At 41.8% G+C, this 60,662-nt stretch overlaps 2 protein-coding genes and 1 long non-coding RNA gene across 3 annotated transcripts; 1 reads left to right on the forward strand and 2 right to left on the reverse strand.

The window, feature by feature from the left end:
* Positions 1–8,290: 8,290 nt before the first annotated feature.
* LOC123389889 lies at positions 8,291–22,220 on the reverse strand. The gene is made up of 3 exons (XR_006604574.1): positions 22,037–22,220; positions 8,891–9,007; positions 8,291–8,540 (listed from the first exon to the last, which is right to left on the reverse strand). It is a non-coding gene; the product is annotated as an uncharacterized LOC123389889 (long non-coding RNA).
* Positions 22,221–27,829: 5,609 nt separating this feature from the next.
* On the forward strand, positions 27,830–44,761 carry CRYM (crystallin mu). The gene is made up of 8 exons (XM_004780134.2): positions 27,830–28,100; positions 28,608–28,761; positions 31,237–31,299; positions 35,496–35,597; positions 37,665–37,848; positions 41,001–41,122; positions 42,179–42,263; positions 44,416–44,761. Exons 1-8 carry the CDS (start codon positions 27,931–27,933, stop codon positions 44,478–44,480), a joined length of 945 nt encoding a protein of 314 aa, XP_004780191.1. The 5' UTR covers positions 27,830–27,930; the 3' UTR covers positions 44,481–44,761.
* Positions 44,762–49,702: 4,941 nt separating this feature from the next.
* Positions 49,703–58,720, reverse strand: ANKS4B (ankyrin repeat and sterile alpha motif domain containing 4B). Its single transcript, XM_004780135.3, has 2 exons — positions 58,498–58,720; positions 49,703–51,735 (listed from the first exon to the last, which is right to left on the reverse strand). Exons 1-2 carry the CDS (start codon positions 58,659–58,661, stop codon positions 50,661–50,663), a joined length of 1,239 nt encoding a protein of 412 aa, XP_004780192.2. The 5' UTR covers positions 58,662–58,720; the 3' UTR covers positions 49,703–50,660.
* Between the last annotated feature and the right edge of the window lie 1,942 nt (positions 58,721–60,662).

Below are 60,662 nucleotides of genomic sequence, written 5' to 3' on the forward strand. Positions count from 1 at the left end.
TATGTGATTCCCTGATATGAGGAGTGAGATGGCAATGGGGGTTGGGGTTTGGGGGCTTGTAGGATGGAAAAGAATACATGAAACAAGATGGATCGGGAGACAAACAATACGAGACTCTTAATCTCACCAAAACAAAGTTGAGGGTTCCCGGGGGAGGTAGGTAGGGATGAGGGTGGTGGCGTGTATGGACACTGGGGATGTATGTGATTATGGGGTGCTGTGAAGGGTGTAATCCTGGGATCACAGACCGGTACCCCTGGGGCCTATAAACATTCTATGTTAATTCAAAAAAAAAAGTGGTATAATTCTTCAGAGTAGATTTAAATCTGATGAATATGCGAAGTTCCAAATGAACGACTTTTGCACATATCCCATCAAATCTTAAGGAGCTATTTTTCTAGAAATAGGTTTAAAGCAGAAACTAGAACAAGGGTGTCTGGGCCCAATCATCGAGGAGGAATAATTTCTACACTTTCCTTCGCCTTTGTAAAGTAGCTTGGCTTGTTCCTCTATTAATACATTAATTAACAAATGCCACCACGGACTTGTGTCAGTGTAGCAGATTTCTACTCTCCATTCTGTGCGACACTCGTTCTCATGCAATGCTTTATGACAGAGAGGACAACACTAATCTGAGACTTTCCCATGAGAAGCACGAGCACAGCCTGTTCTCTATTCCCCACCCTGGACAATCAAGGGATAGTTTAAAAAGGTAACGTTAAGAGAGGAGTAAGATGGCGGAGAAGTAGCTAGAAGAAGATGAAGACATTAGCAATGCTGAGACTTGCTTCAGCTAGCCGGAGATCAGCTAGATCTTTACTCTAAAGATTGCGTAACACCTTGAAAATCAATCGGGCAGATCGAAGAGAAAGAGACGAAGAAAAGTCATTTCTGTGGTCAACAGAACTCCACCATTTTCTGAAAGGTAGGACCAGAGGCGAAGTGAAATCCAAAGCGCGGGAAAGATAGGACCCCCGGGGGGACGGGGCCGGCTCCCGGAAAGCGGTCCGGAGCAAGCGGCGGACAAAAAACCCGCGCACAAAATCAGGACTTTTAAAAAAGTCTGTTCCGCCTGAGGGACATCACTACGTCAGAGGCTAAACCGGGCGCGAAGCCCCGTGGGGTTCAGCGTCCGGGCCTCAGGTCCCGCAGGGTCACAGGAGGATCGGGGGTGTCTGAGTGTCGCAGAGCTTGCGGGGTATTGGAACGGGAAAGCCGCGTTATCAGAGACAGAGCTCAAACAGTAAGCTTCGCAGCTCCGTTTTAAAATTACCATTGAACCGGTCGTCATGGTCGTGAGCGGTAGAGCCTTCGGAGCGACGTGCCGGAGGTCAGGCATGACGGGAGTGACTGGGCGCGATTTCTCTGGTAGGTGGGGGCGCCTGAGGAGTGGGTTAGCCAGCTGGACTCTCGGCTCCTCCGGGCCGGAGACCAGGAGTGCCGCCATGTGTGTATTCCCTTGTCCTCTCGGAACTCTACGGAAAGCGCATCAGGGGAACAAAAGCTCTGAAAGCAACCCCGAGCGTATTAACTTCACCCGGGCCCCGGGTAAGGGCGGTGTAATTCCGCCTGGGCAAAGACACTTGAGAATCACTACAACAGGCCCCTCCCCCAGAAGATCAACAAGAAATCCAGCCGAGACCAAGTTCACCTACCAAGGAGTGCGGGTTTCAATACCAAGGAGAGCAGCAGAATTCCAGAGGAGGAGAAAGCCAAGCACGGAACTCATGGCTTTTTTTCCTGTGAGTTTTTTTTTTAGTCTTGCAGTTAATTTAATTTTTTCTTTTTCATTTTTTTTTTTTTTTCTCGCCTTCGGGTTAAATTGTTTGTTTTTTTTTTTTTTTAAACTGTTACCTTTTTCTTTTTAAACGATTTTTTAACTAGTTTATCTAATATATATATATATATATTATTATTTTTATATTTTTCTTAGGTGTGTTTTCTTTTTTTAATTCTTTTCTTTTCTTTTCTTTTCTTTTCTTTTTTTTTTTTTTTTTTTCTTTTTTCTTTCCCTCTCTTCCTTTTTGAACCTCTTTTTTATCCCCTTTCTTCTCCCCACTCACGATTTTGGATCTCTTCTAATTGGTTAAAGGTTATTTTTTTCCTGGGGTTGTTGCCACCCTTTTAGTATTTTACTTGCCCCTTCATTTACTCTTATCTGGACAAAATGACAAGACGTAAAAATTCAACACAAAAAAAAGAACAAGAGGCAGTACCGAAGGCTAGGGACCTAATCAATACAGACATCGGTAATATGTCAGATCTAGAGTTCAGAATGACAATTCTCAAGGTTCTAGCCGGGGCTCGAAAAAAGGGCATGGAAGAGATATTAGAGAAACCCTCTCGAGAGATATAAAAGCCCTTTCTGGAGAAAATAAAAGAACTAAAATCTAACCCAGGGTGAAATCAAAAAAGCTATTAATGAGGTGCAATCAAAAATGGAGGCTCTCACTGCTAGGATAAATGAGGCCAGAAGAAAGAATTAGTGATATAGAAGACCAAATGACAGAGAATAAAAGAAGCTGATCAAAAGAGGGACAAACAGCTACTGGACCACGAGGGGAGAATTCGAGAGATAAGTGACACCATAAGACGAAACAACATTAGAATAATTGGGATTCCAGAAGAAGAAGAAAGTGAGAGGGGAGCAGAAGGTATACTGGAGAGAATTATTGGGGAGAATTTCCCCAATATGGCAAAGGGAACGAGCATCAAAATTCAGGAGGTTCAGAGAATGCCCCTCAAAATCAATAAGAATAGGCCCACACCCCGTCACCTAATAGTAAAAATTTACAAGTCTCAATGACAAAGAGAAAATCCTGAAAGCAGCCCGGGAAAAGAAGTCTGTAACATACAATGGTAAAAATATTAGATTGGCAGCTGACTTATCCACAGAGACCTGGCAGGCCAGAAAGAGCTGGCATGATATTTTCAGAGCACTAAACGAGAAAAACATGCAGCCAAGAATACTATATCCAGCTAGGCTATCATTGAAAATAGAAGGAGAGATTAAAAGCTTCCAGGACAAACAACAACTGAAAGAATTTGCAAATACCAAACCAGCTCTACAGGAAATATTGAAAGGGGTCCTCTAAAGCAAAGAGAGAGCCTACAAGTGGTAGATCAGAAAGGAACAGAGACCATATACAGTAACAGTCACCTTACAGGCAATACAATGGCACTAAATTCATATCTCTCAATAGTTTACCCTGAATGTGAATGGGCTAAATGCCCCTGTCAAAAGACACAGGGTATCAGAATGGATAAAAAACAAAACCCATCTATATGTTGCCTCCAAGAAACACACATTTAAGCCCGAAGACACCTCCAGATTTAAAGTGAGGGGGTGGAAAAGAATTTACCATGCTAATGGACATCAGAAGAAAGCAGGAGTGGCAATCCTTATATCAGATCAATTAGATTTTAAGCCAAAGACTATAATAAGAGATGAGGAAGGACACTATATCATAATCAAAGGGTCTGTCCAACAAGAAGATTTAACAATTTTAAATATCTATGCCCCCAATGTGGGAGCAGCCAACTATATAAACCAATTAATAACAAAATCAAAGAAACACATCAAAACAATAATACAATAATAGTAGGGGACTTTAAACACTCCCCTCACTGAAATGGACAGGTCATCCAAGCAAAAGATCAGCAAGGAAATAAAGGCCTTAAAATGACACACTGGACCAGATGGACATCACAGATATATTCAGAATATTTCATCCCAAAGCAAACAGAATACACATTCTTCTCTAGTGCACATGGAACATTCTCCAGAATAGATCACATCCTCGGTCCTAAATCAGGACTCAACCGGTATCAAAAGATTGGGATCATTTTCCCTGCATATTTTCAGACCACAATGCTCTAAAGCTAGAACTCAACCACAAAAGGAAGTTTGGGAAAGAACCCAAATACATGGAGACTAAACAGTATCCTTCTAAAGAATGAATGGGTCAACCGGGAAATTAAAGAAGAATTGAAAAAAATCATGGAAACAAATGATAATGAAAACACAACGGTTCAAAATCTGTGGGACACAACAAAGGCAGTCCTGAGAGGAAAATATATAGCGGTACAAGCCTTTCTCAAGAAACAAGAAAGGTCTCAGGTACACAACCTAACCCTACACCTAAAGGAGCTGGAGAAGAACAAGAAAGAAACCCTAAGCCCAGCAGGAGAAGAGAAATCATAAAGATCAGAGCAGAAATCAATGAAATAGAAACCAAAAAAACAATAGAACAAATCAACGAAACTAGGAGCTGGTTCTTTGAAAGAATTAATAAAATTGATAAACCCCTGGCCCGACTTATCAAAAAGAAAAGAGAAAGGACCCAAATAAATAAAATCATGAATGAAAGAGGAGAGATCACAACTAACACCAAAGACATACAAACTATTATAAGAACATACTATGAGCAACTCTACGGCAATAAATTTGACAATCTGGAAGAAATGGATGCATTCCTAGAAACATATAAACTACCAACTGAACCAGGAAGAAATAGAAAGCCTGAACAGACCCATAACCAGTAAGGAGATTGAAACAGTCATTAAAAATCTCCAAACAAACAAAAGCCCAGGGCCAGACGGCTTCCCGGGGGAATTCTACCAAACATTTAAAGAAGAACTAATTCCTATTCTCCTGAAACTGTTCCAAAAAATAGAAATGGAAGGAAAACTTCCAAACTCATTTTATGAGGCCAGCATCACCTTGATCCCAAAACCAGACAAGGATCCCACCCAAAAAGAGAGCTATAGACCGATATCCTTGATGAACACAGATGCGAAAATACTCAACAAAAATACTAGCCAATAGGATTCAACAGTACATTAAAAAGATTATTCACCACGACCAAGTGGGATTTATTCCAGGGCTGCAAGGTTGGTTCAACATCCGCAAATCAGTCAATGTGATACAACACATCAATAAAAGAAAGAACAAGAACCATATGATACTCTCAATAGATGCTGAAAAAGCATTTGACAAAGTACAACATCCCTTCCTGATCAAAACTCTTCAAAGTGTAGGGATAGAGGGCACATACCTCAATATCATCAAAGCCATCTATGAAAAACCCCACCGCAAATATCATTCTCAATGGAGAAAAACTGAAAGCTTTTTCCGCTAAGGTCAGGAACACGGCAGGGATGTCCATTATCACCACTGCTATTCAACATCGTACTAGAGGTCCTAGCCTCAGCAATCAGACAACAAAAGGAAATTAAAGGCATCCAAATCGGCAAAGAAGAAGTCAAATTATCACTCTTCGCAGATGATATGATACTATATGTGGAAAACCCAAAAGACTGCACTCCAAAACTGCTAGAACTTATACAGGAATTCAGTAAAGTGTCAGGATATAAAATCAATGCACAGAAATCAGTTGCATTTCTCTACACCAACAGCAAGACAGAAGAAAGAGATATTAAGGAGTCCATCCCATTTACAATTGCATCCAAACCATAAGATACCTAGGAATAAACCTAACCAAAGAGACACAGAATCTATACTCAGAAAACTATAAAGTACTCATGAAAGAAATGGAGGAAGACACAAAGAAATGGAAAAATGTTCCATGCTCCTGGATTGGAAGAATAAATATTGTGAAAATGTCTATGCTACCTAAAGCAATCTACACATTTAATGCAATTCCTATCAAAGTACCATCCATCTTTTTCAAAGAAATGGAACAAATAATTCTAAAATTTATATGGAACCAGAAAAGACCTCGAATAGCCAAAGGGATATTGAAAAAGAAAGCCAACGTTGGTGGCATCACAATTCCGGACTTCAAGCTCTATTACAAAGCTGTCATCATCAAGACAGCATGGTACTGGCACAAAAAACAGACACATAGATCAATGGAACAGAATAGAGAGCCCAGAAAATAGACCCTCAACTCTATGGTCAACTAATCTTCGACAAAGCAGGAAAGAATGTCCAATGGAAAAAAGACAGCCTTTTCAATAAATGGTGCTGGGAAAATTGGACAGCCACATGCAGAAAAATGAAATTGGAACATTTCCTTACACCACACACAAAAATAGACTCAAAAATGGATGAAGGACCTCAATGTACGAAAGGAATCCATCAAAATCCTTGAGGAGAACACGGGCAGCAACCTCTTCGACCTCTGCCGCAGCAACATCTTCCTAGGAACAACGCCAAAGGCAAGGGAAGCAAGGGAAAAAATGAACTACTGGGATTTCATCAAGATCAAAAGCTTTTGCACAGCAAAGGAAACAGTTAACAAAATCAAAAGACAACTGACAGAATGGGAGAAGATATTTGCAAACGACATATCAGATAAAGGACTAGTGTCCAGAATCTATAAAGAGCTTAGCAAACTCAACACCCAAAGAACAAATAATCCAATCAAGAAATGGGCAGAAGACATGAACAGACATTTCTGCAAAGAAGACATCCAGATGGCCAACAGACACATGAAAAAGTGCTCCATATCACTCGGCATCAGGGAAATACAAATCAAAAACCACAATGAGATATCACCTCACACCAGTCAGAATGGCTAAAATCAACAAGTCAGGAAATGACAGATGCTGGCGAGGATGCGGAGAAAGGGGAACCCTCCTACACTGTTGGTGGGAATGCAAGCTGGTGCAGCCACTCTGGAAAACAGCATGGAGGTTCCTCAAAATGTTGAAAATAGAACTGCCCTATGACCCAGCAATTGCACTATTGGGTATTTACCCTAAAGATACAAATGTAGTGATCCAAAGGGACACATGCACCCGAATGTTTATAGCAGCAATGTCCACAATAGCCAAACTATGGAAAGAACCTAGATGTCCATCAACAGATGAATGGATCAAGAAGATGTGGTATATATACACAATGGAATACTATGCAGCCATCAAAAGAAATGAAATCTTGCCATTTGCAACAACATGGATGGAACTAGAGCGTATCATGCTTAGCGAAATAAGTCAAGCAGAGAAAGACAACTATCATATGATCTCCCTGATATGAGGAAGTGGTGATGCAACATGGAGGCTTAAGTGGGTAGAAGAATAAATGAAACAAGATGGGATTGGGAGGGAGACAAACCATAAGTGACTCTTAATCTCACAAAACAAACTGAGGGTTGCCGGGGGGAGGGGGTTTGGGAGAAGGGGGTGGGATTATGGACATTGGGGAGGGTATGTGATTTGGTGAGTGCTGTGAAGTGTGTAAACCTGGTGATTCACAGACCTGTACCCCTGGGGATAAAAATATATGTTTATAAAAAATAAAAAATTAAAAAAAAAAAAAAAAAAAGGTAACTTTAAGCCCACCACAAGCACTTATTTTCTTTGGAGATTCATCTCTAATTTTAAAATCCATGGGAATTTTGCATTAAGTTATACAATGTAAAGCTTTATTTTTTTAAAGATGGTTTTTAAGATAGCAAAGTAAATATGTAGTTTCTATCTTTCCCTCCATATCAAAGCCCTGCCCTTAAAATGAGGAAAATAAATACATAATTGTGTGAGTATGTAACAGAATAAACCCACACACACGTGTAAGATCATGAGACAAGATGGGAGAGATGCTTACCAAAATTCTGACAGTGTTTTTAACATTGGAGAGAGAGAAGAGAAACAGGTGCAGAGGGAGGCGACTGTAAGGCAATGAGGATTGTTCTGGTATAATTCTATGCTGTTTTACTCTTTTCAGATGCATTCATATATCACACTTAAGTAATATTTTCAATAAAATGTGTAAAATTAACCACCTCGAGGTAGAGTTTATGCTTGCATTCAAGAAGAAACTACTCAAGTCATTCTGACGTTCTGTGTCTCTTTGGCACACTACTAAGTGCTGACCCTAGTTTAAGAATGCAGTCAGAGACAAAGATTTACAATTACATAATTTCATCATCTAATTTTAAACATATATTGTTTATGACTATGACAAGAGTATGTCTGATATTATGTGACAGAGTTCATATTATTATACGCAGGAGACTAATGCACAAGTTTATGCTCACTTAAGTATGTCTCTTCAAAAACAAGCTAATAATTACGCTACCAAAAAAATTTTTTTAAGATTTTTGTTTGACAGAAAAAGAGAGAGAGCACACATAAGTTGGGGGCAGGGGGTCGCAAAGAAACGGAAAGGGAAAAGCAGGCTCCCAGAAGAGCAGTGGGCCAGATGCAGGGTTCCATCCCAGGACCCTGGGATCATGACCTGACCCAAAAGCAGATGCTTAACCAACTAAGCCACCCAGGCATCCCTACAAAAAACATTTTAGACATCACAATTTCTAACCTGTAAAATTGATATTTAATGTGTTTTTCACTGTCTCAGTAATATTTTTTACCACATCACTTGTAGAAGGCACATAAGCTAATTCATATTCAAGGTCCCCCTTAAAGATGAAATCAGGCGGAGTTATCAAATAAAGAGGACGGAAAACCGTGACATTCTGAAAAGTCTTCTTTGTATTGCTGCGATAAAGCAAAATCAATAGAGAGAAGACGACTGTCATGCAGATTTCCACAACTAAAGAAAGTATCTTCCTTTTCTGCAAAAGAAACAAAAGGATTGTGATAATTAAGAGTCTATATACGTGTATCTGTGTGTGATTCTATATTCTTGTGCATATATGTGTATACAATTTAAACATATTGTTCAGCTCCATTCTACAATATGAATGGCTTTCTAGCCTTTTTCACCCTTTTCCACATTTCATTATCTATTCTATTGATACATCCTATGAGTACTCTTCAGAATTAGAATTGCTACATTAAGCCATGGAAATAAAAGGACCAAAAAACCCCCATAAACTAAAATGAAGTGAAAAAAACTATTTAAAGTTCTCCCCTTCAGGTTCATTAGCCTTTACAATCATTTCCCACAGACACCTCCACTTACCTTTAAAACGAAATTTTTCCAGAGGAGGACTGCAAATTGGTTGAGCCACAACAAGTCCATTTTATCAGAAAGAATGGAATTTCAACGGGAAGTAAACATTTCAAAAACTTACATCACCTGGCAAAAATGTTAAATTTAGTCAACTGAAAGGATTACTTCATTGTTTTACTCTTCTTTCATCAATCTTGAAATAAGTATTCGTCTGCTCCTATTTTTATATTAGACATCTAATGGTCTTCTAATATGCAGGAAAATATTAGATGACAGAGATGCAAAATGTAATAGGTTGCAGACCCACATTCACAAAGAAAGACGTAAACTGTAAATTTGGAATGTCAATTATCATTCTGATTGGCTCTGAGATAAATTCCTACAAATTATAATTCTGAGAGCTTCCTATTTAATATCTACTCTGTGCTATATTCTATGCTAGGCATTAAGTATATTCAAAACAATTGTGATCCTTTCCTCATGGTATGAATAGTACAGTAATTGATCTAAAGTTGGGCCATTTGAGTTCAAATCCTAACTCTCTCACAAGGTGTAAAATTTTGAGCAAAATAACCTATAGCTGCTTATCATCTGTAAAATCAGAAAAATCACAGTACTTACCTTATAACGTATTCCCCTGGAGCGATTTGTTACTATGCCCTTTTTAAAAACTATGATAAAATATTCAGAAGGTAAGATCTGCCACTTTAACCATGCTTAATTGTACAGTTCAACGACACCAGTCACATTCATGTTGTTGTGCAACCATCACCATTATCTACCCCTAGAAATTTTTTCATCTTCCCAAACTAATACTCCATGGCCACTAAACAATCACTCTCTATTCCTTCCTCCCCCTGGTCACTGGCAACCACCATTCCACTTTCTGTACCTATGAATTTGACTCCTTTAGGGACCTCATATAGGTGGAATTACTTCATTGTGACAGTATTTGTCCTTTTGTGACTGGCTTATTTCACTTAGCATAAAATGTCTTCAAATTTTATCGATATTGCACCATGTGCCAGAACTGCCTCCATATATGTACCACTTTTAACAGTCTCATACGGCTTTCAAAACCAGAACTGGACTTCAAGACATACTAAAGGGGCAGAAGGATGTGGTGTGTATTGCATTAGTACTAAAAGGTGTCACGTGCTTTCAGTGAGTGAACCAGAAAGAGTAATCAGGGACTGCAGCAAGGAGAAGCACCTTAAGTGCTTCTGAATTTTTGGTGGCAAAGATTCACGGTAAAGGCAGTTTCTGGCCAGAAGACCAAGATGAATACTGCCTCAGAGAACCTAAAGGTACAGGACAGAGAGAGAGGAACAGGAGGAGCTCAGCCTTGGCCTGAACATAAATTGATCTCATCCCAGTTAGCATACTAATCACTTCGATGAGTGAGCTGTAAGACTAAGACCCAGGAAGATCCAGATAGAACAGCACAGTTTTAAAAAACTGAACTGACAGTGATTAACATGGATGGACCTAGGGGAAATTATGCGAAGTAAGATGTGTCAGACAGAGAAAAACAAACACCATGTGATTTTACTTATATGTGGAATTGAAAAAAAAAAAAAAAAAAACAAGCAAAGCAGAAACGGGTGAAATGGAGAACAAAGCAGTCCTTCACAGAGGGGAGGAGATTGGGGAAATGGGCAAAAGTGGGTGAAGGGGAGTGTTTCCAGTTATGGAATGAATAACTCACAAGGATGAAAGGTACAACGTAGGGAACACAGTCAATGGTATTTTAATAGTATTGTATACTAACAAGTGATGGCTATGCTTAAAGTGAGCATAGTATAATATAAAAAGTTGCTGAATCACTATGTTGTACACCTGAAACTAACGTAACATTGTGTGTCAACTATACTTCAAAAATAAATAAATAAATAAATAAGGTGATGGTTTAACATGTCCTAAAAACTTATACTGTTCCCGTGCCTGAAGTGACTATCAATTTCTCAAATAAAAAATTACAAATAAAAAAAAAACTGGATTGCATTGCAACCACAGCCCACAGATATAGGCTATAAAAACCATCTATATGTTGCCTACAAGAAACTCATTTTAAGCCCGAAGACACCTCCAGATTTAAAGTGAGGGGGTGGAAAACAATTTACCATGCTAATGGACATCAGAAGAAAGCAGGAGTGGCAATCCTTATATCAGATCAATTAGATTTTAAGCCAAAGACTATAATAAGAGATGAGGAAGGACACTATATCATACTCAAAGAGTCTGTCCAACAAGAAGATCTAACAATTTTAAATATCTATGCCCCCAACGTGGGAGCAGCCAACTATATAAACCAATTAATAACAAAATCAAAGAAACACATCAACAATAATACAATAATAGTAGGGGACTTTAACACTCCCCTCACTGAAATGGACATATCATCCAAACAAAAGATCAGCAAGGAAATAAAGGCCTTAAATGACACACTGGACCAAATGCACATCACAGATATATTCAGAACATTTCATCCCAAAGCAACAGAATACACAGTCTTCTCTAGTGCACATGGAACATTCTCCAGAATTGATCACATCCTCGGTCCTAAATCAGGACTCAACTGGTATCAACAGATTGGGATCATTCCCTGCATATTTTCAGACCACAATGCTCTGAAGCTAGAACTCAACCACAAGAGGAAGTTTGGAAAGAACCCAAATACATGGAAACTAAACAGCATCCTTCTAAAGAATAAATGGGTCAACCAGGAAATTAAAGAAGAAATGAAAAAAACATGGAAACAAATGTTAATGAAAATACAACGGTTCAAAATCTGTGGGACACAATAAAGGCAGTCCTGTGAGGAAAATATATAGCGGTACAAGCCTTTCTCAAGAAACAAGAAAGGTCTCAGGTACACAAACTAACCCTACACCTAAAGAAGCCGGAAAAAGAACAAGAAAGAAACCCTAAACCTAACAGGAGAAGAGAAATCATAAAGATCAGAGCAGAAATTAATGAAATAGAAACCAAAAAAAAAACAATAGAACAAATCAACGAAACTAGGAGATGGTTCTTTGAAAGAATTAATAAAATTGATAAACCCCTGGACAGACTTATCAAAAAGAAAAGAGAAAGGACCCAAATTAATAAAATCATAAATGAGGAGATCACAACTAACACCAAAGAAATGCAAACAATTATAAGAACATATTATGAGCAACTCTACGCCAACAAATTTGACAATCTGGAAGAAATGGATGCATTCCTAGAAACACATAAACTACCACAACTGAACCAGGAAGAAATAGAAAGACTGAACAGACCCATAACCAGTAAGGAGATTGAAACAGTCAATAAAAATCTCCAAACAAACAAAAGCCCAGGGCCAGACGGCTTCCCGGGGGAATTCTACCAAAAATTTAAAGAAGAACTAATTCCTATTCTCCTGAAACTGTTCCAAAAAATAGAAATGGAAGGAAAACTTCCAAACTCGTTTTATGGGGCCAGCATCACCTTGATCCCAAAACCAGACAAGGATCCCATCAAAAAAGAGAGCTATAGACCAATATCCTTGATGAACACAGATGTGAAAATTCTCACCAAAATACTAGCCAATAGGATTCAACAGTACATTAAAAGGATTATTCACCACGACCAACTGGGATTTATTCCAGGGCTGCAAGTTTGGTTCAACATCCACAAATCAATCAATGTGATACAACACATCAATAAAAGAAAGAACAAGAACCATATGATACTCTCAATACATGCTGAGAAAGCATTTGACAAAGTACAGCATCCCTTCCTGATCAAAACTCTTCAAAGTGTAGGGATAGAGGGCACATACCTCAAGATTATCAAAGCCGTTTATGAAAAACCCACCGCATATATCATTCTCAATGGAGAAAAACTGAGAGCTTTTCCGCTAAGGTCAGGAACACGGTAGGGATGTCCATTATCACCACTGCTATTCAACATAGTACTGGAAGTCCTAGCCTCAGCAATCAGACAACAAAAGGAAATTAAAGGCATCCAAATTGGCAAAGAAGAAGTCAAACTATCACTCTTTGCAGATGATATGGTACACTATGTGGAAAACCCAAAAGACTCCACTCCAAAACTGCTAGAACTTGTACAGGAATTCAGTAAAGTGTCAGGATATAAAATCAATGCACAGAAATCAGTTGCATTTCTCTACACCAAAAAGACAGTAGAAAGAGAAATTAAGGAGTCAATCCCATTTACAATTGCATCCCAAAGCATAAGATACCTAGGAATAAACCTAACCAAAGAGGCACAGAATCTATACTCAGAAAACTATAAAGTACCCATGAAAGAAATTGAGGAAGACACAAAGAAATGGAAAAATGTTCCATGCTCCTGGATTGGAAGAATAAATATTGTGAAAATGTCTATGCTACCTAAAGCAATCTACACATTTAATGCAATTCCTATCAAAGTACCATCCATCTTTTTCAAAGAAATGGAACAAATAATCCTAAAATTTATATGGAACCAGAAAAGACCTGGAATAGCCAAAGGAATATTGAAAAAGAAAGCCAACGTTGGTGGCATCACAATTCCGGACTTCAAGCTCTATTACAAAGCTGTCATCATCAAGACAGCATGGTACTGGCACAAAAAGACACATAGATCAATGGAACAGAATAGAGAGCCCAGAAATAGACCCTCAACTCTATGGTCAACTAATCTTTGACAAAGCAGGAAACAATGTCCAATGGAAAACAGACAGCCTCTTCAATAAACGGTGTCGGGAAAATTGGACAGCCACATGCAGAAAAATGAAATTGGACCATTTCCTTACACCACACACGAAAACAGACTCAAAATGGATGAAGGACCTCAATGTGAGAAAGGAATCCATCAAAATCCTTGAGGAGAACACAGGCAGCAACCTCTTCGACCTCAGCCGCAGCAACATCTTCCTAGGAACATCACCAAAGGCAAGGGAAGCAAGGGCAAAAATGAACTATTGAGATTTTATCAAGATCAAAAGCTTCTGCACAGCAAAGGAAACAGTTTACAAAACCAAAAGACAACTGACAGAATGGGAGAAGATATTTGCAAACAACTTATGAGATAAAGGGCTAGTGCCCAAAATCTATAAAGAACTTAGCAAACTCAACACTCAAAGAACAAATAATCCAATCAAGAAATGGGCAGAGGACATGAACAGACATTTCTGCAAAGAAGACATCCAGATGGCCAACAGACACATGAAAAAGTGCTCCATATCACTCGGCATCAGGGAAATAGAAATCAAAACCACAATGAAATATTACCTCACACCAGTCAGAATGGCTAAAATTAACAAGTTAGGAAATGATAGATGCTGGCGAGGATGCGGAGAAAGGGGAACCCTCCTACACTGTTGGTGGGAATGCAAGCTGGCGCAACCACTCTGGAAAACAGCATGGAGGTTCCTCAAAATGTTGAAAATAGAACTGCCCTATGACCCAGCAATTGCACTACTGGGTATTTACCCTAAAGATACAAACGTAGTGATCCGAAGGGGCACGTGCACCCAAATGTTTATAGCAGCAATGTCCACAATAGCCAAACTATGGAAAGAACCTAGATGTCCATGAACAGATGAATGGATAAAGAAGACATTGTATATATACACAATGGAATACTATGCAGCCATCAAAAGAAATAAAATCTTGCCATTTGCGACAATGTGGATGGAACTAGAGCGTATCATGCGAAATAAGTCAAGAGGAGAAAGACAACTATCATATGATCTCCCTGATATGAGGAAGTGGTGATGCAACATGGGGGCTTAAGGGGGTAGGAGAAGAATAAATGAAACAAGATGGGATTGGGAGGGAGACAAACCATAAGTGACTCTTAATCTCACAAAACAAACTGAGGGTTGCTGGGGGGAGGGGGGTTGGGAGAAGGGGGTGGGGTTATGGATATTGGGGAGGGTATGTGCTTTGGTGAGCATTGTGAAGTGTGTAAACCTGGTGATTCACAGTCCTGTACCCCTGGGGTAAAAATATATTATATGTTTATAAAAAATAAAAAATAAATAAAAATAAATAAATTTTTAAAAAGGTAAAAAGAAAGGAATCAGGGTGCCTGGATGGCTCAGCCAGTTAAAGTCTCTTCCTTCAGCTCGGGTCATGATCCCAGCATACTGGGATTGAGCCCCGCATCAGGCTCTCTGCTTAGAGGGGAGCCTGCTTTCTCCTCTCTCTCTGCCTGTCTCTCTGCCTACTTAAAATCTCTGTCTGTCTAAGAAATAAAGAAAATCTTTACAAAAAAAAAAAAAAAAAAGAATCAAAGCACACCACTACAGAAAATTATTAAATCATAAAGGAAGAGAGCAAGAGAAGGAGAAAGGAGCAAAGGAACTATAAAAGAGAAAAAAAACTAATAAGATGACTAGAGTAAATCCATACTTGTCAATAATTATTTTAAATGTAAATGTACTAAATTCTCTAATCAAAAGACACAGAGTAGCTGAATAGATAAAAAGACTCACTTCAGCTTTAAGGAGACACATAGGCTCAAACTAAAGGGAAAGAAAAAACACATTCCATGAGGGCACCTGGGTGGCTCAGTGGGTTAAAGCCTCTGCCTTCGGTTCAGGCCATGATCCCAGGATCCTGGGATCGAGCACCACACTGGGCTCTCTGCTTGGCAGGGAGCCTGCTTCCCTTCCTCTCTCTCTGTCTGCCTCTCTCTCTACTTGTGGTCTCTGTCTATCATATAAATAAATAAAATAAAATAAAATTTTAAAAAGAAAAAACACATTCCATGCAAATGGAGACCACAAGAAGGCAGGGTAGCTATAGTTATAGCAAACAAAGTAGACTTTAAGCCCTAGGATTATAACAAGAGACAAATGAGGTCATTGCATAATAATAAAGGGGTCAATTAAGAGGATATAACAATTGTAAATATTTATGCATCAAACATCAGAGCACCTAAATGTATAAAGCAAGTATTAGAAGAAGTGAAGGGAGAAATAGTCAGCAATACAATAATAATAGAAGGGACTTCAATACCCTGTTTCCAACAAGGGATTTATCATCCAGACAGAAAATCCAAGGAACATGGGACTTAAACTATACACTAGACCAGATGGACCTAATGGGCATATGTAGAATATTTCACCAAACAGCGGCAGAATATACATTCTTCCCAGGGGCACCTGGGTAGCTCTGTCAGTTAAGCATCCAATTCTTGATCTCAGCTCAGGTCTTGATCTCAGGGTTTTGAGTTCCAACCCCATGCTGGGATTCATTCTAGGTGTGGAGCCTACTTAAAGAAAGAAAGAAAGAAAGAAAGAAAGAAAGAAAGAAAGAAGAAAAGAAAAGAAAAGAAAGGAAAACAATGTACATTCTTCTCAAGCACACACAGAGCATTTTCAGGGAGAGATAATATGTTACACCACACAAGAAATCTTAACAAGTGTAAGAACACTGAAATCACATCAAGCATCATTTCCAACAATAAATGGTGTAAAACTAGAAACCCATAACAAGAGGAAAACTGTAAAATTCAGTGGAAATTTTAAAATATGTGGAAATTAAACAACATGTTCCTGAAATATCAATGAGTCAAAGAAGAAATCAAAAGGGAAATAAAAATAATTTTGAGGGGCACCTAGGCAGCTCAGTCAGTTAAGCATCTGACTCTTGATTTCAGCTCAGGTATTGATCTCAGGGTCATGAGTCCAAGCCCCACTTTGGGCTCCACAACCAGGTATGGAGCCTACATTTAAAAAAAAAAATCTTGGAACAAATTAAAATGGAAACACAACACACCAAAACTTACAGAATGCTAACCAAAGCAGTTCTAAGAAGTAAGTTGATAGTAATGATTGCCTACATTTAGGAAAAAAAGGGAATGATAATACCAAGAGGGCAAAGTAGAAAACCCCAGCCTCTCCATTCCTTCACAAATATCAACAATTAGACAGCTTTCCATGAACAAAAATAGCTCTGGGATTGCCCCTGAGTCCATTTAAGAAACTTCAAGAACACAATGGAACCAAAAACTGGGAATAACCACAGAAAAAGAGTAGACAGAACAGATTCATTTGGTCTGCATTATCCTGGTCCCCCAGGCTGGCACTTCTCAATACCAAGAGGAAGTACCCCACCTAGAAAGAGTTCCCATCTACATAAAGGGAGATCAAGTTGAGCAACAGGCTTTCGCAGTCTTGGTGCACCACACAAAGTACCCGAATAAGTTTCACCCCACCCAGAGACCAGCAAAGCTGATATATATAGAGAGATGGCTAGTAACAAGGAAGAAAGTCAGGGGCTACCAGTATCAGCCAAGTAGTAGGAGTGACCCTGGTTCTCAGTGACTTGTTCTGCAAAGGAATTTTCACCAATGAAGAAAACATTGGGCAGCAAAGCCAACTGCAGATAGCCTCCAGATTTCACTAGTTTTCATCCCACATGTATTTGGACTTGTAAACACCAGATACTTGCACCCCTCCCAGGCTCCCTATCCATACCAAATCCCAGGATCCACACTGGCAGCCAGGCCCAGGCTTCTGTAGCTGCACAAGTACAAAATGCCAATCTGGCACTCTGTGACTGACCTCCACCCCCATACACATGATGCTAGCCCCTCCAGCTGTGCACCTGCCTACTACCAGCCTGATTTCCCATCACCAGATTCTACTGAAGTGTGCCTACCTGTGGCACATAGTCTATAGCCACAAAAAAAAAAAAAAAAAGCCCCTAAGGCTGCTTGTGGGCCCAGATTTGGCCCTATCTCTAGGCGCTGGCCAGCACTACTGGGTTGATCTGCAGCTAGCCCCTCCAGCTATGCACCTGCAAACCCCTAACCTGACTCTTAACACTGGCCTCCAATGCTGTGGAGATTGCAGCCATAATAGTGCACACTGACAGCCAGGGCATCCAGAGCTTCCTGTGGGCCCAGGTCCAGCTTTGTCTCCTGTCACTGGCCTGCACCACTGGGCTTACCCGAAGCTAGCCCCACTAGCTGTACATCTGCACCCAGATAGTCAGACTTATGTCCCCAGCCTCTACTGTAGTAAGTACTTGACATGAGATCTTAGCCACAGAGGGCATGCCAACATTCAGGGCACCCAGAGCTGTCAGTGTATCCTCAGTTGGCTCTGGTTCCCACCACTGTGTGTCTGTCTGCAACCATCCCCTGCCACTACACGGGTACCAGCAACTGGCCATCAGAGCTAAGAATGTATACACTATGTGCTCCAGCCACCACTGCTGCCTGTCCTGTACCATAGCCTCAGATCTGGAAGTGTCTCTGAGGACCCCAGCAGTCTTTGCAGTAAAAGTGAACCCTCTTGGTGCTCACCAAAGGCTACACTGTTGTCAATGCTGTGGCAGTGTTGACCCCCAATGCTGTGGATCCCCAAAAAGACATCCTGTTCCCCTAGACCCAGAGCATCCATATGCACCTGGAATCCTGTATCACTAGACCAGGGGTCACAACACACTCCAGCATATTCCCACCAACAAGTGGAGGTCTTTCATTACCAAAGTTGACCCATAAGGTCTGGACTGCCTCTTCCAATATGCAGACTCAAATGCAAGGCTACTAGAATCACAAAGAATAGGAGAAACATGACACCATGTAAACTTTCAAAAAAGTAAACTTTCAGTAACTGACCCCAAGCAGAGATAATTGCCCAAGAAAGACTTCAAAATAAATGTTCCAAAGATGCTCAAAGATTTCCAGAGAAAACAGATAAACAATATAATGAATTAGAAAAACAAGAGAAGAACAAAGTTTTTTTTAAAAAAATAACAAAATCATGGGGCGCCTGGATGGCTCAGTGGGTTAAAGCCTCTGTCTTCGGCTCAGGTCATGGTCCCAGGATCCTAGGATAGAGCCCTACATCAGGCTATCTGCTCAGCAGGAAGCCTGCTGTCCCCCCCTCCCACCCGCCTCTCTGCCTATTTGTGATCTTTATCTGTCAAATAAATAAAACCTTAAAAAAAAAAATAAAGAAGTTCAACAAAGAGAGAGAAAACCACCCTAGTCACAATAGCATCAAAAATAATAAAATACTTGGAAATAAATTTAAAATAAGGAAATGAAAGATACACTCACTGAAAACTATAAGTCACTTATGAAAGAAATTGGATATACAAATGAACAGAAAAGTTATCCTGAGTTCCTTATTGTTAAAATGTCCATATTGCCTCAAGTCATCTATAGATTTTATGTAATCTCCAGGATGCCAAGGGCTGAGAAGTGGAGGGAAGTAGGGAAAGAATGGTAAAAGGGTACAAACTTTCAGTTATAAGATTAATAAATTCTGAGGATTTAATTTATAATATGACTATATTTGATTAAACTGTATTGTACAATTGAAGTGTGCTGTAACAGTAGACCTTAAGTGTTCTCTCTCACACATACAAAGGGAAAACTATGTGAGGTGACAGATGTGTTAATCAACTCGAATGAGGGGATTCTTTCACAGTGTATATGTATACCAAATCATCATGTTGTACACTTTAATACACTACAATTTCATTTATCAATTATACCTCACTAAAACTGGAAAAAATAAGAAATTAAAGAACATCTAAATAAATGAAAAGACATCCCATGTTCATGGACTAAAGATTTAATATTTTGAGAAGGCAGCACTCCTCAAATTGATCTTGAGAACCAATCAATCCCCAGCTGCCCTTTTTCAGACATGAACACACTGATTCAAAACTCATATGGAATGTCAAGGAACCCTGGATAGCTGAAAGAATCCTGAAGATAAACTAAGTTTGAGGTCTCACACTTACTGATTTCAATAGTTCCTACAAAGGGACAATAATCAAAACAGTATGGTACTGACATAAGCACACAGATACATAAATCAAGGGAACAGAATTAGGAGTCTATAAATAAACCCAGTCATCTATGGTCAACTGATTTTCAGTAAGAGGGCCAAGTTCACTCAAGATGGAAATAGCAGTCTTTCAAACAAATAGTGCTTAAGCAACTTACAAAAGGATAAAATTGAACTCCTGCCTGTACCACATACAAACACTAATTCAAAATGAATCAATCAGTCAAATATAAGAGCTAAAACAATAAACTCTTAGAAGAAAATACTGGAGTAAATCTTCATAATCTCGATGTAGCAATGCATTCTTAGAACACCAAATAAAAATGTAGGTAAGTTTGGCTTCATCAAAATCAAAACCTTTTGAGTATTTAAGGACACACAAAAAAACTCATGAATGGAATAAAATATTTTCATATTATATATCTGTTAAGGGTTTCATATACTGAATATATATAAACCATTCTTACAACTCAACAACAAAATGACAAACCAATTCATTAATGAGCAAAAGATTTAAAAAGACATTTCTCCAAAGAAATTACACAAATGGCCAAGAAGGACATAAAAAGATGCTCAACATCACTAGTCATTAGGGAAATACAAATCGAAACTATAGTGAGATACCACTTACGCACTAGAATGGTTATAATAGAAAACAAAACAATAATTTTTTTTAAAGATTTTATTTATTTATTTGACAGAGAGAGGTCACAAGTAGGCAGAGAGGCAGGCAGAGAGCGGAGGAAGCAGGCTCCCCGCCAAGCAGAGAGCACAATGCAGGGCTGGATCCCAGGACCCTGGGATCATGACCTGAGCTGAAGGCAGAGGCTTCAACCCACTGAGCCACTCAGGAACCCCAAAACAATAACTTTTTTTAATGGAAAAAAAAAAACTGTTGGCAAGAACTTGGAAAACTGGAACCCTAAAACACTGCTGGTAGGAATGTAAAATGGTATAGCTGCTGTAAAAAAGTCTGGGAGTTCCTGCAACTCCACTCCTATATAACCAATGGAACAGAAAACCTGTCCATGCAAAAACATGTATACTAAAGTTCATAGCAGCATTACCGGCGATAGTCAAAAAGTAGAAACCCAAAAGTTAATCAACTGATGAAAGGATAAACAAATGTGGTATATCCAAAAGATGAATGAAGTATGTAACAACATTCAAGAACCCTGAAAATATTATGCTAAGTAAAAGAGCCAAACACAAAAGGCAACATATTTTTTTACTCTATTTATGTGAAATACCCAGAATTGGCAAATCCATGGAGATAGATCAGTGGTAGCCAGGGACTAGAGATAAGAGGCAATAATAGCAAGTGACTGTTCAATGAGTACAGGATTTATTTTAAGGATGATAAAAAAATGCTGTAAATAAAACAAAACCAAACAAAAATGTTCTGCAATTAGATAGTGGTAATGGTGGCACAACCCTGTGAATGTAACAAAACCACAGAGTTCTAATACTTTAAATGGTAGAGATGAAAAATAAATAAAAAGTAAAATAAAATAAAATAAAATAAAATGGTAGAAATAATTTTTTCCTCAATGTAAAAAAAAGAAAAACCCCATGAGGTGGGTAAGAGGATATTCCTACATTATAGCTCAGATTTGCAAAGATCAACTCACTTCCCTAAATTCAAATTAAAACCAAAGCTGGGGCATCTCCTAAAACTTTTTTTTTTTTTTTTTACAGATTTATGTATTTATGGGACCCTCGGGTGGCACAATCTCCTAAGCTTTGGACTTCTGGCTTCCCCTCAGGTCATAATCTCAGGATCCTGAGATGGATGGAGGCCCCACCTTGAGCTGGCGCTCAACAGGGAATCTTCTTGAGTTTCTCTCTCCCTCTCTGCACCTCCTCCACTGTGCGCTCTCTCTCTCTCAAATATATCAATCTTTTAAGAAAAGATTGATTTCTTCTAGAGATAAAGAATACGCCTGCAATCACAGCGGGGGGGGGGCAAGGGGGAGAGAGAGAGAATCCCATGCCGACTCCTTGCTAAGGTTGGAGCCCCAGGGGGGCTCGACCTCACAACCCCCAGACCACAACCAGGAGGAAACCAAGACTAGGCGGCTCAACCGACTGAGCCACCCTGTCGTTCGCCAAAACCTTCTAACCACTAAGCTACAATCAACATAAAATTTAAAACCGTTCAAGTTAAACCCTAAGTCTCCAGTGGGTTTTGGTGTTTGTATTTGTTTGGGGGGAATGTGGACGTACGGATTTGGAGACGGGATACGGACAGCGGGGTTGGCCTATGGGGAAGTTCAGGGAGCACCCTCTGCCTCAGCCTGGGCTCTTGGGGAGGACAAGCCAGGGCTGGGAGGACACCGGGGCCGAGAGATTCCAATACTCACCACACAAGCCTCCAAGCAGCACCCCCGGCGCCTCCCGGCGCACCTCTGCGGCTCAAGTGTGAGCGCTGGGTCCTCAGACACCACCACCCAACGCCCCCCGCAACCGCCCCGCAGCCGGTTATCGCCTCGGTGTCTTGAGACCTCTCAAAGGTGCGCTAGCCCACGCGCCGGCAGAAGCGCACAGAGCGCGCCGTCCGCGCTCCAGCACCGCGCCTGCGCCCACGTGCCCAAGAGCGCGGGTCCTGGGCTTGTCCCTTCTCAGCACCCATCCAACCCGCAGAAGGCCGACCCCGCTTCCGGATTTCCCAACACTCACTGCTTCCTCCTTCCTGCCCACCCCGCAGTTCGGCCACTCTCTGCAGAGATTAGGAGGGCCGTAAGACACTTGCCTTGGCTGCCGCACATAGGGGACGCCAACTCAGTATTGGAGATAAATTTTTTAATTAATTTTTAATTTCCAAATTAAAAAAATAATTAAATATAAAAGTGCCATGAAAGGGGCGCCTGGGTGGCACAGTGGGTTTAAAGCCTCTGCCTTCGGCTCAGGTCATGATCTCAGGGTCCTAGGATCGAGCCCCACATCGGGCTCTCTGCTTGGCGGGGAGCCTGCTTCCCCCCCCCCCCTCTCTCTGCCTGCCTCTCTGCCTACTTGTGATCTGTCAAAAAAAATAAATAAAATCTTAAAAAAATATTTTTTTAAGTGCCATAAAGTGCTACATGGGAGGCTAAAGCAAAAGGGAGAAATCAGGAATCCTGACCCTGTTTTTATTTAAAATTTTAATATTGTGTTCATCATGCATTGTTTTTGGTGTTTTAATTTTTTTCAACATTGCATAATTAAGAAGGGTTTGGGGTTTTGTTTTTTTTTGTTTTGTTTTTGTTTTTTTTTAATTATTTATTTGCCAGAGAGAGAGTGTGTGCCCAAGAGAGAGCATGTACAAGCAGGGAAGAGGCAGGCAGAGGGAGAAGCAGACTCCCAGCCCAACAAGGCGCCCACTGCAGGACTGGATACCTAGACCTCAGGATCATGACCCCAGCGGAAGGCAGACGCTTAACCAGCTGAGCCTCCCAGGCGTCCCTTAAAATAGTTTTTAAAAAATCTTCAGCACTGTGTATTTTGAGTTCTCAATATGTCCCTTTAATTTGGCGCTGAAAGTGATTACCTCAGCAACTGTGTTCTCCTCATCCTAGTGACAGCTCTGCCCTGCTGTCACCTTCAGTATCGTGGTGGCAGAAAATCTAAAGTGCAAGGGGCAGGGTTGAGGGGGCAGGTGGTCGAAGGGGATAGCAGGGAACTTCCGGAATTCCAAAAGCAGGTTTGCCCTGTCCCAGGACAAAGCCTTGGGGGAGGATAGGGAAGGGAGAGTTATACCTGTGACCTATTTACCGGCCCCTACATTACTAACAAGTTTATTAATATTCTTTCTAATAAGTCATTATTACTAAGAATAATCATTTTAATAATAATAAAGTAAAAAATCAATAACAGCAAATAATACTAATGTAATACTTGTTAGTAAGACACCAACCTGCTAAACACAATAAAATTATTTCATTTATGCCTCATGACAATTCTTGGTTCTAATATTATTATCTGATTTTACAGTTAAAGGGCCAAGGTGGTGAAGTCTCTTGTACCTCCAGAATGCACAAGTGGTAGAAGCAGGGTCCAAATCCATACTAGCTAACCTCAGAGCCCTTTCTTGGGAATCACTAATCAAGAAGCTCCTAATCCTCTACCTGCGAGTGATTTGGTGGAGATTTCATCATAAAAGGCATTAAAATGCCAATAAAAACTTTAGAAACAAATTGGGATATGAGGACATCTGTTACAGTGCATCACATCAATGAGTTAAACTAGGAAAACATTATGTAGTTGGGGCTTCAGCAATACACGTTTCAAGTACACAGGTCCACTTCAGATTCTTTTAATAAATACAGTGCAGTATTGTAAGTGTATATTCTCTTCCTTATGATTTTCTTACTAACATTTTCTTTTCTCTAGCTGAAGAATACAGTATACAATACAAAATACAAATTATATATTCATGGGTATGTTATGTTATCGATAAGGCTTCTGGTCAACAGTAGTTATGCTTTTGGGAGTCAAAAGATATGTGCAGATTTTTGAGGGGGTATATTGGTACTCCTAACTGCCATGTTGTTCAAGTGTCGATAGTAATTACTTCCATAAATCCCAAAATGTATATAAAACTTGTAACAACCATTTCAGATGAAAGCTCTTTCTAAAGTAGGCATAAGAGGGTGTTTATTTCCATGTCACCCAAAAGCATGCTGTATCCCCCACAGCCTCAGCCAAGCGATAGGACACCGGTACTTCAGTGACAACCCCCCTCTGGAACATTTGGGGCAAGGGGGTGTTTGTTGTACAATTGGATGGTCTACTTTCTGTCCATACCTGCAAAACCAATTTCTAATGTAGATTCTGGATCATGCTCTACAGCTGGACATCAAACTTATGCTGGGCACCTGGAATTCAGAGCCAGCCAGCCTCCCTAAAACCACTGCTGCTACCAGAAGTCTGCATAGGAGGAAGAAGGCTGCCCTACACTTTTATGAGGACTTCTTCCGAAAGTGGTCAAACCAGACCTTCATGTTTGACAACTAAAATTCTATTAAGGACTTGGGAGACCTTACCCAAAGCCATGTAAGGAAGATGATTTTAGATAATTCCCAGACCCTGTCTTTTAAAGAGTTATGCACTTATTTTGATGCAAATTAAAAATGATTAAAACAGCCCATTAAATCATGTGCTAATTTTGCTCCTACTAAAGCTAAAGAAGGTATTTTAATTTTTAACAAAATATATTAAGTAAATTATAAAAGAGACATCATGAGGTGGTAGATCCTCCACAGAACTTGGCAGTTGGACTTCTGGTATATGTGGTCACCTAAAAATTCCCTTCTACCTGCCAGGTGGTACAACTCCTGATCCCAGCCAGAGATATTGCATAACTTTCATTTTGAACAGCTTCTGGAGGGGTGCCTGGGTGGCTCAGTCAGTTAAGCGTCTGACTTCGGCTCAGGAAATATTTTCTAACAGTTCTTCCAGCTCCAAACTTTCAAGGGTTACAAATAGTCAAATATTGCTTAATTCGTGAAACAAGGGATACAAATAGTTATTTAAAGTACTTTACTAAAACACACAACCTAGTAGAATTTAAACACCAGAGGAATATAGCTCCAATAGGACATGAGTGAAATTCTTTTATATCTATATATTTCATAGGAAGTTGGAGCACTTGGGTGTCTCAGTTGGTTAAGCCTCTACATTTGGCTCAGGTCATGATCCCAGGGTCCTGGGATGGAGCCCCACACTGGCTCCTTGCTCAATGGGAACTCAGCCTCTGCTTGTGTGCTCTCTCTTTCTCTCTTGCACTCTCTCAAATAAATAAATAAATAAAATCTTTAAAAAAAAATAAAGAAAGAAAAGAAAAGAGAAGTTTCTGGAGAGCATCAGGACTAGTAACTACTCTGTGTCACTGGCCACAACAGAATTAATTCAATCATGACCAATTTTCCCAGAGCTACTTTACTGAGGACCTGGGTGATGATACCCAAAGCTTTGTAAGGAAAATCATTTGAGTTAGTGAGTATTTAGTTTTGCTTCTTTTCCCCTCGAGAATAACAGGCTGAACTCTTTATTTTCTTTATACCTCTAAATATTTTTTTAAAAATTTATTTATGTATTTGAGAGAGTATGAGAGAGCACAAGCAGGGGGAGCAGCACCCAGAGGGAGCGGCAGAAGCAGGCTTCCCGCTCAGCAGAGAGCCCCATGTGAGGCTCCATCCTAGGGCCCTCGGATCATGACCTGAGCTGAAGGCAGATGCTTAACAGACTAGGCCACCCAAGCACCCCTATGCTTCTATATTTTTTAACCCAATGAATATGACATAATAATAACAACACAAGTAATGTCCCATAAATGTTTCTGCAATTCCAAGACCCGTGCTAAGTATATGTCACATAATTTATTGTGCCAAGACCTGTGCTAAGTATATGATATACAATTTATTTCTTCGGGAAATATTTTGACACTTCCCCCACACACTGCCTTTTATTGCAATGTGACCATTTCCTGAAAAATGTCCTACACAGCTCCCAACCCAAATATTAGAGGAGTGACAACACAAGCACTCCAACCTCCTGATCTGTCTCCCATAATACACTTTTGGTCCTCTGTTTCATCCCATACATTGGTGCAAGAATCATCTTTTTTAAACTGTCAGGTTTTTGTTTGTTTGTTTGTTTACATTTTATTTATTTATTTGACAGAGAGAGATCACAGTAGACAGAGAGGCAGGCAGAGAGAGAGAGAGGGAAGCAGGTTCCCTGCTGAGCAGAGAGCCCGACGAGGGACTCGATCCCAGGACCCTGAGATCATGACCTGAGCCAAAGGCAGCGGCTCAATCCACTGAGCCACCCAGGCGCCCCAACTGTCAGCTTTTTGGAGTCTGTTGTTTCTTTTCAAAGAATCACACTTCTTAACCTTCTAGGAAAGCTTCTTGAAGCTTTCCTAGTTTTATCTTCTGGTGCTCCCCAGACATCAGCTCCCATCCCAATACACACACCCTGTTCCAAACCAGTTCTGTCTGGCAAGATACTGTTTCTAAAGACTAGACAATATTCCTTCCACCATAGGTTTCACCTAGCCTGAAGTGCCCCCTTTCTCTCTTTCTGCCAGTGTAGCTTAACTGTTAGGAGTAGAGTTCTGGAGACTGACAGATCCCAACTGATCTAATCCCTACTGATATGTTGGATGACCTTGGACAAAGCCCTTCACCTCTCAGAGCCTCAAATAGCACAGCTAAAAACACCTACCTACCTATCACAGAGGTTGTTGGATAATTCAATAAGATGATGCACATAAAATGCATGGTACAGTACTTGGTACATAATAAAGATTAGTAACATGTCCCTGTTATCATTTGTTGTTGCTGTTAACATTAATTTTATTTGATTTGTTCCCCATCCTTCATAAAACCTTTATCTAAGCAATCAACGTCAAAATGATCACTTTTCTTTAAATTATCAAACATTTATTTTTCCTATCACTGATTTGACAGCTAGAATTTAGTGCCCCGTATTGGTGGCTTCCTTCCTGTGCACCCACTGTCTTATTTCCTCCTCTCTAGAACAAGCTCCTTGAAGAAAAGACCTAAATCGTCGTAAGCATTCTTACGCATTTTGGCTCTTTGTGTGACTGAGGCCGTTACATATTGAGCTGGAAACTTTCCCCTTTTAAAAACGTGAAGGTTAGTTGAGTTAGCCTAAAAGAAAATTGCACTTAAAGCAATCAGTGGTGTGGGATCTGGAGGTGGGAGTAGGAGTAGGAGGGTGGTTGAGATAAGGGACTCCAGGTAGGGGCAGAACTGAAAAGAAATGATTTTTTTTTTTAAATAACCATCTCCTTTGATCTAAGGTCTTCTAGCAGCAGATAATAATTTAAGAAAAAGGGAGCCTCACTACCATTTGCCCTCCATCTCCCCTGCCTCCTCTTTCCCGGAGGGGACGACTGGTGGGGGTGGGGGGCGGAGGGATGGGGGGTGCCTAAGCCCTTTGCAAGTAACGTGACTACAGCTAACCACAGGAATTGTGAAACCGGCCCCAAGAATACTACCTACCAACCCACCGCCTGAACTGCGATCCTGGGGAATCCGTAGCTGGAGGGGACCCAGCTCAACCAACCGAGGCTGGCGCGGGTTGGGGACGCGGGGGAGGGGGGGGCGTGGGCGGAGACCAGCATTGCTCCGCCCCTGAAGCTGGGCGGTGACCAGTAGGCGGCACCGCGGCGCCGTGCGCTCATATAGGGCGCAGCCCCAGGGAACACCGAGCGCTTTGCCCTAGCTGCAATTAGGAGGTCGGTGGCAAGATGAGCCGGGCGCCAGCGTTCTTGAGCGCAGCCGAGGTGCAAAAGCACCTCCGCAGCTCCAGCCTCCTCATCCCGCCGCTGGAGGCGGCTCTGGCCAACTTCTCCAGCGGCCCCGACGGAGGAGTTATGCAGCCGGTGCGCACCGTGGTGCCGGTGGCCAAGCACAGGGGGTGAGTGAGGAAGGCCGGGGTTAAGGGCTGGAGAAACTGGAAAGGTGGAACGCGAGGCAAGCCAAGGGGGCAGCGGGAGAAAGGAAAAGAGGGCTTGCCTGCCTAATCATTGCTGGTAACAGCTGCCACCTAATATTGGCGCTAGCCACCGGTCAAGTGACGCTTTATAGAGATTTATCTTGTTAAATTCAACACATTATCCATATAGGTAGGTATTGATAATATTTTACTGATGGGGACAATTGAGACTCAGAGAGGTGAAGTGACTTACCCAAGGTGACATAGGTAGGTAGTGGCAGAACTGGAATGGTTTTTCTCATGCAGATGGCTCTGTACTGTTGAATGTACTCTATGTACTGCCTAAAGGTAGGACAGAGGAGTTGGGGCAACGGAGGACAGTAGGGCAGTGACTGAGGAAAGAGAAAGGAAGGTATATGGGGACTTGATAGGACACCCCCAGTCTTGGGAAGAAGGGACTGAAGCTACTCACTCCCTCTCTCTTTGTAGTTTCCTGGGGGTCATGCCCGCCTACAGTGCTGCCGAGGATGCCCTGACCACCAAGCTGGTCACCTTCTACGAGGGCCACAGCACCGCCTCCACGGTCCCCTCTCACCAGGCCACTGTGCTGCTCTTTGAGCCCAGCAATGGCTCCCTTCTGGCGGTGAGCAAACTCCCTGCCCTGGGGTGAGGTGGGGCCCCTGGGCCCAGCGCTAGCCTCCGAAATTAGTTCTCTGAGTGAGCTGCGGGGAGTTTTGATTGTGACCACACGTGCCCCTGTCTGAACGATGATGATGTCTCTGGATACTAGCCGCGGTGAAGATTACCTGTGAGCGTGTGTCTGTTTCTAGGCCTGCCTGAAGATGCATATAGCCCAGCACCAGAGCCCACTGTTGCTTCAAGTGTGTGACAGACAGTGTGGAAGTAACAATCTCCTCATTCAAGTGTGTGACAGACAGTGTGGAAGTAACAATCTCTTCATTCCTGACAAGAAACTCTTGTCCTATACAAGTTACTCCAATATACAGTTTAATCAAACTCAGTAGCCAAGGAAACATTTATTTAGTGAACCTCTGTAATGTGGAAGAAAACGAGTATCCTGTAATCCTGGGGAGTCTTTCCTGAGAGATACACAGTAACCTGTTTTAACATTTCATGATAGCATCAAAATAGAGCAGTAGTCCTTTTACTGAGCACTTTGTATTGGCTAGGCATGGTTCTGAATGCTTTACCTGTATTCACTCCCTCAATACTTAGAGCCACTCTGTGAGGTAAGTAGTAGTATTTGCCCCCATTTTACAGATGAGGAAACTGAGTCCTAGAGCAATGATGCCCATCTTACCCAGGTTTACATAACTATACTTCAGACCTATTCAGTGTTAAATCCATGGTCCATATCCTCTGGAGACTGTCTCCTGCCTTTCCAACTGCCATTTACTGAGAGCTTACCATGTGCTAAGGAAGAGAAATTGATCTCAGTTATGACAATATTCCTCGATGGGAGGGGTTTTTTAAAAAGATTTTATTTATTTATTTGACAGAGAGAGAGAGATCACAAGTAGGCAGAGAGGCAGGCAGGGAGAGAGGGGGAAGCAGGCTCCCTTTTGAGCAGAGAGCCCAATGCGGGATTCGATCAGGACCCAGGACCCTGAGAGCATGACCTGAGCCGAAGGCAGAGGCTTAACCCACTGAGCCACCCAGGCATCCGTTAATGATATATTCCCTATTAAATGGAGCATTATCACAAGATGCCTTCTCCCAGTGACTTAATATGCGGAGAGGGGTTTTTTTTGAAAGATTCTATTTATTTATTTGACAGAGAAAGAGAAATCACAAGTAGGCAGAGAGCCAGGCTGACAGAGGGGGAAGCAGGCTTCCTGCTGAGCAGAGAGCTTGATGCAGGGCTGGATCCCAGGACCCTGAGATCATGACCTGAGCCGAAGGCAGACGCTTAGCCATCTGAGCCACCCAGGAGACCCGGGAGATTTTAATTCACATCCCCCTCCCCCAATTTCTGTTGGAGTCCCTGAGGCTCAAAGTAGTTGAGCCCACTTTGCTTGAGGTCACACAGCTGGTTTGTGAAAGACCCAGGGAATCGTTGCTAGACCTGTATGATCGTAGGACTTGTACTCTGTACTCACGTGCTCTGTGCCCTCTACCCTGCAAGCTGGCTCTGAGACCAGGCAGTTGAGTTGTTACCAGGGACAATCTTCATTATTCCACCCAAATCTCTGGATCTTAAATCCTCCTCCCCTGAATTTCAGGCTCCCTGAGTACAGGAACCCAGCTATACATGACTCCTCTGGAAAGACTAGCTCTTCCCAACCTATACTCATTCAAAGGAGATGACATTCACACCACTTGCCAAAGGTGGTTCCCTAGCAAAGCGGGACCACCTCGGGCTTTTAACGAAATGACAAGACCTTAGATCCTTCCTGAATCTGTTCAGTAGTAAGTGATTCACTTCCTTTTCTGTAAATATGAGAACACTGGTGCTACCTGGTAAATTTCAACTAAGAAGGCTAACTTAAAAACAGGAGGATAGTGCAAAGGATGGTGATTATTTTTAGCAAGATGTAATTCAGAATCACCTGGGGAGCTTTTGAAAACAAGGATGCCTGTGTCCCTCCCTTCGAGATACAGAGTAGTTAATGTGTCTGGGCCTCTGTAACTTCACAAAGCTCCCCACATGTGTGGCAGGAGTGGAGAGCCACTGAGACAGAATTTCATGGCCCTTGAACAGATGTCAGATGACTTACTCTAATTCCTCAAATTCCTCCTTCACCTGATGCTTTGAGAAACCCAGGGCAAGAGAAGAAAATGGGCAATTCTTGAGGGCTCATCGTATATGAGACATCTACATTTCTGTGACTGCTTTTAAGCCTCATAAAAATCCTCTGAATGGTTGGCATTATTTCTTTGTTTTTACAGGTGAGGAAAACGGTCCTTAGAGAGTAAGATGTTTCTTCAAAGTTGCATTTCTCATTAAGTGGAAGAATTTGATCCAAATCTGATAGCAAGCCTGTGCTCTCTGTAGGATAGTATGATGCTTCCTAGGGCTGCTCATTTTGAACTGCTTCTCTCTGCTTAAGTTCTGGTGAGGAGTGCCCCTTGCTCACTGTCGCTCCTTTCCTCCAAGGTCATGGATGGAAACATCATAACTGCAAAGAGAACAGCTGCAGTTTCTGCCATCGCCACCAAGGTAAGACTAGTGCCAGGCTGTACTGCTAAGGTTTGCTGGAGAGTCAGATTGGCTGTCTCCAGCTTGAAAGCCTAAGGGAGATGTGAGGAACTTATTTTGGTATTCCTTTGGACATAGCTGGAACTCCAAATGACAAGTATGGGACATCAGGTGAACACAGTGATTCATGAAATTATTAGCTACCATTTAATGAGCACTACTGGATTCTAGGTACTCTACATACATTATTCCCAATCTTCACATCAACCTTGCAAAGTAGATACGATTATCTTCATTTGCCAGATTTAGTGAATGTGGTTCAGAGAGGTTAGGTGAGTTGCCCAAGATTGCACAGCTACTAAGTGGCAGAGCAAGAATTTAATATTTGACTTTTATGACTCCAGAACTGCTTTGTGGCCCCCATCCCACACTGCTCCTGGTAAATCAGTGTGGTTGCCACAGGTCAAAGCCAAGAAGCTGAGGGGGAGCTGAAGAGATCTGAGCAGATTCATGTATTCATTTGGCTAATACTGTCTGAGATCCTACCATGTATCGGGCACTGTTCTAAATATCAGGAATATGGCAATGTGCAAAACAGGCACAGTTGGTTAGACAGTAAACAAGGTGAAAAGTTTGATTTGCCAAGAAAATAATTAACCAACAACAAATCCCTTTTGAGTTTAATAATATACTATACTATATTATATATATATATAATATAATATAATATAATATAGTATAATATATAATATACTAGGATTTGCTTTTAAAAACAAAACAAAACCTACTTCCAGCAGAAAACAGTGTGCTGGACAAACTAAAGCAGAATTGAGAATATCCTCAGTTGGGAGTGGTGACTTCCCAAATTATCCAGGGAGGACCTCACCCCTCCCAGAAGGTGTCATTTGAGTAGAGACTGAAGGAAGCAAGTGAGTGAAGAGGGGAGGGGGACACTCTTCAGGCAGAAGGGAAAGCGATGATGTTCCCAAGCAGTGCCAGGTCATCCTACAAGAAAAACAGTATTTTTAGAGGTTAGGTTAGGGTTAAGAAGAGGAGCATTGGCAAACCGGGTGTCTTCACATGAAATGGAGAAGTACAAGGTCTGCTGATGCTAGTTTGTGACGCCTGAGCATAAAGGAAGTGTGGGATGTGGAGAGCAGCAGACACCAGGTGTTCAGATTGTGAGATGGTTAAGATTTTTTAAACGCAGGATGGGGGGCGGAGAATGTGAGGATTAATCGGGTAATTTGTAGGAAGGGGGGCAGACTACAGGACACAGCTGGACGAACTGGTTTTTTGAATTATCTCCAGACCTAACTCAGACTGAAATGAGCAAGGGACTCCCTGAGGAACACATGTATGTTCAAGGGTACAATATTGCCTTACATTTGTGTGTGAAGGTCTTGTCAAAATAATTTCCAGCCCATTGTCTTGACATATCTTTGGGTTTCTGTGAGGAAAGCAAAGAAGATCTTATTGGCCTCATTTGCTGTGGGAGGAGATGGAGGCGAGGGCTTCCTGATGCCGTGTAGCTGCGGGGTCTTCCAAGGCTCAGTCCCAGGACTCCAGGATCATAACCTGAACCGGAGGCAGATGCTTAACCAACTGAACCACCCAGGCACCCTGTGGAAACCAAACTCTTGCAGCATCCAGTTACACTGTGCTTTTTTGCATTGATAAAAATCTGCACTCCCACAAGAGTTAAGAATCATTGAGTTGATGCTCAGAACTTAGGCTGAAATGTCACAGCTTTATGCCCAGGGATACAGATGGGTTATTTCAATAAGGAACAAAGGGGCTATTATACTTTTTGCCCTGGAACAGAGAATGTTTTCTTTGCTGCTTCTCTTTCATTTAGGGCTTTAGGGAGGATGAAATGTATGGGAAGTTTTCGGGCCTGACAGTCACTGTAACAACTTCTTTGCACATGGGTTGCACGTAACCTGAGTTGAGTACTCTCACATGCTTTCTCAAGATGACAGTATACATCAGGGTTTATCCCTGGCATGCATCTGTTCAACAAATATTTGAGTGCCCACCAGGGTCCAGGCCCAGTGCTCCGCATAGAGCATAGAGTGGTGAGCTAAACAGTACCTGCCATCATGGAACACAGAGTCCATTTGCGGAAACAGATATTCACCCAAAGATCATACCAACAAATGTAAAATCACAACCCTGACAAATACATTGAATGCAAGAGAAGAAATTCTGTGAGAGGGTATAACAGAAGGTCTGTTGAATTTGGGAAGGCTTTTCCTATATAAAGGACATCTGAGCAGAAATTTGAAGTTTAGTAGGAATTACTCGTAAGGGACAGAAAGGAAAGTATTCCATGAAGAGGAAAATCTGTGCAAAGGCCCTGTGGTTGATGGAAGTACATGTGCTTGGGAGTCTGCAAAGAAGCTGATGTGGCTAAAGGACAGGAAGTGCAGGGGAGCATTTCTTAAGTGGGAGCTGGAGACATGGCAAGGCTAGACGGACACAGTGCTACTCATTAGCAGACACCGATGACACACACACTTTCAAACTCTACCATAAGAAACCTACCAGATTCATATACATATTTTTTATTATCTGCATGCTATGGTAAAAGAATGAAGTACCATTAGTCCTCTTCTTTTTTTAAAATAAATCTTACAAAAGTTATACTATTTAGGGAAAGGGATGTCAATTGTAACATTATTACCAAGGCAACAAATTATCAAGACAACAATCAGAATTAAAGATTTAGTTTCAGAAGTTGAAGGTTACTTTTACAGGACACTACAACAATTTCTGAAACCCACGCATACTTCTTAGAATAGATTCATATTAACTGAGAACAGAAAAAACGATGGATTTAGTTAAGGAAAAATCAGCTAATTCTCCTCGTTGCGTAAGAGCATAAGATTGAGGGGTTCTGTGGATATTGTAATTCTGAAAATGTTTCAAATCAGATACTTTGAATGCTATTTTATGGCACAAAATGATATCTCCCCTTCTGCAGCTATAGGAGAGATGAACATCTGCTTGTATTTCTGAGACTCCGTTTTGCTAGTAATTAATAATTCAAGAGACTTTCACTTTTAAGATTACATTCCAGAAATGCTATAATTAACATTGTAAGAAAGAGCAGGCCCAAGGAACTAAAATTTGCTGCATGAGATAGAGAAACGGCAAAAGAGGGTCTTGCTTAATATGGATGGTTTGAGGAGCAAGTGATATCCTCTATGCCAGTAGTTCTCCACACAGAATGATTTTGCCTCTGGCCCCAAGGACATCGAGGAGTGGGAGACATTTTTGGTTGTCACAACTAGGGGAGGTAGGGGATACTGCATCTAATGCATAGTTAGGGAAGCTGCTGAACAACCTGTAAAGCAGGGGACGACCCAGCCCCCCACCCCAGCCAATGGGGAATTATCCAGCCTAAATGTCAGTAGAGCTGAGGTTTAACAACCTCACTTGATTTCTTATGCATAGTTGTAGGTATGTGCTAAATCTGTGCACGTGAGACCATCTCTGTCCTCATGGGCTCATAGACCAGGACAAGAAAATGACTCTGTAAACAAATAAGCTTTGTGAAGTGGTAACTTCACCCAGGGAGGTCAGAATGACTTCACTGGAGTCATTGATGGAAGGTGATCATAAATCCCACTCCCAAACACGGACACACATACATCCAGAGCATGTGCCCCAGAGGCTGGCTCTACATGGAGGCTGAGCCATGGATTCTAGGTAGCTCTTCAAAGTAACTCGGGGCTCTGAGAAGTGGGTGTAGCTTCTCATGTCCCCAAGACAGGGCAGCCCAGAAGAACAAATGTGGGTTTTGGAGAATCAAAGACGTGGTTTTGGAGAATCAAAGACGTGGTTTTGGAGCCTCAGGGTGCCATGTCATAGTTGTAGGACTCTGAGCAAGTTCCTTAACCTCTCCAGACCCCGATTTCTTTATCTGGAAGAGGAAGATGAAAGTAGGAGTGCCTAGCTCATGGGGCCCTTGGCTGGTCTAAATGAGATCGGGAGGATAAAGCATTGGTATATACTGGGTGCTCGGTGAAGGCTCCTTCCTCCTCTCCACACGCCACAGAGGGGAAACTGAAACATAAAATTCCATCTCCTTCATTGCCTGAGATAGTGAGGGAGACGAAGATAGGGCATTGGGCACCTGATGTTCAAACTGTATCTGTTCTTCATCTGGCCGCTATTTCTCCCTTGACCTTCACCTCGTTTCTCTCCCATAGTTTTTGAAACCACCCAGCAGTCAAGTGTTGTGCATCCTTGGGGCTGGTGTCCAGGCCTACAGCCACTACGAGGTCTTCACAGAGCAGTTCTCCTTTAAGGAGGTAAGTCCAGGAAGCTTGAGGGAGAAGAGGGGAGGGAGCAGTTGGGGCCTTTATCTCTACTCCTTCACTGCGACCTGGGCTATTCTGAAATAGGTCAAGTCTGATCTCTTTTCATGACTCGCCCAGAAGTCCCGTTGGAGGCAGAAAGACCTGAATCACCTGTCTCCAGTTTCCCATTCCTAGGGTATGCCAGAGGACGCAGCAAGCCCACTTGGTTAAAAGATTGTGTTATATCCATTGCATACATTCAGTTTTCCTTTCTGTCCCTCTCTGTGCTTCTCTAAGGAGACTCTGGGATTTTTTAGGCATTCATGGGTATGGACACACAAACTGGGAACGAGGCCTGGGAGGCAAGAGACCACAGCACCCTGCCTCCATAGCCCCAGTGCTGGTCTGCCTTTGCCCCAGTTATGCCTCCCACTTCTTATGGGAACATTTTATGCTTTTATTTTTTGCACATGTGTGAGAGCAGTAGGGCAGATTTAAAATATGGCATTTAAAAAAATTTTTTTTTATTTCTTAAGATTTTATTTATTTGAGAAAGCGAGCAAGCCCAGGTAGGAGGGGGGACAGATGAAGAGGGAGAAGCAGACTCCCCACTGAGCAAGGACTCCCCAAGCAGGGCTCCATCCCAGAATCCTGGGATCAGGACCTGAGCCAAAGGCAGATATGCTTAACAGATTGAGCCACCCAGGTGCCTCAATATGACATTTTTAAAAAATGACTTATTTACTCATTTGAGACAGAAAGAGAGAAAAAACGTGGAGAACGGAGGGGCAAAGGGAGAGAGAGAATCAAGCAAGCAGACTCCCCACTGAGCAAGGATTCCCTAAGCAGGGCTTGATCCCACAACCCTGAGGTCATGACCTGAGCTGAAATCAAGAGTCAGCCCTCCGTGGATTGAGCCACCCAGGCATTCCGTAAAATACGACTTTTTAATGATAAAAATAATACCCCTGCTTTGGCAAATATCGACTGTAAGGAAGAACAAAGAAAAATGCCTTTTATCTGTTTTCAAAGATAAGCAGTTACCACTTTCCAATCCTCTCTTTAGTTTTTCATAAAGTAGTGTCCATCATGTTAGATATACCCAGTTGTATATCCTATCTTTCCATGAAATGTGCTAACATCATCACTTTGCAGGTTCCCCATTTTTTATATCCACTTGCATCATTTTTTTAACCAGAAGGGTGCTGGGGGTAACCATTCTCCTTTGATAGGGTATACTGTATTCTTTTTTACCTTGGTTGATGAACTTCGTTAGGCATAACATTTACTTCTGTATTTCTTACCTTTCCTTTTGGGGGATGATTTAGGCCTTGTTTTCTGTTGAGGGTCGACAACCCCCGCTCCTCGCTTGCAAGTTCGCTAAGAGAGCCAGCAACTCCCTGCCACCTGGTGAGGCAAACGATCCGGCTCCTGCCAGCGTCTGCCAGGACTCTAACTAGCCACTACTCCTGACATTTTCATCCCCTGCACTCCTCACTGCTCAACCCCTTCTTGTTTTCAACCCCCTACCTCCCCTTCAGAGATCAAGTTATTCCACACACAGTGCTGTCCTAGAAGCCCACATCTGCTCTGACTCCTTTACAGTCTCAAACACAAGGTGGGAGTTGGATGCTGACCGTGCCCAGTTATCATGTGCGTTTCGTAGACCTGAAAACTTAGGCTGCGTGAGGTTGAGTCATTTCAGGAGTGAGCAGTATGGGACAGAGTGAGGATTGATTCCAAGCCTTCCTAGCTCCACAATTTGCTCCACTAATGATTAGATTATGTAGCTATTAAGCTACAGAGGCAGGGTATCTCTGGCTAGAAGTGAAAGACTGTCCCTGCTTCTTGCAAGGAGAAAGGAGTAGAGAAAGGTCATTTTCAAATATTTGGTCAGGTGTCGGGCGCAATCAATGCTGTGCCCTTGGTCAGATGTTCTTTCTCTGTAGGAGATGATTTAAATATCCAAAGCCCTTACCCTAGAGAGGCTCATCTTTCCCCTGGTACTCTGGGCTGGATGAAACTTAAACAGCCAAACAATCGTGACACCAGTGTCCCTCTTGTTACCCCCCAACGAAGGTGAGGATATGGAACCGCACCAAAGAGAATGCAGAGAAGTTTGCGGACACGGTTCAAGGAGAGGTAGAGGTCTGTTCATCGGTCCAGGAGGCTGTGACAGGGGCAGATGTGATCATCACAGTTACCATGGCAACAGAGCCCATTTTGTTTGGTGAATGGGTGAAGCCTGGGGCTCACATCAATGGTAAGTAGAATGGCTCCGTGAGCGTGGGTAGGTGGTGACCAGAGTTGTCCCTTAGGCTGGACCGAGTGACTGCATCTGCAGAGCTCTTTTACTCATGCAGAATGGCCAAGCCTTTTAAGGTCTTCGCAAACATGTGAGCCCCGAAAAACAATATTCACTCAGAAATTATGCAACAAAAGTCACGAGCCTGAAACTTACAACAAATTTAATTAAAGTTCCATGAAAGGTAACATTATGGCAGGTGGTCAGGCACCGCTAAGTTCATAAATGTAATGAAATTTAAATCACAAAAGCCACATGAGTCATTCTTTCTTAACAATACTTAGAATTATCCCCCGCCCTCCCTCAAAAAAGTTTTTTTACTACAGCACAAAAGACATTCCTTGTGACTTGTGGGCGCTCATTAGCACGTGTGCTGGAATGGGTGGGACTCCAAATATAAGAGTTCCTGGGGCTTCTGAAGTTTTGAAGATTTTTCTGAAGATTTGAAGTGGGGCGATCTACCCTCAGAGCCCAAGCTCTTAAATTACGTTCTATATTATCTTCCAGTAAGAAGACTGGAGTCTGTGCATAGCGAGGCCAATACTAGAGATTTAAACATGTTATCGGTTTTCTGTTTTAGTGACAAGCACATGGTGTGAACTCAGAAGCTGAGATTTCTGTACCTACTGGCAGATGAGCAGGCAGGAGCCAAGATTATGCATTCTATCCCTAATGTGTATTGAGTTCCTACCATGTGCCAGGCACTGTTCTAGATGCTGGGCAGGCCAGAATAAGCCACACTCAAGGTCACTGCCTTCCTGGTGCTTGCATTCTAGGGAGGGGGAATAGATAACAGATAAACAAGCAGATGAAACAAATAGATGGTTCCAGCTAAAGATTAATTTCTGTGGAGTAGACAAAAGTGTGGCACATCTGAGGAAAGGGCCAAAGTGAAGTGAAGGTCTCAGTGGGACGTGGCTTCAGGGAATAAGTAGACAAGAGATGGGTGAGTTCTGGCTTTATGGACAGTAGCCCCTTTTCTGGAAGGTCATCGGAAATCACAAGAAACCCATTCTTGGAGAAACAGACAAGAGCTGAATCTTCAGCAAGATGGAAATGATTTTTTTTTTCCCCAGCCTAAAACAGCATGTACTTATTACTTTGTAGTTTCTGTGGTTTCGGAAGGCTGGGCAGGGGTCAGCTGGGTCCTCTGCTCACACAAGGGGGAAATCAAGGTGTTGTCCAAGCTTCGGTTTCAGCTAGAGGCCAGACCCCTGTTCCAGGCTCAGGTAGGACAAGAGTGCTGGCTTCCTGGGGGCGAATCTCGGCTTCTAGAGGCCGCCCACGTTCCCTGTAATGTGGATGCTCCATTTTCAGTGCCAGCAACAGGGAATCTCTCTCACACTGTGACTCTCCAGGAAGGGCTGCCTCCCTCGATTGTGAGTCAAGGCATCGCTTCTGCGTCCCTAGCCTAAAGACAAAATTGGTTTGTGTGTTTACAGAGGCATCACATATACTTCAGAGTATGTTACCAGTGCGGTTGACAGGGAAACACCAGCAACAGATTTTACTTGTTTTGCAGCTTGGCTAAGAGATAGGCCCAATTCCACCCTCGCCTGCATTTCGCTCATCCTGTCCCCGCACCACTGCCCCCCTCCCCCAGCCAGGGTCTGACCCTCACCCATTCTAGCTTCACTGAAGCAAGGCCAGGGTCCAGTCTAAGTCAGGCCCCTCCCTTTGCTGCCTGGCACACCTCCATCTGCCCAAGTGGCCTCCCACAGCCCTTTGAGAACTCGCCCTGCTCAGAAGAATTGGGGCAGGGGAGGGTTGGGGGGGGAGACCCAAGTGCCATGAGAAGGGATGGCTTGAGAAACCAGGGTTTTTCCCACCAGCTTATGATTTATTTACAAGCTTCATTTGGTTTGTGCTTTTGTTCTGTAGAACCCCTCACACAAATGACCTTCAAGGACATTTTTACACCACTCTCTTTGAAAACTAGAGGGAGGGACAACAGCAGGAGCAGGAGCAAGCAGGGAAAAACTGGACGCAGTGTGAGAAGGCACATAATATGTTGGCGTGAGGCTTTGTAGTGGTTTCCAAAGACGAGTTGGCCATGGGTTGCTTCCAGCCAGCAGATGTGTTTTGTTTGGACCATAGCATGCTCTAAAAAATCAAGAAATAACACATGCAAATAGATTTCCTGCTTCTCTTTTAAGAAATAAGGGGGAAAAAAAGGAGGAAGGGGAGACTAATGGAGCCCTGCTTTCTCACGTGGCCTCAATCAGCTTGAGCTGAAGGATGCTTGCCCTCTTTACACGGGGCCGGCTTTCTTCTGTGAACTTAGGTCCCCACCATTTCCAGTGCGGTCCCTCTGACCAGCCCCGCGGGCATTTGGTGGTGGCCTCTGCATTGTCTTATCTGCCAGGAGGCATGTTTCCTTGGATTCTTCATTAAATTCCTGGGCTCTCTGCAAAGGACATGAAATCTCGGGGCCAGGATGGAGCCAGCTTCCTCTTGATCAGGGTTACTTCGTGACCCTGGTGCTGGGCTCTTTTGTCAAAGTTAAGAGAGAAATGGTTAGGGGTGACGAATGAGAATGATTCAGGAGGAAGCAGATCGGCAGAAGACGGAGGAGAATGGGGTGTGAATAAGCGGCGGGTGATGTCTCTGTTTCGGGGTTTTTGTCCAGAAGTCGCTGCCCCGGATAAACAGAAGAGGCGTGGAATGCATGGCTCCCTCTGAGTCGTTAGGTGCACTTATTAGAGACAGAACTGTGGCAGGCACCTCCACTTCTTTGAACTTCTGTGTGTGCATCTTTTAAGTGAGAATCAGACACGAAGCGTACTTGTGAGGACTATAAATAATATGTGTGAAACATCCCACGGCTAGGAGGCAACCAATAAATGAATGCTAAGTTGCTTCAAAATCTTTTAGAAAGATCATGATATGAAATGAAAGAAAGAAAGAAAGAAAAAAAAGGCGTTCTTACTGATGAGTGTTCATTCTTGCTGATCAGGAGGGGTTGGCATTGGGAAAGGCGGCACCCCAAATCTGAATGTTCTCATGTGTCCTAGGTCACTGCTTTTCCCCTCCCCTTCTTCCGTTCTTTGGCACGTGTAGTGTCCTTTGTCACTGTTTCTGGGCTCACGGTCTGTTTTGCTGTCTCTTAGCCATCGGAGCCAGCAGACCTGACTGGAGAGAGCTGGATGATGAGCTGATGAAACAGGCTGTGCTTTACGTGGACTCCCATGAGGCTGCCCTGAAAGAGTCCGGAGATGTCCTCTTGTCGGGGGTGAGCCCTTCCTCCTGGGAGGCTGCTGTCCAGCAGTGGGATCCCAGGGTTCCATTAACCTCCCCTTCCATTTGGACTCCTCCAAACCTCAGTCACCCCCACCTCTTTTGGGGGTTGGGGAGGGGGAAAAATTGGCAGCTCCTAAAACATCTCTCAACCCTTTCTAATCCCAGTCTAGGGTAATGTGGCCATTATGGTGTTGACATGTGTTTTCCTGTCCCCTTTGCCTGGAGAGAGCAGCTTGATGGATTTTTTCCGTCAGACTGAGTTGTCCTATAAGGCAGTAAGATTGGGAGAGAAGTGCCCGGAAACCTTCCCAGTGTGGCCAACAACACAGGACTGGGGTTGGCCACTTTCTGGCCTCATTCTTTTGTAAACAGAGCATAGGATCAAGAAGAGAGCTGCCAAAATGAGTGTTCAGATAAGAACATGCTGATTTCCTCACTGACATACCATCTTGCCCAGACATTACCCCAGCCACAAACTTATATCTCGACATTCATGGTATCACAAAGACAGATGCTATGCAAATAGCATATATATATAAAATATATCATATATTATATGTTATTTATATTATTATTATAATTAATTATAATTATTATTATATATGATTATAATTATATATAATATTTATATATAATTAAATATATATTTTATATATTATTTAAATATATAGAAATATATTTATATATTATTTAAATACTTATTTATTATATATTATTTAAATATATAGAAATGTTATTCATATATATTAAGTATATTATTTTAATATATTTATATATTCAAATATATATTATTTAAATGTATACATTTATTTTTATTTATTTATTTCTATTAAATATATATTTATTATTTTTAATTAAATAAGCGTATATATGCTTATTTATGATATATGCTTATTTATTTTTTTAATGGGGAAAGCCAGTTTACATATGGTCATTTTGTCAAGTTTCTCCCTTACCCAGTGGTGGCTGCCCTCCCTGTCCTCCCTCATAATATGGCTGGAGTGGACATTGGCTCCATGGTCTAGGTCAGTGTGTGTTTGTTTCCCAGGCTGAGATTTTTGCTGAGCTGGGAGAAGTGGTGAAGGGAGTGAAACCAGCACTCTGTGACAAGACCACGGTGTTCAAGTCTTTGGGTAAGGACTCTAGCTCCCAGGGCATATATCCAACCAGAGCACAACGCAGATTTGCCCACTGGTGGAAAGAGGAATGAGTCACCTGACTCAACAGCTGAGTTATAAAATCCGTCACTTGGGTCAATTATTTACATGTCTTAGAATACTAGGTAAGCCCAGGAACTCTGAAACTGGGTGGTCCTGGGCTTCCCTTTTCTGCCACTCCCTGGACATGCGTCCTTGGGCAAGGGACCTCACCTCACCTGTCTGAGCCACGGCGGTCTCTTCACTGCTTGTTACCTCTAGTGTTTATGAGAATTCAGTGATGTGTATGTACAATGATTTGCACATAGCAAAGTGTCAGCAGTAAATCATTTAGACTTAGATCTAAACGGAAGTCAGAAGAATCAAATAAGATTAAAAACAGAGAGGGAGACAAACCATGAGACTCTGAATCATCAGAAACAAATTGAGGGTTGCTGGCGGGGTGGGGGATGGGGAGATGGGGTAACTGGGTGACGGGTATTAAGGAGGAAGTGAGAGGTAATGAGCCCAGGGGGCTATACCCAACTGACGAGTCACTAAACTCTACTCCTGAAGTTTATAATACACTAGGTGTTAACTACCTTAGATTTAAATAAAACCAAAAAAATAATAATAAAGTGATGAAAGTCAGAAAGAAAGTATCCATCAGAGGTGGGGATGGGGGATAAAGTTGTTACAAGACAGAGAGCTTAAGAGAAATAGCAGGGAGACCCACCGGAAGAGACCCACACAGGAAGTATAACCTGAGACCCCTTGTTTCCCTTCCCCTCCTACCCTCCTGCTTGCTGACTGGAGAAGGGCTTCCATGGGGGGCCTCGTTACCACCAGAGTTGTGCAGGCAGAAGCCCAACCAAGGGCAGGCTCCCCAGGGCTGGTCTGCCCCTGAGCGCAGCAACTCCACCCCAGCAGACCTAAGGAAATGGACACGTGTAGTAACAGCGCTGATAATTTGCTGATACATCTAAAATACTGAAAGACTCCCAAATCGGTTGACAAGTAGTTACTGCCCTGAGCCCCTCAGGGATACTATCTGCCATCTCTCAAGATCTCCCCTATTTCCTAGTATCAAGCACCCAAAGATTTTATTTTTTTTTTAAGATTTTATTTATTTATTTGTCACAGAGAGAGATCACAAGCAGGCAGAGAGGCAGGCTGAGAGAGAGGAGGAAGCAGGCTCCCCGCTGAGCAGAGAGCCTGATGCGGGGCTCGATCCCAGGACCCTGGGATCCTGACCTGAGCCGAAGGCAGAGGCTTTAACCCACTGAGCCACCCAGGCACCCCTGCTGTACCCTTTTTGAGCAATGCTTGTTTTCTTGCTTTGGGGATTGGTTTATTGACACATTTTTTCATCTAGCAAGTGCATATTAAATACTTATTATGTATTAGAATCTGTACTGGGGGCAGGGGTGTCTATGAAAATTAATAAAAATCAGCCCCTGTCCTTGGAGAACCTATACCCAATTGAGGTGAAGTTATGTATCCAAAATAGCAAGACAAGTGGGGTTGCTGAAGGATGTGGGGATTGGACTAGACCAAGGATCCACAAACGATAGCCTGTGGGCCATACCAAGCCCATCACCTGTTTTTATCCTGCCTTCAAACTAGGAAAGTTTTCTTATGAAATGACTGGGGAAAAAAAATAATAAAGGAAGACTATTTTATGACAGATGAAAATTATATGAAATTCAAACTCCAGTGTCCATAAAGAAAATGTTATTGGAACATGGCCAGGCTCATTTGTTTACCTCTCTGGTAGGACTGCTTTTGCAGTACAATGGCAGACTTAATTCCAAGACACCACAGGGCCTGCAAAGCCTACACATGTACCATCTGGACCCTTATAGAAAGTTTTCTGGCCCCTGAACTCAACTTTGAAGGACCCTTAAAATGTGTTTAGTGGGCATTGCTCACTTAGCATCGTTTCCCTGACCCCTCCCCCCTCCCCCATACCCCCCATCCCCTCACAGACCTCCCAAGCCTAAACTCACCTCTGGATATCAGTCCATGTTTCCCCAGACGGGCATTAGTAGCACAGACAATGTATTAGGAAACTGCAAGTCACAGGGCCTGGGCGGTGGCAGGAAAAGTTGTTCTGACAAAAAATGAACCACTTTTCTGTCCATTCCAGGAATGGCGGTGGAAGACCTGGTCGCAGCCAAGCTAGTGTACGAATCCTGGTCATCTGGTAAATAAAACAAAGGAACTTCCCATTGAGGTAGAAGCTACGGCTCAAGGGACGTTGTTACCAGCTGTCTTGTGATTTCTAGATCAAATAAGGGAGCCCCATGCCTAGTGAGCTATAGTGTTGAGCTTATCATATCTTATACCTTAAATAATGAGATCCCCATTTGTGTGTGTAGCAAAACTAGGTGGCCATTTCTTCTGTTACATCTGTTTATAGTAATACTCCCTTTGCCCTGTATTTCACTGCATTTTGTAATTCCTTGAAATAAAGCATTTCCAATTCTGCTGTTCTTGCTTTGGTCATTTCTGTGTTTCATGGCAAAGAAAGTGAGGGGAGCATCTGCTTCCATTCATTCCCTGGGGGAGTTTCAATGACTATAATTAAATTTATTTCTATTTTTTAAATTAGCATACAATTCTTATACCAGTGTGAAGTACACAATTCAGTGCTTTTTAGCATGCTTACAGGGAGCAACCATCAAGACTCTCTAATTCCAGAACATTTCAGCACTCCCCAAAAGAACCCTGGTACTCAATAGCAGTCACTCCCCTTTCTCCCTTCTTCCCAGCCCTGCCAACCACTGATCTACTTTCTATCTTTATGGACTTGCCTCCTCTGGACATTTCACATAAATGGAATCAAACATTATGTAGACTTTCATTTCTGGCTTTTTAGAATTTAAATCTCAAGAAACAGTGGAGCTTCTATATTGGCCAAGACTCCTTTGGTCACAAGTGGTAGCGACCACAACGCAAACTACCTTAGGCAGAATGAAGGAAAGAGGAGTGGAATGTATTGTTTCTAGTATTTAAGAAGAACACATGTAACAGGTCTTAAGCTACAGCTGTTTCCAGGTCTCCAAGTGTCCACAGGACCCAGTTTTGCTCTCCCCAATCCCTCAGCTCTGTTTTCTTCAGTGTTGGTCCCATTACTAAGTAAGTTTTCCCCCTGGCTATCCTCTTTAGCAACCCTAGCAGAAATGGAGATTATCCCAGAACTGAGACTCAGGGTACCCTGTAGGTTATGTGCCCATTTCCGTGCTTAACATTCTGGCTAAATGAGATAGATCAATCTGGCCCAGGCCAGTGTCATTTGCCTATCCCAAAGAAATATCATCCAGGGGAATCTGATGTCCCTATTATCCAGGCCTGGGTCACAAGCTCCCCCTTAAAGTCAAGAATAGACTCAGCCCACCTGACCACATGAACTAATAGAAGGGAAGGGGTCTCTTAGCAAAAAGAGGGAGAAATGAATATTGGATAGGCAAATCTATAGATGTCCACCAAAGTATCAGTGTTGAGAGGGTCATTAAGAATCATCTAGTCCAACCTTCCCAACTTACAGTTGGGGAAACTGAGGTGTGTTTTCCCTAGCTGCCCTGAATCACTAGCAGAGTGGTGTGACCTTTGGCCTGCCGAAGACCCCATCCAAATCCACCCCCATTCCTAGGCTGGTTATCAGATAAGTCAGCAGCAAGCAAAAGCATTTTCTATTGCTTTGTTTTCCTCCCCAAACTCTTCCTAATAGGTCCTTTTTTCATGTTCTAGGTGACCTAAACCCTAGTTTATCATGTTTGCCAGACTGTCTGAATGGGGGCCATTGCACTGGAATAAAATATCCATTTGATCTGCATCTGCACATCCCAAGTGACTGTGAAGTCTTTCTGGGGACCTTAATGGTCACAACACTAAAGGATGTGTAGGGAAGGGTGTATGGTAATGGGATTATTAAAATTCCTCAATTACAGTAATTTCTCTGACGTTGGCCATAGCAACTTCTTCTAGATATATCTCCTAGGCAAGGGAAACAAAAGCAAGAATAAACTATTGGGACCACATAAAAATAAAAAGCTTCTGCACAGCAAAGGAAACAACCACCAAAACTAAAAGACAACTTACTGAATGGGAGAAGATATTTGCAAATGACATATATAATAAAGAGTTAGTATCCAAAATGTATAAAAATATATATACAACTCAACACCAGAAAAACAAACAATCCAGTTAAAAAATGGGCAGAAGATTTGAACAGACATTTCTCCCAAGATGACATCCAGATGGCCAACAGGCACATGAAACAATGCTCCACATCACTCATCATCAGGGACATGCAAATCAAAACCACAATGAGGTATCACCTTGCACCTGTCAGAATGGCTAGAATCAAAACCACAAGCAGCAACAAGTGCTGGCAAGGATGTAGAGAAAAAGGAATTATTATGTGTTGTTGCTGGGAATGCAAATTTATGCAGCCACTGTGGAAAAGAGTATGGAGGTTCCTCAAAGAACTAAAAATAGAAAAAATTTAAAAATAGAACTACCATATGATCCAGTAATTCCATTATTGGGTATTGACTTAAAGAAAATGAAAACATAATTCAAAAAAGATAGATGCACCCCTGTGTTTATTGCAGCATTATTTAGAATAGCCAAATTATGGAAACAGTACAAGTATCCATCGATAGATGAATGGATAAAGATGTGTGTGTGTGTGTGTGTGTGTGTGTGTGTGTGTTTAATGGAATATCACTCAACCATAAAAAAGAATGAAATCTTGCCATTTGCAACAACATGGGTGGATCTAGAAGATATAATGCTAAGTGAAATAAGTCAGTCAGAGAAAGACAAATCCCATATGACTTCACTCACATGTGGAATTTAAGAAACAATTGAGCAAAACTAAAAGAAAGAAAGAAAGAAAGAAAGAAAGAAACCAAAAAAACAGACCCTTAACTACACAGAACAAAAACTGATGGTTACTAGAGGGAAGGAGAGCCAGAGGATGGGTGAAGGGGATTAAGAAATACACGTATCCCGAAGAGCACTGAGTACTGTGTAGAATTATTTGATCACTATATTGTGTACCTGAAACTAATATAGCACTGTACATTAACTATACTGAAATTAAAATTTTTTTAAATTGCCTTAATTCATAGAGATCTTCTTTTGTTCTTTCTTGAAGAACCCCTACCATAACTCTATTCTAGACCACCAAGTTAGAACAGAAAAGAAACAGTCCTCACAGAGGTAATTAAGAGGTATAAACTTCTAGTTCTAAAAATAAGTCATGGAGATGAAAAGTACAGCACAGGCACTATAGTCAATAATATTGTGATAACATTGTACAGGGACAGAGGGTGACTACACATCATGGTTGCACATTTCATAAAGTATATAATTGTCAAATTACTGTGTTGTACACCTGAAACGAATGTAATATTGTATGTCAAGTATATGTTAATAAAAACACAAACAAAAACAAAAACAAAAGTTCTCATCTCCAAAAGCACACAGTCTAGGATAACAGAGCTGTAAAAAAGACAATTACAGGACCATGCCTCAGTGTCGCAGAAACACACAGTCAAGGTCCCAGCAGGAAATTATTGCCACACTCAAAAAGGGGGGATTGGAGAGAATTTCATGAAGGGACTGTTGAGAAGGGAGAGGGGGGAGGTACAGGGAGCAGGAAGGCATGGTGAAGCCTGGCAGGGCCAGCAACAGTAGGAAGATGCTACCACTCCTCGCTGAGTTGGCATAAGCAGTTAGGGAACTCGGCACATATTGGAGCCACAGCAATAATTCTCACTGTTTCACTCATATATTTTGAGACAATTTTTGCGACTATTGCCGATATGGTAATTACCCTTTAGATGAAGCAACAGAAGATGTTTGGGGAGTGGTAGAGAGGCCAATGGAGCCTACAAGCTGAGTTACCTTCATGAAAATAAAATTCAGCAGTTGAAAAAAAAAAAATACACTCTGACCACCCATTCTGGCCTCACAAAGGTTTATGATTATTCATTGGGATAACATAAAGGGATTATGTTTGGTTCCTTCTTTTTCATCTAGGAATTTTTGATGGAATTTTTAGGTGATGTTTTACAACCCACATGTTCTTCAAATACATATCCTTTTCTCTCAGCACAAAATTGACATGAAGGCCAAGGGGGTGGTCGCGGTCAGAGCTCCGGTTCTACTGGACAAATAAACATTCTCCTTCCTGTATTTTCTGAGCCAAATGCTGCCCCTCCAGTAGGACAGCCTGGAAAATTCCAAATAGAAACGAGGAACTCCCACGAAGCACTTAGAATTAAATCCTTTAAATCTAAGATCCGGTAACATTTCCACTGGCCTGACTTTTCTCGTTCTCCCAAAGAGGTATCTTTCCATTTCCATAATGTGATATTCTATCCTCCGCACAGCAATGCTGGTTTCCAGCTCAAAATTCTTTGTACAACCTCATGCTGCCTCTCATTTGCTAGAATATATCACCAGGCTTTCTATATTACTTTTACTTCTGACAATGATGTACAGAGCACCACTAGAAAGCACCTTTTTTCTTAACAGCAACACTCTTCTGGTGACTTCTATTTCTCCTATATCCTGGGAACCAAGATCTCATTAGGCAGATTCTGGGGAATACATAGAGAGAGGATCCTGGCATCTAAAAGAATGAGGTACGATACTGGCAGGTTCAGATACAATGAACTTTTTCTGGGTGTCTTCTATACAGCAACTGTTTTTGTGCACGTTTTTTGAAAACAAATGCAACCTCCGTTTTGTTCCAGACCAACAAAATATGGTATTTGTAAACACAATCATCTCCTAGGGCAACATATTTATTCTATGGCTGACAATCTTTCTGAATCAATCTATTGAGGAAGAATGAGCCAATTGTTCATCAGATGTAAACATCTGTATCCTCCTTAAGCATATCCTCTCCATGGTGCCTCTTGAAGCAACCCAAACAGATGTGCGAGAGAAACCATGCTGAAGATGAACAGCTGTTTCTATATTACACACACAATCAATGGTAAATTCCACTTGATGTAAGTCCTGGCTATAAAAATCCAGGGAAGCTTAGCTATTCATTTGGGCTTCAATTTGAATTTGGGATTGCCATTCAGAAATGTCAGCAGCAATGCTGCCAATTTATATTGCAGAATGTACATGTATTCAGACATGTGGTAATGGTGACAGACAACAGTAAATAAAAGATGAGCACATAACACACTTGAAAATGTAAAATTTCCTTTTATCATCAGCCTTCTCCTACAAATGACCTGGGTTTTGCCCCCTTTTTGAAATCTCAGAAGCCACTTACCTTTAAGAAAATTATCAAAGAGGTCAGACTTTTTTTCACTATCCTTCTTTTCTCTCCACTCTTATCCTCTTGCTTCAGCACTGTGTTAGACTGCTAAGACTGCCGTAACAAAATACCACAGACTGGGTGGCTTAAACAACAGAAATTTATTTTCTTACATCTCTGAAGCCTGGAAATGCAAGGTCAAGGTGTTGGAAGGTTTGGTTTTTCCTGAAGCCTCTCTCTTTGGCTTGTAGGGGGCTGTCTTCTTGCTGGGTCCTCACATGACCTTTTCTCTGTGCATGTGCATCCCCAGTGTCTCTTCCTCTTTCAAGGACACCATCCACTTGTGTCCCTTATGACCCTTATGACATCATTTAGCCTTAATCACCCCTTTAAATGACCTACCTCCAAATACAGCTATGTTGGGGCTTAAGTTTCAATATATGAATTTAGGAGAGATATAATTCATATTTTATAAAAGGTACCCAGTATTCTATTTCATTCTTCACTCTCCCTTTGTGCCACTCTGTCTCTGTTCCCAGGTAGGAGTATTACAGACCCATGTCCATTACTTGTAAACATGCAGACATGTGTTGATGGGTTAGACACATTCAAGTTGGGCGTGAAGCCTCAGGCCAGTGGAGGAAGTCAAGTCTCCACCAACAGACAAAGTCATAGAGCTAAGGACAGAACTGGAGTTGGAAGTCTCCAGGCTACGAGGATTAGAAAATATGCACCACACTTGCGTGATGAGAGATTATACTTTTTAAGTCCAGAGTTGGAAAAGTAAAGAAAGTTTCTCTCTTCTCTGTCATCCATTTAACACTTTCTATACCCAAAAATATCAAAAAGACAATTGAAGAGAAACACCCTTTTCTTAATCCCAGGTCTCCCTGAGTTGCTCACTGGTGGTCAGAGTACACAGGTATAGAGTATTTCTCAGAGTACAATTTGGGCTTCTTTTTTTAGGAGGGTATCTCTGAAACCCTAGAAACCAATACCAGTGGTCTGGCATTGGGCAGAGGGGGTGTTGCCTGAGTGTTTCCAGTGGGCCACAGCATCACCCCATTGCTGCAGGCTCACCCTGTGGACACAACATTCCATCAGAGGCTGGTGTCGACCAGTTGCCCAGGCTGTTGTAGCACCTGCTTCCTTCTGTTTATGGCATTAAGAACTTTCTTCCTGGGACCAAGCTGCATCTGTATACTCTGAAGGTCGTCATCAGTGCAAAGCAACAGAGCTTCTAGATCGATCTGCTCTCTCATGAAAATGGGAAGGAATTCTTCCAGATGATGGGACTGCAAAAATACTTCCAGAGGAGTAGCATCAACCACATCTTCCTCCCACTCCACTTCATCCTCATCCCAAGGCAGATCGTCTTCATGGCTGTTGTCCTCTTCCTCTCTATCAGCCTCGGCTTCATCAGCCTCTGCTGCTCCTTGTCTCTGCAGCAATTCGCTGCTCATTTTAAACCCTAACTCCCTCTTGCTGTCTGAGATGTCTTCGGCACTTGATAGTTTGTTCCTTCTAAAAACAATATTTCCTAGACCTGGACGGTTGAGAATGGATTCATGTTGCACACAACTGCCCTCCTCTTCCGAGAACTGGAGTCTGTCTTGGAAATCCCCTGAGAATCTGTCTTCTTCCTCTTCTCTGAACACTTCCATCACATTCCTCTGCTCACTCCTCCTCTCCTTTCCTACCTGCTCTGCTGTGTCTTTGTTCTTCTTGAACTTTATCTTGAAGGTGTCTTTAATGCCCTTAGACAGGGACCCAAATGTACCAGGAGCAGAAGCTTTTGAAAGGGATGACATGGAGGAGGAAAGAGTCCCAGATTCCTCCTTGTTGTAGTTTCGAGCCATCTTACTTTCATGCTTCTCTTGGAGCTTCTCACATTCTTTGATCTGCCTCCTGGCATTCTTCTGAGCTTGCTCCTTCAGCCTGATAACTTTCTTGGGGTTCATGATATTCTGGGCAGTGGCAGCCTTATCCAGGAGAGCAACACATTCATTTTGTTCTCTACTGGCAGCAGCATCCAGCGGAGACTGGAAGTTGTTGTCCAGGGCAAAGATGTTGGCACCAAAGTTGACCAGGAATGAAACACAGTGGGTATGACCATTGGAGGCTGCAACGTGCAGAGGAGTATTTCCCCAGATGTCACATCTATTGGGGTCCCCTCTAGAAGAGAAAATATGAAAAATACATACAAAAAGTGTTTTTTCTTAGAATGTGAGGTCCAAAAAAATAGAAATATTAATAAAAATAAATAATAAAAATGTTAATCCTGCCTCAGCATTCTGAAAGTCCAGCTATATCACATCTAGGCATCATAGGATCAGAAACAGAAAGAGCTAATCTCTACCTTTTATCTCCTTTTTGGAAGCAGGTAAAGCTTTCCAAGAACTCTCCCAAAAAAAGCAACTTTCGTGTCTTGTTGTCCACAATTGGGTCACATGCCATTTCTCTTCTCTAGGAAGAGAAAAAGAGCTACCATTTTAAACTTAAGTCGATTAAAATCTTCCCCCGCAGTTAGGGATAAGATTATCCAGTGGTGTGCTGGTAAATGTTTAACAACCTGTTAAGGGGGGAGATCAAAGCTCTGATTTACAGCATGTGCCAGTTTTTGGTTGGAAATATACCCACCATGGCAAAATCCAAGCTACTAATGTTATATTACAGGAGTTGGGAAGAGATGTACAGTACCACACCTTTATAAATTATTCCCACCATACATAAAGATGTAATAGATATGCAAAATCTTAAGAGTATAAATAATAGTAAAATGTACTCAAATCATTAGGAAGTGTTACATTTTGAGTATTTAAAAATACAGTTTATTAAATTTTAAGTTTAAATATTTTTAGTAATGACTCTTTAACAGACTCTCAGACTTCTGAAAACTTACAATCATCTCTCATGAGCTGGTAAGAGCAGGTTTTCACTCTAACGGTGTTACGTCACCAGAGTCATGTGTAGGAAAACAAATATCTGAACAAAACTGGAATCCCACCAGCAAAAAGAGGGGAATGAATATTGGGTAAGTAACCATGTCTACTATAACCAGTATTCATATAAAGGGTAGAACATTTCCATTGATTCCCCCAACTTACTTCCCTGTAATTAAAGTGTCCCCTTTGTGAATAGTTCTATAACAGTTTGGGGTGGAATTAGGGGCACTGTTAGATGGCCAGAAACCCCATGCCAGCACAGAAACAGACACTTGGTCAATGCTCAGTAAACATGTGGGAGATGAATGAATGCCTAATAGAATCTTGCCCCAGGCTACCACCGCACCCCTCCTATGAGATGATGAGTTACGGACAGACACAAACAGAAAATAAAGTAGTAACTTAGAGTTACTATGGCTCTGGCCTTAAGCCCAAATCCCTGCTGAGAACTCTAATAATACAGGGACGAAAGGTCATCTTTCCCCACCCTAGACTAGATCCCCAAATCAGGACCTCACTAAACTTTCCCCAGGCTGGCCCTGTGGGAGGTCAGGAAAGAGGGCCTGAGAAGGCTTCTTGACATTCTTGGTCAGTAGGATGTGGAAAGAGGAGAGAAGATCTGTGCCCTTGCGACAGACACCTCAATGGTCTGGGGCGCTTCCACTATTCTGTGCTACTCAAATTTGGTCCCTGCATTAGTAAGAGTGCCTGCAGCTGCTAGTTTTCTATACATGCGGAATCTTGGACCCCTGCCCAGACTTCCTGAATCAGGATCTGAAGTTTAACAAGATCCCAAGGTGATAGATAGGCTCACTGCAGATTGAAAAGAGTCCTCCCGGTTAATGCAGCCCAGCCAGTGTCCAGTAATTTAATGGATCAGATTTATAAAACTCCTCTTGGGAACCCCTGATCTCCTCCTGCTCTTCAGTTATGAGCATCTATACATTCAGTACCATTCCAGCCAAAACTGTCACCATCTCCTTCTTGGATAAAGACCAGGATAATTATCAGAGGGATAAAATAAGGCTCCGAGTGCCTAACTCATTGGTCTGGTGTGACACAGGCAGCACACTTGGGATCAGGCCTGTCCTGAAGTCGAATGGTCTCTAGCACAATAGAGTCTTACCTTAACACACCTCCGTTTTTCTACCTGCCCAGCTATAAGGCCTCAAGCTGAACTTTTATAGGACTCGGTGTCCTCCCCTGGATGAGGATGAGGATAATTTTCATGGATTTGTTATGTGAAAAAGTTAACATAAAGCATTAGACATGTGTTTGGTACCTAGTTAATCTCCAATAAATTTATTATAATTTCCCTTGTCTCTAAACTCATAATCCCTAATTTCATATATTTATTTTTTCCTCACACCCATCTGATAAATTTCCCTAATAGCGCCCGTAATAGCATCTGCAACTTTTTAACACTTGAAATCTTACTTAATTTGTCCAACATTTATATTTGTCAGTCTCCCTAATTAGATAATAGGCCTTGGAGGGCCACACCTCGGTCTTTTTGTCCTTTGTGTGGGATCTCCCAGCAGAAGTCTCAGACTCAACCCAAAGAAACCAAGCAGGTAGCTGAATGGAGCCGGGTTTCTTCTTTCTGTAAAGTCATAGCCGAGTGCAAGCTTCAATGCAAAAGGAGAGCTGTCGTTCAGAAGCATCTGACTGCCACCTTGAATCCCAGCGGACACGGTATGGCCAGACCTTCCATTTTCCAAGTGGAGCCAGAAGTCATGAATTTCATGCGAGATTTTTTTTTTTTTTTTTGAAATGTTGGCTCAAATTTAAAAGAAAAATAATGTGAAGTCCAAATAAAACACATTTGTGGACTAGATCCAGCCCATAAGCTGGCCGCTGGCAACTTCCTTCTGAGCAGAGAACAGCATGAACAGATGCCCATATGGGTGATGTTAAACATGGCATATCTGGGGGACCAGGAGGACCTTTCAGCGTGACCAGAGTGCATGGAGATGGGGGCGAGAGAAATCCAGGCAAAGAGGAAGGCATGAAAATGTAATTTAATCTAAGGAAAGCAAATATTAAATAAGACAGTTCTGTTGGGCAGTCACTTCCAAGAGATATGGTCAGTACTCCTGATTTGTTTTGGAGCAAAGGAAAGCTCTTCCAGCCTTAGCACAAATGTGTACCTTAGGGGGGCACATAGTGCCTCACCCCCAAAGGTGTAGTTTTACTTTTTATTTATTTTAACCAAGCACCATATCTAAAAGACTCCTTAAGTACTCTAGACATCAAAGAAGGATTGTTAAAAACATCCAGGATGGTACTATAAACCTAAACAGAAACAAACTGGCTAAATTTGTTGAAATTATTATTGAATTGGATAACTTAAAAAAGAAATTACTGAGCGGAGTGAGCTCTGGTGGGGATGTTAAGGGTAGTAAGAAGTTTGGGTTAAATCTACACTCTTTGAGACAAGTAAAGTAGTGGAGTTTTCCTTTCTCAAGAGAACTTAAATGAACTTTTCAAAATGGGAGGAAGAACATGAAGAAAACCTTGAGATGACCCCAAAGATGGGTCTCATTTTAAGAAAATTTCAAATGCAAAATTTCAAATTTATAGATGAAACTGTTGGAAAGCTAATTCAGGAGTTTCCCCTCATGCTATTCCCACCAGTTTCTAAAGCTGGATTGGTATGGTCACTAAATAGACAATTTGCTTATATCAACTTACTCTGAGCATCTGGTCCTTTTCAAATCTTTCTTTTGGAGTTAATTTGATTTTTTTTTTTTTTTTGGTGAAGCTGCTCTCTGAAAAAAATCAGTCTTTCAAAAAGGTTTTTCTACATAAAGAATATTTGGACTTACTAATAATCAAAGAAATGTAAATGAAAACAATTTTCCTGCCCATCAGATAAGCAAGGATTAAAAAGAATAGTAATACTCAGTTTTGGCAAGAGTATTGGCAAATAAACATTGATGGAGGAATTATAAAGTGGTTCAAATTTCCTGGCACAACATGTGCCAAAAGCTTTTAAAACATAGCACTCTCTTGAATCAACAATTCTGCCTTTAAGAGTTTATTCTAAGGAAATATTAGACCTTTGTACAAAGATGAATAAGCAAGGATGTTCACTTCAACTTATTTATATGTTAAAAGACTGGATTCAAATTTAAATGTCATGAACAAGCAACTGATTAAATAAATTATAAAGAAACCATAAAACAGAATACCATGTAGTCGTTAAAAAACAGTGGAGTAGGGGCGCCTGGGTGGCTCGGTGGGTTAAAGCCTCTGTCTTTGGCTCAGGTCATGATCCCAGGGTCCTGGGATCGAGCCCTGCATCCGGCTCCCTGCAGGGAGCCTGCTTCTCCTCACCCCCCTCTCTCTCTCTGCCTGCCCTCTGCCTACTTGTGATTTCTCTCTCTGTCAAATAAATAAAAAATCTTAAAAAAAAAAAAAAAAACCAGTGGAGTAGATTTCTCCTTTAAAGTTACAAATGGAAAAAAAAAGTTCAAATGGCCCATAATCTATTCTTAAATAATTAGAATCAGGCTTTAGAATAGTTTGTATAACATGATTGCCTTTTATAAGGGGGGGGAATGTAATTATGTGTATATGTTCACAAAGGAAAAAGTCTGGAAGAATATATGCCCAAATGTTAATGACTGTGAAAATTGGTTTGATTTTTATTTTATTAAATTTCTTTCTTTCTTTTTATTTTTTTAAGATTTTATTTATTTATTTGACAAAGACAGAGAGAGAGAGAAAGCCCAAGTAGGCAGACTGGCAGGGAAAGGGAGAAATAGGCTCTCCATGGAGCAGGGAGCCTGATGCAGGGCTCAACCCCAGGATCCTGGGATCATGACATGAGCCGAAAGCAGCCACTTAACCAGCTGAGCCACCCATGTGACCCTAAATATGTCTTTCTAATAACAATGCAAAATTTTGCAATAAGTGTGTGTTCCACTAAGAATCAGGGAGGAAGGGGCGCTTAGGTGGCTCAGTTAGTTAAACATCTGACTTCTGCTCAGGTCATGATCCAGGGGCCTCTGGGATTGAGTTCTACATAGGCCCCCTTACTCAGCAGGGATCCTGATTCTCCTCCTCAGGCTCCCCCTCCTTGTGCTCTCTTTCTCTCTCTGTGTCAAATAAATAAAGTCTTGAAAAAAAAAATCAGGGAGGTATATCACTTGCTTCCATTAGAAAAAGAAACAAAACTAAAAAAAATCCATGTATACTTTATAGGCAAAATGGAATTTTGTTAATTGGGGCCATCTTCCAAGTGTAAGATAACATATGTAATTACTGCTTTTCATCTTTAAATTTTGAAAAGCAAGAAACAATTTTTAACAAAGCCAGATATTGGATATTAATGGTTACCACGTGAGCCACTGTCACTGATGCACGATTGATTAACATCTAAATTCAATTTTTAATTTGTTTCCCTTTTGAAGCCTCTTAAATCTGATTGGCAAACTGATCTCACACAGCTCCTAAGCTATGGTCAGTATGGGAACCTAAGAAAACCTGTACAAGACATTTTTTTCAACCTGTGTACCTCAGGGAAACTTAACACAACAGAACATGGGGCCTCACCTTCCTCTTCCTCCACCCACCACAACATCCAGTCAACTATAATTGATGCAGCATCCAAACTGCCACTCAAAAACATGCCTGTCTCCTCATCCCCATGGCCACTGCCCTTGTCCAGTTTGTCTCTCATCTCAACCACTAAAATGCCCCGGAACATTTTCTGTGCCTGCTATACAGGTGCCCAAGCAAGTTTTATAAACACAAATCTACCACGTCAGTTACCCAGAGTAAACCTGACAATGGCTTCTTGTGTCTTTGGGACAAAGTTCAATTAACTCCCCAACAGAGTTTCTAAGGTTCTTGGGATCTGGTCTTCCTCCTTAAATCCTGGCCTCTCCCCGTGAAATCCACACCCAGCCATGCTCAGCTTCAATGTCTGGAATGCACAGCGTTCTCACTTGCGGGAAACACTCTTCCTTCCATTTTCTGGCCAGCTTCTCCTCACCTTTCAAGTCCCAGCTCCAAGGCTCTGGAAAGCCTATCCACACTCCTTGGATTGGGATAGATGCCTGTGTTACCGATTTAGTGCTGCCTTTCCCCCCACTTTGTAACCTATATTAAACATGACTTACTTAATTTCTGTCTTCCTCTCTTAAATCTGATCACCATGAGGAGGGGAATGGTGTCTCTCTTGTTCCTCCCAGCATCTCCAGTGGCCAATAAAATGGCCGGTACATTGCAGATATATATATAAATCAATATGTACGAATTTGAAATTAACTCACTTAGCGCCTTTATTAACATTTTCTTTTTTTCCTTTTTTTAATGTATTGGGTTACAGTTGCCAACACTGCCTAGCCCCTCTGGAAACAAGCAGAAGAAAAGAGCTAGCTAATTCCAGCATTAGAAATTTGGAGGGTGGTGTGTGGTCATGTGTATGTATCTAATAGCTAGTAAAGTTCAGACAGGCTGAGGTTCCCTTTAATAGCTTGTAAAGCCAACTACTTCATCTAAGAATCACGGGCTTGAGTTAGGACTGAATATTAATAAAAGGCTGTAGGATCATAATGCCACAGACAAAAAAATAAATAAATAAAAAATAAAAAACACACCATTTGTTCCAATCAAGTTTGACATCTTTAAGTCAAGTAGAATAGTGATTCGTTTTTAAAGAGTCAACCGTTTACATTTCAGGGAAAAGATTTTTAAAAGCACAGAATTAAAATATATGTCTCATCCCCAAGGCAGATAACAAAGCCTAAGGGCTTAGAATCATTCTCTGTGTGGCTCATAAGGGATAAGCCATCCCCATGGTACCTGCTGTTAGTGTGAAAAGAGCACCTCCAGGCAGTTTTTTCCCTTTCTCTAAAAAGCCAACTATTTACACAGTCTAGAAAGGACAAAGTATTTTCATTGACTTCCCTGTCTCTTGCTGTTGTCTGCAAAATCCTACCAGAAGCACCGTCTCCAGTCAAAACTAGTAGGTTGAACTCACCCTCGGCTGCAGATTATTTCTAGGGCTTCCAGATTCCCATGGTAGGCTGCCAGGAGTGTGGGAGTCATGCCATCTTCATCAGAAAGATTCAGATCTCTCTTAGTAGCCTCTTTCAGAAGTTCCAGGTAGCTATCACTAGCCGCTTGGTGGTAGCGAGTGGACATTTTTTCTGCTTGCCAAAGCCTGGCCTGATATCACTCTCCAGGCAGAGCAGGTTGTCAGTGAAGCAGCCTTCCTACAAAGCTGGTTAATCAGTGACAAGGTAGAGCATCACCCCAGGACAAAGCTCATTCCAGCTTCCCCCCATGGAAGGCAGCCAGAAAGGTTCATGGCCCTGACCTTGGACCTTTCCTTTCTGGCATAGCTAGGACATCGAGTATTGAGGCCTGCTGGGTTCATCTTTAGTGCTGTGAGTCACATTTAATTTATGTCCATTAGCAAGTCTTGAATGTAATATTGGTCATCTAGGCACAGAATGTGCCTAGATAATTTCTAAACCATTCAGAACTAGTCCAGTTCTCAGGGGAGGGTCTATTTTTTAAAACTCTTTTATTGAGGTATAATTTATATACTATGAAATTCACCCATTTTAAGTGTCTAATTCAAAGATTGTCAGCAAATTTACAGTGGTGCAAGGATCACTATAATCAAATTTTAGAACATATCTATCACTCTTAAAATATTCCTCATGTTCATCTGTAGTCAGTCCCCATTCCCATGCCCAACCTCAGGAAACCACTAATCAGCATTCTCGATCTCTATAGATTTGCTTTATATGGGCATTTCATATAAATGAAATCGTAAAATATATGGTCTTTCTGTCCAGGGTGTTTTTGTTTGTTTGTTTGTTTGTTTTTTAAGATTTTATTTATTTATTTGACAGAGAGATCACAAGTAGACAGAGAGGCAGACAGAGAGAGAGAGAGAGAGGGAAGCAGGCTCCCTGCTGAGCAGAGAGCCCGATTCGGGCCTCGATCCCAGGACCCTGAGGTCATGACCCGAGCCGAACGCAGCGGCTTAACCCACTGAGCCACCCAGGCGCCCTGTCCAGAGGTTTTTTTTAAGCTTCACATAATTTTTTGAGGTTCATTCATTTTTTAGCATGTAACAATACTTCCTTTTTATTGCTGAGTAATATTCTATTATACCAATATACCAAATTTTCATTATTCCAACCAGTAGCTGATGGACATTTAGATTGTTTCCTCTTTTTGGTTTTATGAGTAACGCTGCTCTGAGCATTCAAACATGTGTCTGTGTAGACATATAATTTTTTTTTTTAAGATTTTGTTTCTTTATTTGACAGAGAGAGAAAGAGATCACAAGTAAGCAGAGAGGCAGGCAGAGAGAGAGGGGGAAGCAGGCTCCCCACTGAGCAGAGAGCCCGATGTGGGGCTCGATCCCAGGACTCTGAGATCATGACCTGAGCCGAAGGCAGAGGCTTAATCCCCTGAGCCACCCAGGCGCCCCTAGACATATAATTTTATGCCTCATTTTGTGTGTCATGTTTGTACCAAAGAGTGGAATGGCTGGGTTATATGGCAATTTATATTTAACTTTTTCAGAAATTGCCAAATTGTTTTCCCAAGTGACCAGACTGTTTTACAGTCCCATCAGCAATGGATGGTGAAAATTTCTCCCTATTCTTGCAGCCTCTATTGTCTTTTTGTTTATGGCTATCCTTAGTGGGTATGAAGTGGTATCATTCTGGTTTTTAATTTGCATACCTACTGGTTAATGATGTTGAGCATATTGTCACTGTGCTTACTAACCATTCTTACATCTTATATTTAAATTCTTTGCCCATTTTTCTGATTGGGATATTATCATATTATTGAGTTACAAGAGTTCTCTAAAGATTATTTATTTATTTCAGAAAGAGATTGTTTAGTTATTTATTTATTTATTTCAGAAAGAGTATTTCTGAAATAAGATTATTTATTTATTTCTTTCAGAAAGAGAGAGTACACAAGCAGCAGAAGGGAGTGGGGTAGACAGGCAAAGGGAGAGGGAGAAACAGGCTCTCTGCTGAGCAGGGTGCTGGATGTAGGGCTTCATCACAGGACCCTGGGATCATGACCTGAGACAAAGGCAGACACTTAACCAACTCGACTACTCGGGTGCCCCAGACTTCTTTATATATTTTGGACAAAAATTCTTTACCA

The sequence above is a fragment of the Mustela putorius genome, unplaced genomic scaffold (assembly GCF_011764305.1).
Source record: "Mustela putorius furo isolate JIRA1106 unplaced genomic scaffold, ASM1176430v1.1 tig00004043_pilon_pilon_pilon, whole genome shotgun sequence".
In the NCBI taxonomy this organism is placed as follows: domain Eukaryota; kingdom Metazoa; phylum Chordata; class Mammalia; order Carnivora; family Mustelidae; genus Mustela; species Mustela putorius.

Excerpts from the sequence above, each read along its gene's own strand:
- ANKS4B (XM_004780135.3), bottom strand. The coding sequence starts at position 58,661 with ATGTCCACTCGCTACCACCAAGCGGCTAGTGATAGCTACCTGGAACTT. Across the intron at positions 51,736-58,497 it reads GAAATAATCTGCAGCCGAGG|AGGGGACCCCAATAGATGTG; the intron begins GTGAGTTCAACC and ends TTTCTCTTCTAG.
- CRYM (XM_004780134.2), top strand. The coding sequence starts at position 27,931 with ATGAGCCGGGCGCCAGCGTTCTTGAGCGCAGCCGAGGTGCAAAAGCAC. Across the intron at positions 28,762-31,236 it reads GCAATGGCTCCCTTCTGGCG|GTCATGGATGGAAACATCAT; the intron begins GTGAGCAAACTC and ends CTTTCCTCCAAG. Across the intron at positions 41,123-42,178 it reads GAGATGTCCTCTTGTCGGGG|GCTGAGATTTTTGCTGAGCT; the intron begins GTGAGCCCTTCC and ends TTTGTTTCCCAG.